Source organism: Gallinula chloropus (genome assembly GCF_964237585.1).
Source record: "Gallinula chloropus genome assembly, chromosome: 2".
Taxonomy (NCBI): Eukaryota; Metazoa; Chordata; class Aves; order Gruiformes; family Rallidae; genus Gallinula; species Gallinula chloropus.
In genome coordinates, this window is record NC_140086.1 from 98,617,465 (window position 1) to 98,689,553 (window position 72,089).

General features: G+C 39.8%; 1 protein-coding gene across 1 annotated transcript; it reads right to left on the reverse strand.

The window, feature by feature from the left end:
* Nucleotides 1-12,792: 12,792 nt before the first annotated feature.
* On the reverse strand, nt 12,793-18,622 carry PRL (prolactin; the record flags this gene model as incomplete). Its single annotated transcript, XM_084280015.1, has 5 exons — nt 12,793-12,984; nt 14,827-15,006; nt 16,384-16,491; nt 16,884-17,065; nt 18,595-18,622. 5 exons carry the CDS (start codon nt 18,620-18,622, stop codon nt 12,793-12,795), a joined length of 690 nt encoding a protein of 229 aa, XP_084136141.1.
* Between the last annotated feature and the right edge of the window lie 53,467 nt (nt 18,623-72,089).

Below are 72,089 nucleotides of genomic sequence, written 5' to 3' on the forward strand. Positions count from 1 at the left end.
GAGCAACTGACAGAATGAATATTGAATACCTCTTCTAAGGACACAAAACTACAGAACTGGCTAAAGTCACTAAAAAAAGACCAGAGAGCAAAGAATTTCTATCCCCCGCTCCCCCAACAATATTTTGCTAGATTCTGAGTATCTTATTCTGGGCTCCATCTTGCTTAAATTAAATGTAATGATAGGAAAGCTTGAATCTCTCCTTCCCTCTTTTCTCCTCTTTTTCCTTCCCCTTCCCCTCCCCTCCTCTCCCCTCCCCTCTGGAATTACTGGGGAAATTGTAAGTAGCTAGAGTTTAGATTCTGAAGTATTTAACTACTCAATTTCCATCTGAATTAACGTATCATACCATCTTTAATTCTGTATTTATCACAGGAAATTTTTTGCTTGAAAGATATACTTCTGGGAATATGTTAATTGTCCTGTGCCATAATATCACTTCTGAAAGGACTAAGTAAGTCTTTAAATATTCGAGTTCAGTAGGACTGTTCTTAATCTTTGCTATAAAAATAACTACTGAATGTCAGACCTTTTCAAAGATCCAAATTGGAAATGTCTGCTATCTCACTAGCTGAGTGGAAGCTCCACACATGTACATATGAAAGTAGGAAACTGATACCCCCAAATGTATCTTGCAATGATAATTGGAAAGGATTAAATTACTTCTTGTGGCTTTGAGGAAGATGAATAATCTACTGTGTTCCTAGGAAATAGAGAGTTCAGAATTCTCTACTTTTGCTGGTGCGCTCAAGTAGTTTTAGGTGTGCCTGTACTCGAAGAAGTAATCAAAAACAAACCCTCAGGTTTTTACTGTCTAAAGCTTATTCATATTGCCACAGCCTTTTTACATTACCTTTTGAGCACTGGAAATATTTTGTCCCTTTTTAATATTCATGCAATAGAATTTCTTTTAAGTGCCAAAGTAAAATGTTATCCTTGTGTATATATGTATAGTGGATTAAGTTGTACATGTGTATATTTATACACACATATATATATACACACACTGAGATTTAGAAGACTTGTGTCAATAGAATTCGCCCATGTTAAGGTTGGTTTAGACATGTGCTAGCAGGTACAGTTTGAGGCAGAGAGGCTCAGACTGAGAGGCTTTTTTAGTCTGGTGGGAAGTTGGTTAATCAAGCTCTTGTACTACTCATCTGACTCTATAGTTTTACCTGAGTTGCATTTTCCTTGCTTAGCTACCCATTTCTCATGCAAAGTCTCTGGCTCAGCAGTCTACTTTTGACCTATCTGACCTTGCCTATTTCCTGCCCGCTGCATGACAGTTCAATAAAGGTACTGTGCAAGCAGTGCCCTCTCTAGCATATTGCCAGCTGGACAGAAGCTGACATGAACCTTCTAGTAAAGCTGAGATGTAGTGTAATATCCAAATTCACCTGCAGTAAGCAATTTTAAAGTGTTATCTCTGAAGAGCAGAGGGGATTGAGAGGATATGCCATGAAAGAATTAATGAAATATCCACGTTAATTCTCTCTTAAAAACGAAGGCATGTTCTGCAGAAATCCAGTCTAGCATGTGCGCTAACACAGCAGCATTTGTGTCAGGTGGATCTCCCATAAGGTGAGACACTGCAGAGTCTCTGTGCTCTGCTGTAGGTATTTCTGGTCAACAAAATCTCCAGGACCAGTATTTAGACATACAGCTTCAGGTGACAAGGAGTCCCAGAATTCCATTAGGAGACTGTTCAGCTCCAGGATTGCAGGAGTATCCAGTGGTGTGGGAACATCTACTGTACTGGTTTGTACTAAGGTACTAGCATTCAACTTTTAGTGATATAGATAAGAAGTCTGCGTTTCTCCCCTCATCGTGACCACATGGGAATCTGCTTTAATGTAGAGAGTAACCTACTTATCAGCTGGTATGGTAAGACATAAAGTCAAGATATACTCAAGGTGCAGACTCAAGTAACCATGATATGGATGAGTTTCAGAAGGCATAGAATTTTGTGAGGCAGCATAAAAAAAAACAGTGACAGCTACCCAAGAGTGGCTGTAGGACTGTATAACAGTCTTTCCACCTATGAAACACCTATAAAACATTAGTTGGTGATTTATAATGTTTTTCACTGGGAAAAGATGGTTGTGATTGGACCTATGATACTTAATGCCATCATCTAAAAGATATTTACTGGTTTAGATGTGCAGATGTCTTCTTAGTCAATGGATTACATATATCGCAGAGCCCTGTCTTGAGCTGAAAGCTCAAGAATTGAAAAAGTAATTATATTTTAACTCACTTGAACACATAAGGTTGTTACTGAATTTTAAGGAAATACAGGTAACATTGTACAGAAAACCTCAGGTGATGCAAAGCCTACACTTGTTCAAAAAAATGATTTCAGAGGAAGAGGAATGCCAAAGATTCTCAGAAATCAAAATATCCAAGCACTAGTCAGATGCCAGACCCATGTTTTACTGTGCCATCACCAATAAGACTATTTATTCTGTGGAAAACTGGCCGCTGCTTCTTGTTCAAAGCAGGGGCTACACCCATCTCTTTGCTCCTGTGTCTGCTCCTGGTCTTCTCCAAGTGCCACTTTCGGCGTCTGGACCTCCTACATTTCCATGTTTGTCAGCAAACACGCATGACTGAGATGGTATTTTCATATTTCAGTGCAGCCAAGGCCCCTTAAAGCAGAGGGCTGCAAGTGTGAGAGAGAGAGATATGTTGCTCCCTAATGGCTTATTACCATCCCATTTGCAATTCAGATCAGTTCTAAATTGACTGAAATTTTTAAACACATAGCAGGCAGTTTAAACTAATGATTGTCTGGAGGTTCACATATGACATGAACTAAGCTTCTGTTCAAAACAAATTGCAAATAATTCCTCCCTTAGAGTCAAAATGTCACTTTTTACACTGTGCATTGTTGCCAGATTTTGTCAGATACATTTAAAAAAAACCCAAAAAAACCCCAAACCAAAACCCCCAAAACCAAACCACCACACCAAACCTCTCAAAAAGCCTGCTTCCCGCCGAATGTTCTGTATTAGAAAGCATAGTGACACTGCAGTTGATTCCACCCCCCACCCCCGCCATTTACAATCATGTATATGCGCGTCTGGCTCTCTGTAGCCTGATGAAAGACCCTTTACCCCGGCCCAGCTCCCGCAAAACCCTTTAGCCAGCGCTGAAAGGCCCCGGGGGCAGCGGTAGGCCCAAGTTGCCTAGCAACCCCCAGCAGGCAAGGAGGGCCTGCCTCGGCCTGCCTCTGCCGCCAGCCTCTCCCCGTTGCTGCCGGGGTTAATCGCTAACCCTGCTTCAGACACGGCCCCTTCCTCTCGGCACCCCTCCCTGCCGCTGTCTTGCCCAGGCCTTGCACAATCGTGGCCCTGAAAGTAAGGGTGGCAAGCATGGCTGTGGCGCCCTTGGAAGGAGGACGAGCAGCTTAGGCACCATGTACCCTGATGGACAGCGCTGAGCAATGTGGCTTTTTGGTGAACAGTGGCTGGTGCTGGCACAGAGCTTCTGAGCTGCCTTTTCTTCTGGCCATGGAGGTGTAGTAAAACAGGCTTAATCCTGCATTGGTTCTATTTTTTTTCAGTGCCCTACCTCATAATGTCTGCTTAAGGAATTAGTCTACAGTTCTAGTTCAATTCCATCAGGATATTAAAGTCCAAAAGTTTGATAGTAACAAAAAGGGAAGCGCTTTAAAAATGTCCGGTGTGGTGGAAAGGATATGCTTAATAAGTGATTCAAACTGGGTTTCACTTGAAAGAAACAACCCATCTAAGGAGAATGGCTGGATAAATCTTGGTAGCTTACAACTGCTGGTAACTGTGAACAGGGAAGTATTTGCTAATTTCTAAAGGGAGTGAGTTTATGTAGAGAGAAAAATAGAAGTCCAGTTTCCTTTGATGTTATCCTTGTTACTTCTGCTTTACAGGTACTGGCCATGGGGCTAAGGTTTGGGATTCTCTCCTTTTTTTACACATAGTGTTAACTGGATCAGGTGTCTTTATTAGATGTTACTTGAAAGTCTATGTTACGTAACTGAGTTGTGGCTATATCTGGTCCCCACATAAAAGGTAATTTAAAAAAAAATATCACAAAGAACCCTCTTAGGTTCATCAAGCTATTTGTGTTTTCACCTTGAAATGTCTATTGATATACTTCATACAACATTGCTTTTGAGAAGAAGCGCTTGCATAGAGCATTGTCATGCATACTGTTTTATTTGGTCCTTTTTCTCTATCAAGAAATATTTCTTGAACTGTTGTTAAAGTGGTGGGTTGATGGAGATCCCTGTTCAAGGAGTATTTTCTCATGAGGGAGAGTATGGTGGAATGACATGCTTCTTATCTCCTAAAACGTCAATTTCACTGAAAACTTTCATTTTCTTTCTGAAAATTCTGAATCTAGAATTGGTTTCAGTCAATATGTGGGAAGAAACGTTGAGTGTCACTTTGATTTAAAGTGTCACTTTGGTTTGATTGAAAATGTCTTAGACTTTTCTTTGCTAAGTGTCCAGATTCCTAATAAATGTTCATTGCATGTAAAAAATTACATTGTGTGTTTTTTGGTTGTTTTTTTTTTAACTGAAAGGAGATAGGAAATGTGAAAAAGCATTTCTTAATTTCTAATTATCTTTTTGGGAATATCTACCTGCTTCTAACAAGCTCAAGGAAAGATGTGTGTATCTATTCCATTTTTCTTTATGCTTTCAGCATAATAATTAAAATTCTGGTATGCCTTGTACTTTACGAACGACAACAAAAAAATCTCATCTTATTGATTATGGGTATAGATTAATATAAAATAAGCTTCTGCTTTCAGAACAGCCTTTGGAGTGCCTTATCTTCACACTCTATGAATCTGTTATTTTCAAGTTTAAATACAGTTTGCCCCGGCTACAATTAAGCAACAATAAAAGAGGTCTTGCTGATTGGTTTTAAGGTTAGACCTCAATCAAAGCCATCTTTCATCTGTCAAACATGAATTTTTTTTTTCATCTTTGATTTGCTAGAGGGAAAGATGCCATCCAGAGGGACCTTGACAGGCTTGAGGAGTGGGCTCATGCAAACCTCATGAAGTTTGATAGGGCCAAGTGCAAGGTCCTCCACATGGGTCAGGGAAATTTCCTGCATCAATCCAGACTGGGGGGTGAACGGATTGAGGACAGCCCTGTGGAGAAGGACTTGGGGGTACTGGTGTTTGAAATACTGGACATGAGCCAGCAATGTACACTTGTAGTCCAGAAAACCAATCACACTCTGTGCATATTCCATGAGTATCCTGGTCTGCACAGAAAGAAACATAGTGAACAGGTTGAGGGAGGTTATTTTCCCCCTCTACTCTGCTCTTGTGAGATGCTACCAGGAGTACTGTGTCCGCTTCTGGAGCATCCAGTTCTGTGGTACCCATAAGAGACAGACATGGGTCTGTTAGAGCAAGTCCAGAGGAGTGCCACAAAGATGATCAGAGAGCTGAATCACCTCTCCTAAGCTCCTCTCATATGAAGACAGGCTGAAAGAGTTGGGTTTGTTCATCTCAGAGAAGAGAAGGCTCCAGGGAGGCCTTATAATGGCCTTTCAGTACATAAAGGGGGAGTCGTGTCCTGTAGTGATAAGGGTCAACAGTTTTAAACTGAAAGAGGGTAGATTTGGACTGCATAAAAGAAAGACATTTTTTATGATGAGGATGGTGAGATACTGGAACGGGTTGCCTAGAGAAATTGTGGATGCCTCCTCATCACAAGCATTCAAGGTCAGGTTGGATGGGTCTTTGAGCAACCTAATCTAGTAATTGATGTCCCAGCCTATTGCCGGGGGTTGGACTGATGTTCTTTAAAGGTCTTTTCCAAGGACCTTTAAAGGTCTCAATGATTCAGTGCATGCTTTAAGGGAGAGCAAGTAGTGTTTCTTGACCATCTCTCTAAGATGTATTATGCGTGTTAAAAACTCTGGAACTATCATTCGCAGTGTTGTTTTGTCCCCAGACAGATTTATGCCATGACAATAGATATATAATACTGCCATTAATTTAGGCCAAGAGAGAATTCATGAGTCCTTCGATAGAAAGGCTATACCAGGTGTGTCATGCTTGGATACTGATCTGATGTGCACGATATAAATAACTACACAGGTACCTTTCCCTCCTGGAGCAGTTGTGAACTTTTGTGTGTGTGTGTGAATTATGACATGCACAAGTAGAGTTGTGTAGGACACAGAAAACATCTTTTTCAGAAAAATGGCACTATCTACCACTGTATTAAAAGCTTCGAGTTTTGTTTTCGTATGAGTCTCTTTATGTCTTTTGTTCACCTACAGCTTACTTTCACTTAGATGGAATCTCAAATGAAAATAAAAATAAATGGGTATCCTAAACTTCTTGTAAACCATTTCTGATGCTTTTGCTTTACCTTTTTTTCATGGTGCCATCCATCAAAAGCTAATCTCTCAATAAACTCAGGCTGTGCAGTGCACTTTCTTCCTTCCCGTGGCCCTTGAGAAAGCATGAGAGAATTTTCTAATATGATGAAGTATTTTCAAGTATAAGATGATAAAGAACAGAATCTTTTTTTTATTTTCTCACTTTGATGCAACAGTGAGAACAGATTCCTTGCAAATAACACAAAAGACCATTTAAAGAATTGCAGAACTGCTTATTGCATTAGCTTTGACATGAGGACCCACGGTCTATATTGCATGGGTCTCATGAAGATACCATGCAAATCAAATTAATTCAAGTAACTTTTGTCATATTAAGTTATAGTCCTTGTGCTGTAGGTCCAGGACATTGGAACATCCAAAAGGTTTTGAGGTTTTAGTTAGGCTTGGATAATCATCAAAAGGCTTGGAAACTTTTTTGAGCTATATGGACTATTTTTGTCCGTGAAATCAGGCTGGAAATCTCCCAAGAATGGCTCCTGGGGCAGATTATTGTTATTTCAATCATCCAGCTAAAGAAAGGGCCTATTGTCGTGTAAGATATTGCCCTAATCCTGAAAACCATGCACAGGGCCTGCGAATGTGAAGTCAGTAAAGGTAAGCACAATCATATCTATATATACATTGGGAGTTATTTCTACTTTAGCAATAGAGTGAAAAGGACAATGGAGACACAACCTATGTTATATACCACACTACGCATACTTATTTGAATTATAAGTAAACAGATCAGGACCTTGCCGAGAAGGGACCTTTTTTTTGCTTTGTGTTAGTGACATAGTTGATGAGTGTGGGTCTAGTAATTCTGATTATATTGTAGAAACTATAACAGTCTTTATGAGAGTCTGTTTTATTTGGCATTGAAAGCTGGAGGGAGGTAGTCAGCTTGGTAGTGAAAAAAGCTCCATTGGTAAATGGAAATATTTTTCAAGTTAGTCATTTATTGCACAAACTAATTCTTATTCATTGACTGCACATGCATGTTGTGTATTTCATATTCTGCAAACTCATTTGCAACATGTGGTATATGGTGCAAATGATACGAGTTTTATATCTTCTTTGATATGCAAGAGTGAGTGCTCTTAGCATTTTTGATGACTCACACTGTCATTCATGTGAATTAATAAGTGATCTGAACTCTTCATTGTAATAAAGCCTATCATTATTAAAAAGGGAAAAGTGTTCCCATAATTAGTGTGGTGATGTTTGACAAGAAAAGTGAGTTTTTGAGGGACTACCACTATTAAGTATTGTGGGTAAATGCTATTCATTTTTATGCCTGTTAAAGCACTTTCTGGTAGCCGACTGGATAAAATGTAAAGGCATACGTGTTGTAAAAGTGTTATGTAACAAATTTCGACTAGTCTCTATGCCATAATTTTTCAAATGTGAAATATAAGAATTCCCAGTAAATGGCTCTGTCCAAGACATGTCCTTGGGACTTCTAGTGCAGCTCAGTGTCAGTAGCAAACACAAAATGAATATCCAGCTGTCTATACACTGGTACTTCTTGAGCCAGAGACCAAGTGTTTCTGTGACCCCGAAAGTCCTTTCACTTAGTTTATCACTTGCACTGTGTACCCAGGAAGAAAAATAAGATGCTGTGAATTGGCCGATACTGATATAAAATATAACCACTCAATGAAAGAAGTTCAGAGCTACTTCATGATGAAAGAAACAAGAAGTGATATGAAGACAGATTGAGAGAGTTGGGCTCTTTCAGCCTGGAGAAGAGAAGGCACTGGGGAGACCTTTAGAGCAACCTTCCAGTACCTACCACAAATAGTTGAAAAAACGTGGTGGACATTCCTACAGTTCTCCAAGACTGATGCTTATTTGAATTCAACTTAAATCCTAAAGATGGATACTAGCATAAGGATCACGAAAAAGGTATCATTATTTTTTAAAACTATTTTTAAACCTTTTTTTAACACTTATATAAACCTATGGGTAGTGAGTCTGAAATTTCAATTGAATTGAATATTGATGCTCAACTTCAGTCTTGAAGATTTATTGAAGTAATTTGCAGGCATAAATTGTTAAGAGCTTGAGATAGAAATAGTTGTATATGTAAATAGCTTTACAGATCAGTAAACCCAGTAATTTCTGTGGGAATGTACATGCCTGTGATGTTAATCCCATGCATGATTGTGGTATTTGATTTCTGTATTGTATGGATATATACATAAGTATGATTACTGAATTTACAACTCTGACATAATTTGTTGTTTGTATACATTTCATTTATTATAATAAGCAGACTCAGTTTAAAATGTAGCCCTTGGAGAATTTATGTTGTGCAGAAATTGAAGTTAGAAGATACGTGTGGTTTCTACACTCTTGTTATTACCCTTGTTATTAGACTTGTGGATTGCCTTTGAAATAATTTTGTGAAGGTAAACTGTATTATACAGATGATTTACCAAGTGATAGTCTTTTTTTTTTCCCTCCCCTGCTAGAAGATAAACCATTGGAAGCTATTTGTTGGATCTCAAAGGTAAAAAGAAAAGAAAAGAATGATGGTAGAGGGATTACCACATTACTTGTTAAGTGGCTGATTCCAAATGTCATATACTGTCAGTAAAACCTTCCCTTATTGGCTTTATAATCATCCTCAAAATTATCTCTGCTCCAGTGGTTGGATATAGTCCGAGAGTGTAGACATAGGTCATGAATAGCACATTTATTTTGCACATCCCTATTCTGTTTAGTGGTAAATGCTCTCAATGATGAACTGGTTTTGCACTTCATGCCACTTAGATTTGGTGTCACGAGGTCTTATCTTAAAATTAGTGCTCTATATGGATTCTTGAATGTAATTTTCAAAGGGAACAGAAATGAGTCTACGTTCAGCCAGGTAGACTTCTCCTTTCCATTCCTAAAACTAAGAAATCTTAAATGAACAGAAGTAAATAAACCAGAAAATATTTAAATATGGCAGAATTAGGTATTGAATAAATACTTGGAAAATTAGCCCTAGCCTTTTTTGAATGCTGGAAACCTGAAGTAGCCAGAAGTTAATGCACCTGGAAAAAACCCCTTTTATTGGTATCAGTTTCTTTCATTTAGAAAGAAATTTAAATTCAGTTTTGTATAAAATAAGAAATTGGCTGTGTAACTGTTTTTATTGGACAAAAGACAATAGTTGCTCAGGTCTTATGAACATGCTGTTAACAAACTGTTAGTGAGATAAGAATGTATTGTTCCTGTTAGCAGCTGAGAAAAAAACAGAATTGCAAGTTGGACTGTATTGTGGCTTGAACTTTCAGAGTCTGAAGGCATTGTGGGTACCAGGGCACTTGGCAATGAAGGTGTAGCTTTGAGTGTACCCACCCAGTTTGAAGTCTCTATCTCTGTGACAGCTGTGATGACTCAGACTATATTAACCAGATCACTTTTAAATACCCCTTCAGCTAAACAGCTGCAAAACAGATAGCTTTTCTGTTGTTTAAAATTTTTTGTCATTCTCTTCTGTCTTTCTTTATGAAATTAAAAACTCATAATTGTACTAAAACAGGCTATAATAAAGCCAGTACATGCAAGTTTTAAACAATTGTTTTAGCACTCTAATTTTTAAGCAGTTAATGAAAGTCATTGTTTTAGATCTAGTCATGTAAGTGTAAAATTATGAATGTCTGCCCTATTAATCAAGTTGCTTTTGAATTCTAAAGAGATTCTGAGGTAGGAGTTTACTCAGCGAGACAATCTTTTTTTCAGCTCAATACAGAGTAGTCCCATTATTCATGTTTTCTTTTGAATAAGAACTCACACTGTAATTCTAAGCACTTGTGATAATTACAAAGCCTTTTTTTTCCTTTTTCCCTTTAAAAGCCTTTTTTTTCCCCATTGGCATTATAACAAAAAATAGAATATTATAATCAGATTAAATTCTAGTCTGGGCACTTGCATTTGCCTGGCAAATTTTACCCATTTTCTTTTTTGACTGTGGTGGTGTACAGCTGTGTGCTGTTAAACCACTATTGCCTATGTCCCAGGTTTTGTGCATATCAGAGTTTATGAAAGATGTTGGTTGTGACTGTCCAACAAGTGATTTTATATACATTAAAAATTGTCCTTAATATATACTTATCTAGATAAAACCCGGGGCAATCAATATTTGAAAACATGAAGAGCCCTTTAGGCTTTTCATAATTAGAAATGCAAGTATCGCTATATCCTTATGGAGATGGGTGACATGAAACCTTTCTAGCAATTGACATTATCTAATGTCTTATGCAAATACCTACTATGGCTGTGCTTATTTTGTTATGGTGATGAGAGGCTTAAGCCCTCAAACCCGTCTTCTCTGGTGTTTCACTCTTTGTCCAGGCTGGCTCAACTCCGGAGCAATGCAGCAGGCTTGTTTAGTGGGAAACCAAACCCACGAGGAGCTGATTTGAATTTAAGCTCCTCTCTGCTGAAGTTGTGTGATGAAGCCAAGGCCAAGATTTTGTATGGCTTAGAAAGACAGCGTGTAAATATATGGTCAATGGCTCCAGCTGCTATTTAGCTTCTTACTTGTGGTGTAACTGTAAGCCAGATATTTTCAAAAGTAGTCAGTTGTTTTGGTCTCTGTGATTTTTCCAGGGTTAACCATAGGATTTTGAAACGAGTGCCCTAAACACTTTGAGTGTTACTAAACTCAAAGTGAATGGAGACACTATGGGTTTGGGACAGCATACACCTTATTTCAGCTAGTGCCTTTTTGTAGCTTGATAGTTTCTTGATCAACTGCAAAACCAACACACCACCACATCACTTGTGAGGAATTTGAGGGGTAGGTGAGCATGATAAGGTGTTGTACTTGGGCCGGAAGAATTCCAGACACAGATACAGACTGGGAGAAGAGCTCCTTGAGAGTAGCCCTGCTGAGAAGGACCTAGGTATCGTGGATGAGAAACTTAACATGAGCCAGCAGTGTGCTCTTGCAGCTCAGAAGGCCAATGGTATCCTGGGCTCCATCAGAAGAGGCATGACCAGCAGGGACAGGGCGGTGATTGTCCTTCTCTACTCTGTCCTCGTAAGGGCCCTTCTGGAGCACTGTGTCCAGATCTGGGGCCCACAACACAAGAAAGATGTAGAACTGCTGGAGAGGGTTCAGAGGAGGGCCACAAGGATGATTAGGGGGCTGGAGCACCTCCCCTACGAAGAGAGGCTGGGGGAACTGGGCTTGTTCAGCCTGGAGAAGAGAAGGCTGTGAGGGGACCTCACTGCAGCCTTCCAGTACCTGAAGGCAGCTTATAAACAGGAGGGGAATCAACTTTTTCAAAGGGTAGATAATGGCAGGACAAGAGGGAATGGACTAAAGCTAAAGGAGGGAAGGTTTAGATTAGATATCAGGGGGAAGTTTGTTACAGAGAGAGTGCTGAGGTGCTGGAACAGGCTGCCCAGAGAGGTGGTGGATGCCCCATCCCTGGAGGTGTTCGAGGCCAGGTTGGATGGGGCCCTGGGCAACCTTGTGTAGATCCCGGCCTGGAGGTTGGTGGCCCTACCTGTGGCAGGGGGGTTGGAGCTCTATGATCCTTGGAGTCCCTTCCAACCCAGACCATTCTATGATTCTATGATATGGATGCCCAGTATTTCCTGCTGGGACCTACTGAAACCTATTGGTTCCTTTGCCCTCAGGTAGTAACCTCAAATGTAATGAACCTTCCTTTCAAAATGCCTCTTCTCCACATAGTCATAGAGATGTAGATTTCTGTCCTTAAAATTCCATATGTGTCTTCTCTTTCCATGAACTGAATGGAGAATCAGTGACTGTGTTAGCCAGGACAGAATTTCTGGCCCATCTCTCCCCTACTCAGACAGTTTTTGTACAGAGTAAAAGCATCAATCCAAGTGCATTTGATTTCACACCATGCTTTTAGTTTAGGGAAGTTATGTCTAATGGGTGATTAATCTGCTTTTCGATGTGCCTGTTTTTTTCTTTTTTTCCCTCTCTTTTTTGAGGGGTTAATAAAGAGCAATGGAAGTAAAATACACTGTGATCAGTAACGGGAGACAGACAGAAAAGGAACAGCTACTGCTAGAGGTGTAACTATACCAGCTATTTTTCATTCATTGATACCACTCAGTGTTATGCTCTTGTGGATTTAATGACATTTTTATTTGTATCTGCACGATCTTGTTATCACTGACATGCTGATAGGTGAGGAGATTAGACAGAAAAGTGTATTCTTGTCATGCAATTAATTTATCACATTTTAAACCACCAAGATAAATGGTGCTAATAGTTGCAGCCAGAATTGACACAAAAATTCCTGAAAGTTACTGGTGATCATGGTACTGTACAGGGTGGCTTTTCATATAGTTTGCAGTGAAAAAGTGGCAAAGCAACAGGGACACTGTGATTTCACTAAGTGATGAGGCCCATGAGTACTTAACAATTGCTGTCGTGGATAAGGCGGCACTTCAGAAGCTTGAGATAGTTGTCGATTTTGTGGGAATCTCGGCGGAGGCAATGCAGCAGGTTGTAAAAGGCAAAGAGTCTGGAGTCTTCGTCGGCAAGTTGCAGGGATGGAAGGCCTTCCCACTGAGAGAAAACCTCATTTCCGATCTCCCCAGAATGAACCTGAAGACACAAAATGATACTGTAGTAAACGGCGGTGAATCTGACTGCACGTAGAATAAATGGAGCAGTTAAAACACTGGTCTTGAGGAAAGCTAGTTGCTAGTGTATGGCTTGTAAAGCGTTTCCTGTTACGGTTCTCGCTATTCTGCATAATGATATATATCTCCATGCAGATTTTGAATTAATTTCTCACCTTTTTCAGTTTCTTTCCCTAAAATATGTAAAAAAAAGATTAACTGCATCAGTAGTGTTTTAAGAGAACTAGTGTGTTAACCAAAGTCCAGTGGAATCTGACTGTGCAAAGAAAGCCCTTCATGCATGGACTGATTTTGGTTCCCTCCACCTCTAAATCTTTGTTAGCACTTGTTCCTAGAACTTCTTTGTGTGCATCTCCAGCTTTGTCTCAGCCCATCTCTTAAGTATTCTGTCTGATACAGTCAGCTTCAAGAACACCTTACCAGGTAAATCTCTCAACAGCATCAGATTCTATTAAGAAAAAAGAGCTGAGCAAAGCAGTGATACTCTGATGTCAAAAAGCATGTAGTAAGTTAGCATCTGACGTGAAGAATGGTTTAGGTCTCCAAGTTTGAGAGAGACAATAATTAATTTTCTCCTATCACAGAAATCTGCCTTTTGTAGCAGGAAGGAAGTCTATGTCTACTGGTGCTTATGCATCTGCCTTATTTCCCACCAGCTTTACTTTGTAAAAGCACGTAGGAGAGTATCTGTGGAGCCTCTGTCACTTAGTTTAAGCAAAAGGCAATAAAATGATAGACCCACTATCACTCAGAAACATGGTTTGACACTAATGAATTTACCAGTCTTGTCTTCAACCTCCTGTAAATAATGTGAATGAGAAGGTGGTGACAGGGTAGCTCTAGGAGCACCTGACTTCTCCTCTTATCTGGGATCCTAGCCTGCACGCTTTTTATACAGGGATATGGGCTAGAGATGTATTTGATTACACTGATAAATACGTTTGTGGCCTGGATGAGATAAGGTTTCTGAGTAAAAAAACACCTAACTGAAAGAGAGACACCATGAGTGATCCTGTGGAAAGTGGTGGTTACAGTTACTCTTACTACTGCGCAGAGCCTACGCAAAACCCAGTGAAGTCAGACCTCTTAACATCTAGCTCTCTGACAGAATGATATATTCAGGGACTAGCAGAGACCCCCTTTAAAAATAAACAAGCTAGAGCTGATTTTATTCAGGAAAGCTTTCAATCAGTTACTGATAACAAGGAGTATTTGAGTATGGGTTTTGTCAGCCTTGTTGTCTAACCCTACGAGTGTAGGGGGAACCACGTCAGGGTTCAGAGAAACCATTATGGTGTGAAAAGAGACATGAAAGACACCACAGTTACTTTGCTGTATGCCACATCTTTGCAATAGCCCAGACTTCCAGGGCAGTTTTAAACACAGTATCTGTTTCTGAAAACTATCCACAGTACCTATATGTATAAGGATGTGTCTAAATATGCTAGGCCATATATATAAATACGTGAGTATGAAAAAACACAGATGCATCCTTAAAAGATCAGGGTTAACAAATTCAAAAGACTCAAAGGTAGAATGACGATTACCAGTCCTGATGATTACACGTTCCCATAAAGCAGGACTTGGAGTATGCTGGGTTGTGCTGTGCCAGTAACATCCCATTGTCTCTTTAGAAATTGCAAGGTAGAAGAAGAAAATAAAGCTGAAAGTTCACAGAATCAGCTCTCGTGGCTCCCTTTTTTCCTTCACATCTACTGTTTCCTTTCCTATTCCAGGTAGGGAGGGATGATCACTGTGTGTGTCTTCCTTATAGCAACAGACTGGAAGGATGCTAAGGACTTACCCGCCCAATTATTTTCTCGATTCCTTCTAGAAGCCTTTTATTTTGTTCCTCAATCTCCACAGCCTTCCAGAGGATGGTGTCTGGAGCTTCTTTGATTCTTTGTACTTCAGAGGCCAGATGGATCAGGGGATCATTCCAGGAGCGCAGCACTCCCAGTACTAAATTCAGTAGGTCTTCATGCTGCTCACCCGCATTAAAGAAAGGGAGTTAAAGGAGACTCAATGCTGGCAGTAATCGGAGGCACTTAGAGCAATGTCCTCAGACATAGTGATTTGGGAACTTATTCTAGGACCTACCTCTCAATGTGCCCTAAAGTCCTGTCTTGTCATCATGTTTTGCAACATTAGTACAAGCAGTTACAGTATTGTAATGGAAAATATCATCAAATCCTCTCTGCATGAAAAGCTAGGAAGCACAACTCTGTTTCATCTCTATGAACATACAAACTCCTTATCTGATTTTTGTTGAATATTTTAAAATCCAATGATTTTTTTTTTTAAAGTTTAGTACTGAATGGTAAGTGTATATTATGGTAAACCACTAAAGAGCTTTTATTGCCTCTACAAAACTCATTTGTCTTCCTCTTTCTACAATGGTACTTCTAGCAATAGCTCTGATTTTAAATGTTGCCCTTTCCTGTGGACAATGCAAATTCATACAGCTTATGGTTATGGCAGCATTCAACAATTTATTCTTTGCTATATGCACTGGATCCAAACACAGCCACACTTCTTATGTACCCAGGGCCATGAATTCTATTGCTTCAAAAAAGATTTCAGAATGTCATACTGAGAATTTGGCAATACTGGATTTGCAAGGGTACCACTGCCATGGCACTGGTAAATATTTATCTCTGGCACAGCCCCATTCATACACCTGTGCTCATTTTCTTCTCCAAAATATTTTCAGATTGTATCTATGAACATACGCTGAACAAGACTATCTTTCCTTAAGTTTATAATTATTAAATTGATGTATGTAGCATGTTTCTCTTTACAAATATTTTGCCGTATTTCACATTAGAGTATTTGGATGATGATGTGACTGCTTTTGCCTCCTGGTAACAGCAAGAATATCTATTTAGCATTCGGTTAGTAATGTCAGTGTTTTCAGTTACTGGAAACCTACCTCTGCCTACATGCTATATTGACTGTATAGCCAATGTATTTTTAGTTTGTTAATGTAATAATTGTCTATAAGGTGATCTAAGACAGTGTTCAAAGGCTGTAGTGTTCTCAGTACTGTACGAGCAGGGTACCTGGCGTTGCTCCATGAGGTTCTATTGTAATTGAAAATAAGCTGCAGTGACTGAATGCAACGCACAGGAAGAGGAACGGAAGATGAAAGTTACCAGTACTCATATAGTCTGTGTAGTTTATAACTTAGTATCATCAAATGTTAAATAAACTTTTCTTGGCTTTTTGGTGCTTTCCTCTTCCTGGCTTACTTATTCCAGTTGAGCTGATTTTCTGTCTGTCTGCTGCTACTGTATTCCTTAACCTTCCCGCCCTCCACCCGTGCGCTCTCACGATGAAAGACATTGGAAATAGGACTTACATGAATCTGCTGGGCTTGCTCCTTATCTTCAGGAGTAGTTAAGGAGGAAGTGTGGCAGCCATTAACAGCTTTGGCAATAAAGCCCCTGCCCTGAGCATAGCGTTCATCCTGCAGATCAGCAAGGACGGGCGTTATTAAAGCAAGTAAGAGCTTCCCTTCAAACACTGTATTAGCTAATTGTAGTTCCATTGCTTTTATCACTACTTTTGTGCTGTAAAGTCCAAAAGTTGCTGGTGAGCCTTTAGAGTGAAACTGGCATGCAGAAAATACAAACTTATCCCGCAGAGAAATGGTATCTTTTAATGGAATCATTGGGGATCTTAGCAATGGTCAGCACTATGCACAGATTTGGCCACCGTTGGGACTATCACTGTCCGTGCAGAGGTCATATTTGTTTACTTGTTGAGGGATTTAATATATTAACATATGTTTGTGCTTAAAAAGTATTAAATTGCTTTTTAAAATATTTTCTTGCTCTCAGGAAAAGGCAGAGTACTTACAAATTCGTTGAATATTTCTGAAGAGAGGAAGTGAATGTAGTGTGAAAGTTTAACTGCTCGTTCAAAAAGTTCCCCGAGGGAAACTTGGCAGTTGACAGATCCATTGGGGCAGATTGGCAAGGAGGTCACTCCTTCCTTTGTCAGGAGAATGTTGGACACCAGAAGGACCACCAGCAACAAACCTGTTCAGGTTTAAAACAAGCCAAAATGGAATCACATGGACTTGTGTGTGCATTCAGAAGTAGCTAGCAGAGCCAGATGCTCAGAGATTTTGGCTGTGCTGTTACATGGCTCAGAGTACCCTCTGTACTGGCTGCTGACAATCAGTGGAGGAGGGAAGTGCTGTAATTCTGTTATCCTTTCTCCTCTCCATCATCCTGACTTTATAGCAGAGCCTCTACCATAGAGTTTGAGGAGACAAGGTAACCTGTATTGTAGTGTACACTGTATTTTTAAGTCTATGACTGTTGTGCCTTACTTTATTATATAGTCATAAATGAAGAAAAATATCAAGCTTCTTTACAGTGTAAATATAGATACATAATTGTATTTGCACAGATATGTAAGTTTGGAAAATAGATTGGTCTTTTTTTTTTTCCCCCTCCTCCTCCTCCCACAGGTCCTTTATTTCTTTGCAAACATTTGGAGTTTAAATTAATTTTGTGGGAGGTAGGTTAGGTCACTCTCTTAAGGTTTTGATTGTCTTGGGAGTTCCTTCAGAAGATTTCCAGCAGCTGTGCTGCTTTGCTGTTTAGAGTTTAACCCTCAATTCCCTACTGCCAAGAAATCAGTGAGAACTTTTGTCTTTTCTCCTGAGCTTCTGGAAGTGGTATACAGTACTTCTCATTATCTAAACCACAAAACGTCATCTGCTTAAAACTTTTAATATTAACTTAACAGAGTGTTCTGTTCAGTGAAATAAAATATGCACAGAAAAACAATGGAAAAAATTAAAAGCAAATATTTGGTAAATGACTGTACTTATTCAAAGAACACTGTTCAGTGCTGTGAGAGTTTTAGTTATGGAAACTGGCCTGCTACCTGTGCTGCTTCACTAGACTTATTTTAAATGCTAAATTAAAGTGTACTACTTTAATCAGCAGAGCTGTCCCCAATGTTATGATGTGATAAGTTTCTTTCTGGCTCTAAATTAAAGTGCATTTGCACAATATTGAAGTAAGCTTTCCTCCTCCCCCATGAACAAGGTACATGCCACATGCTGCACTTAGGAAAGTACTCTAGGGAGTAATTCTATGAGTAAGAAAACTTGAGACTTATTGGCTTAAGAAGTTGAAGCTGGTTATGAAAACATTAATTTAAAAATTACTGTGTAACTTCTAGACTTGTGAATAATGACTTTTGTAACTTCTGGACTTGTGAATAATGACTTTTAGTCCTTGCCTTATGAGTGGTGTAGCAAAGCAGTCTGGATCCAGTCTTTCATGTGTAGGTGTCATATCCCTCATGCCAATTTTCTGTAACATGGCTCAATGCAAAGGTAGTCTTAGGAGTCCAAAGACTGAAGAAAAAGAGGTTCAAGCTGCCTTCTAATTCTAAGCTTTTGAGGTGGAGGCAGGTTTCACCATTACTGCAAGGCTAGGTGGCTGGAAGACCTCAGTTTCTAGAGCTGTTACATTTCAGGTACTTTCTACTTCAATCTAAATTTAAAGAATTATAGAAATTACCAGCAAATGAATGGCAAAAGTGTTACCTTTCAACGAAGTCCCCTTGTTGCTCATGGTAGGAATCCTCTAGGATGACTTGCTCTACCAGAAAGAAGTCTCAATACTTGCTCTTATTCTCTGCACATGCCACTTTTATACACACCATCCAGGGTCCATTTTGCATACATTCAGCAGGTCATGGAGTTTACCTCGATAATTACAAACATCAAATTGCCTTTCTTACACATTCATATTCAGTATTTTTTGGTATTTTATTTTTAACTGTGAGAGGGAATTTCATGAACAAGTTCAGCTGTGGGATCCTAAGTATGACTGGATTAAGAGAGTGCCAAAATTTTGCCCTGAATGAGGTGCAAATGCCATCGATCCCAGAAATTGCCAGTTGTCAGTTCTATGACTTTTACTGTCAACATTTCTAGCCTGCTGTTTCCCTCCCCACAACTGTCTTCTTGTCATTCCTTGTTTCTTCAGACATCCAAGCTTGCTTATGTTAAAATTCTGCCTATTTGTGGGAGGCAAACGATGTTTTATAGTGTCCACAGTGAGAGAAACGACATAAGTTGTGCTGGGAATTGTCCAGAGAAAGGGCATGGAGGCTCCTGGAAAGGCAGATCACTATCTGTAAAATTGTAGATCTGACATTCAGGGTATAAAGCTCTGTAGAGTTAAAAAAGGTATTACACACCACAAGTCATGATACAACTGGTCCTCGCTCTGAGAGATGTTAAAGAAATGGGGACAGTGCTTATATTTAAAAAGTAATACAATCAAAGCAGAAGTTGTATGTTTACTGTTTAATCACAAATATTTCATGAACATGTCAGCATTATTTAAAAAAAAACCCAAACAAAACCTCTACAAAAACATGAGATTGTTTTCTGTGCTCGAAAACTCTGCGTAAGAGATGCACGTTTCCACCCTGCGCAGAACACAGGCTGACGTCATCAGTGGGATTTGTCTCCAGATCTGTGGTGTCTGTTGTAATCCACAAACCAGCCTCAGCAGGTTCACCCTGTTTTCGTGTTGTGTGAGGCTCATCTGTATGAATACGTTAGCAAATGTGTAATCTCTCACCTGTTTCTCAGGTCCGTTTACCCGTGGAAAGACTTTCCAAATTAGTTGATTATCATGAATAAGGGATACAGCGTTAATGAATTTTCTTTCCCTTAGACAACTTGTTCTGTACTTGTCAAACAGGTACGTATGTAACCCCAAAGCCCTTATCATTTCATAACTGTGGACATGAGTCTTGAAGCAACATTAAACAAGGGAGAAGAAGGGTAGAGTGTTTAGGGAAGGCATCCATTAGGAAGCAATGAAAGGAGATGCTTCTGCAGCAAACCAGGACCGGTAGCAAGTGGTCTACATCTACTGAGTTCTAGCAGGATTGCTAGAACAAATTGTTCTGCTAAGAGGCTGGATTGCCTTTGGAAATTGAGGCCCTGCTGAGTAAATGAAGCAGTTGTTGCCGGCTGCAGGGAAAAGTGGCAATCTGATAGAGGCAGTAAAATTAGAAGAGAGCCACAGCCCAAGCTCTAGAATAGATGGTAGAAAAACAGCTGTCTTCTAAACCACAGGTACGTGGCTTATCATCTTGATTTTATTCAGCTTCATTTGACAGTCTTCCTCAATAAGATTACAGATGATCTTGAAAAATGCTAGTATCTTGTAAAATTAGAAGAGCCCCGTGAATAAACGGAACAAAGACTTCTTGATCCACCATTTATTCTTGCATTTATTAGCCTGCTTTTCTTCTCACTTTGAGGGATTAGTAGAGATAGGGCGCACAATTAATATTAGGGACTAGACAACAAAGGCAGCAGGTAACCTCCCTTTACCATTATTAGAGAGGGAAGCTCCTCTCAGGCCTGACTGCATCAGCTGAAGTCAGGATCCTCATATGATTTACCTTCAAGAAGAGCCTGTCTCTTGCTGCATAAGGGTAGAAAGCCACCTTCAAATTGGATCATAAGAAAGAGTGGCTTGTATGAAACCATTGCATGATGTTTTAATAAAGCATTCAACGACAGAATACTAAACTTTGCTTTTCCTTGCAGCTTTTATCCTGAAATCTCCAAATATTTGACAAACACTAATGGATTAAAATCATCAGCAATTAAGAATCATATGTAGAAGGAGAGAAAAAAACCTCCATAAAGTAGATAAAGTTCTTTTTTCAGGTGTAAGAACTAGTGTAGGCGGCAAGATGTTTATTTGTGGCTGCACAAATGCTGTGGTCTTTGGGGAAAATAAACCCCAAATTTCCTGATTCCCAGACCTGCACTTTAGTGAAGACATGATTTCTTACTGGTACCAAAAAGAAAACAAGAGTGAGAAAATGGAGAGGGAAAAGGACAGTAGCCAGAAGTACATAGGTCCAAATACTACTTTGCTTTTATAAAGTAGGCATTAAGTTCTGTTTAAATGTTGAAAAAAATGCTTGAAAGTAGCTGAAAATGTTCCCCTCTGGATTTTGAAAGTGGCTTGGTTTTATATTCTTCGAAGAAGCAGTATGGATTCTGGCATCGCATCTCCTCTGACTGTTCCCTAAACCTTGGTAAAGGAAGCTGGTCCCAGCCCCTGGTAGCCTCCTAATTCTGACTAGCTTCGGAGAGCACTGTCAGTAACCGGACAGTCACTAGTACCCAGGGGAAAGCTCCTGGAGCAAGGCGAAGAACTACAAAGCACAGCCGTGGTTAGCAGCATGTTTCCATCTCCCTTTCATTCACTTTTGCCGTAGGAATTTAATTGAATTACATTATTTAAAAAAGATAAATATCACATTCCTTTTATCATCAAGAGCTTTTCTGGATGCAAAATTACTAGATTTTTTAAACCCCAGTGTAAACAATACACCAAAAGAAGGGCTTACTATGTGTTGACTTTCTTATATAGCTTTTAACTAATTACTCATGCTTCACAAGCATTGCATGTGACATATAAATATTACAGATAACTGTTTAGTGCTCATTTCTCAATAATCTTTTTATCTCATATCAGGTTACACACTGTGAGTTGGACTGTCACATTTTGACTAAGAACTATTGGTCAGTACTCTTAGATCAACTATTCCTATTCTATTTTATTTTATTTTGACTGTTTTGTGTCTGGCTGATAGCTACCACAGAGGAATGAAAAATATTTTCTAATGGAAGAATAGTTTTTTGTGGAAGACTTATTTTAAGTAGGTTAATCGAAGGTTGGATAGTATAACTTGATTTTGTCTTTTACTACATGGAAGTATGTGTATTTAATAACAGAATTCTAGTTAATGCAGAAGTGTGACATGCCAGATTTTTCATTGTATTTTTGAAAGTTGATACCCAAGGGATGTATGCAGATGATTGAGTGTGCAAAACTGAATGTGCAGAAAAATATACCGATAGGCGATCAGATTGTCTGGGTTTTCTGATACGCAACGAAACAAAAGGGTTTATGTGATACTCTTTTGCACATTTGAGTTGGAGGTACAATACTGAAAATATAGTTGTTCTTTTCTTCCTTTTATATAATAGTTACAAGGTAATCCAGTCAACTTTGTTTAATGGTTGGATTTGGAAAGATACAAAACTATGTAATCTAGATCAAAAATCCAATACTCAGGGCACTTTAACTTTTCAAACATGTGGAAAATAGATTTTGAGGAGGAACATAAACAGGCTATCTTTTAAATCTAGATAGTTTCCAATGACAAATATTTTATCTTTTCTGATTGCTCCCTATAATATCCATCAAACTTTGGTGCAAAATTCAAGTTATTTTCTAGGATTCTGTAAAATCAGGGCTCTTCCTCTCAATCATATTAACATAGGGAACTGAAGAATTTAAAAACCATTCTCTCCAAATGTTTGTCTCAGCAAAAACAGCAAAATGAGGATTGAATGCTTCCATAGTGTGATCTCTGCAGGAAGGCTGGTAAAAAATAGATAAGAACATAAGGAAAAATGATTCCATATGGAGAAAAAAAAAAGGGTGGAAATCTTTGGGAGATTTTCAGTTTACTTTTAATTTAAGTACCAGTGTGGTTTCATAAAATTTCACAGGTAGACATAAAAATAAAATGACAGAACATGTTTCAAAAATTATTTTTTAACATTGCTACTATGATGACATATGCCCAGTTGCACCATGAAACATTAAAGGTGAATCCCAAGTAGAATTCTAATGAAAAAAAAAAAAAAACACAAGGGAATTTGCAAAGAATGGAGTAAAAGCTAGCTAGTGTATCTTGATGCTGATACTTGAAGTTGTTTGAAGCCTATGTATTTAGTGTGTTCACTAAAGCTGTATCTGAATTATCAAACAACCTAGCAGTATAAATTTGATCTGGGTCACACATAAGTGTATTATGGCACTTCAGCTGAATTATCAAGAGCATGTTATGGTACTTACTCTGGGTTGATACTTAATGCCAGATATATCTGACTGGTGGAGGTCGGATGCTAATGATCTGACATCTGGTAGGACAAAGATATCCTATACAACTTTTAGTACAAACGTGAAGTGGCCTGTTCTGGTTCAGCATTTTGTGTCACGCAGCTGCAATATTATTTATGCTGTACGATACCTTACACCCCCATTTTCTTTTTACAGAGCTTGAAAACTAGTGATTCTAAAAGTAAAGACAAATAAGGGGAAACTCTATTCTCCAAAAGGAATAGATTCCTGGGAGCATTGCTGTACTGTAGAGGATCTGAACAGTTGTGACAGCTTCCTCTGCCTGTGCAGTTTGAGTCGTTCTACTTCTCGGACAGTGGAATGAGATACTGGGCTGCAGTTGGTCTGATTTCTGAAGCTGTAAGTTACAGTCCAGTCCAGATGAAGAATTATTATGAGCATGTAAGTACTTGCACACTTTTGCCTATAAGGTGTAGTTACTGCTATAAAAACATCACTGTAATGCTCTATTCTTAGCTACAGGAAAAAATATGCATGATGCTGAGGGATATTGAACATCATTAACTCCAAAAGCTGAAGACCTAGTGATTTAAACAGCTTGTATGGTTTTTGTTTATTTTCCCATGCATTTGCTTTTATCTCTGATTTATTTTCCTTGACCATGTTCTGCTACAATCATTAAGTTATTCTCCATAAAATCCTGATTTCAGCTGATCATTCTTCAGGATAAAGTAGAATGGGTTCCACGAATTTACTTAGGGTAGGCATGCCACAGTCGAACTTATTAGTGGACTGCGTAATCATTGGTATTGTTTTAAGCATTATCTTTGTGTAACACCCCTTTAATAAAAGGTAATAAGCGGTAAAATTGCCATCAGAAGGCTGCAATTTTCCTGCTAACAAGTGGGGAATAAGAGAAAGAAACCTGGTTTAAATATTTGCGTATTTTTAATTCTATGGATAAATGTGTTACTGGAAAAACATTTCCTCAAATGCTTTCTGGAACTAGAGTCTGTAAAAGTATGAGGATTTTTTTCTAAATTACAAATAGACTGGAAAGAGCGCTGAAGTATCCACAGACATTCTGAACACATTTAAATAACTAGGTATTTCCAAGTGCCGTGGTAGGTACGCTTCTGTTTTAGTGTGTAGTATTCAATTTTACTAATGGGTAGTATTCCAAAATGGCAAATGGAGATTTTGTCCTTTACTTTTGAATAAAGTGCATCTTTCTGAAGATGCATTTTTCCTCCTTATGTGAAATACTTTTTGGTCAGGTAATTTCTGTAATATATCTAAGAATCAAATGGAGACAAAAAGGTGAATAGAAGATTTTTTTGGGGGGTGTGGTATTAGCCAAAAACCAAACAGCAAGCAGAGATCAATGCTGACATTCTTGCTTCTTTGGGAGGATCTCACTTCTAGTTGCACACTTATCAAAGGGATAAATGTGTATTGCATATTGCTGCTCAAAATTCTCCATAACAGGATGAAGCAGTACTGAAAAAAATGTGACCTTTTCTTAATTGCCTTTAAGGAAACATTCAATGCAAGAGGTTTCTCTTATCAATTCCAAAACCTAACACATTTCCTTCTCTTCATTTATTTGTTATCATCTCTAAAATTAGAGACAAATAAAAATACTGAAGTGGTGAGGTGCATGTATATTGGGCATCTCCTGAGCCATAGGAAATTTGGAACCTCAGACCTTCTTTGGTATCTCTTAGAACTTTTTTTCCAATCTACCATATTTTCTAGATATTTTAATTATGATTTTCGTATATATTGGACCCAGAAGAGAAATTAGAATTGATGTAGTTTTTTTGAAGAAACCTGAAATTACCTTAGTAAAATGCATCCACCTCCTTCCTAAAGTTCTTTGTGGGAAAAATGTGAAAGGAGTTACTCTATAACTATATGATCTGTGCTATTAAAAAAAAAAAGTGTTACAAGGTGAAAAATGTGTGGAAATGTGTATGGATATATACAGTGGGCATGTCCTATGGTATACTCTGTGCAGAGGTTGTCAGCTATCCCAGGGCATCTTGTAGGATTCTCTTATACCTTAAACACTTATAAATGACAGCTATATTGGACATGTAGTAACACAAGTGAAGAAGAAATAAATGATTGTTAATAAAAATTAAATTGCTGAAAAGTTTGGAATAAACATTGTAAAAAGAAACAAAAGAAACTATAGTCAAGAAAAGTTTTTGGTAGCAAACATTGCCAACCACTCCATAAAAGGTCAAATACATTAAATTGCACACCTGCAGCACATGCGTATGTTTAAAAATTCATTAAAAAACATGTCCAGTCTCTTCTCTAATGAATATGTTTGCATGTAATCACAGCTTTTTCTCCTTTAGAGCTTTCTTGCTCATTTCCTAAGCCCTCAATCTGTAACCTGATCTTGTGGGTTTTACAAAGCTGAGGCCAGAGTCCTCATGGAAATATCATGACGTTGCCATTATTGGAAGTGCCTAGTCATTGTAAACGGCTGACAGGGGATAGCTTTGTGACTGAGCAAGAGCAGTAACCTCAGATATAGTCTGCCTCTTGTTACATTAGCCCTAGAGTTTGCGTAGACAGGAAGAGGCAAAGGAGCAGTTGCCTGTTTTTCTCCAGACCCTTCATTAGTGCCATCCAGTGCGGTGTGCTCATTAAACTTGAAGACATGGGGGACACTGCACTGCTTGGCAGCATAGACACAACCATCCCTGGTGCCTTTATAGTTTTTCATTGTTAATTTTTTAGTTTATTGAAGTCTGATTATAAAATTATTATTTGAGCTAATTCAAACATAGCTCTTCCCAAGGGATGAAGGTGTTGATACTCTTGCAGTGGTTCTTGGGGGGGGGGGGAATGAAAAAAACCACTCAAAACCACAACTAATAAACCAATAGGAGGGAGTGGATGTCTGCACAATCTTTGCATCATTTTCTCCTTACAGGTTTTTGGTTTGGGCTCCTGTTTTAAAGCTTGAGGCTAATATTTCCTGTGGAGCATATTTCAAGAGTGTTTGGCTTTATACCTGTATCAATACCATCCTACACCAAAAATGATTATATATCCTTCATAAAATTAATATACTAAATAGAAGTAGTCAAGGGTCTTTTTATGCATTATAGACTAAACAAAATTCTTATTAAGGGACTGAAGTTTTACTCAGATTATGACATTCTTTCCTTTAAAACCCCCCCAACAACCTGTGACAAATTTTCCACCAAAATTCTGCTTTTCTGAGCATGTATCCTGTCAACCTTCTTAACCTTATGAGTCTTATAGTCAGCCTTTAAAAAGGAGGAGACATCTATATCAAAATCAACATAATTTAGATTATCCCACACATTTGTTGTGAGGGATGCAATCATAATGTTAAAGATTTCTAATCTGTAATATTTCTGTATATCTTATAATAAAAATATTTCAAATGTATGTTATTGACAGAATAAAATTAAAGATGACTGTAGAATGGAAGCTCTCATTTTTTTAATGTTTCTTTCTTGTCTTTAAAACAGTGAGGCAAAATTTTGCATGTTGGCTTGCAAATTTTTGTGAGAGAAACAGTGTGGTATCAGACTGCAGCACATTATGCCATTATGGCTCTTGAGTGAAGACAGATCCTGTAGCTGGATCCACTACTTGCAGGTGATCATGAAACGGGGGTTCCAAATGATTGAAATAGGATGACCGGGTAGCAGAAGTTTCTTTCAGATTACACCAGATTTGTTCTGGAGTTAAGTCATCTTTAGGTAATCTCCAAAATTCTTCCTGTGGTTTATCTTCCACAAAACCTTCTTTTCTACATGGTTGGATACATGACAGAAATCTATGGCTGTTAAAACAAAAAAAGAAAGGAAAAAAACAGCTTTAATTTTAAACAGTGTCAGTAGAAATAAATCCATTTCCTTATTAGAAATAATGAAGATCACAAGAACAGAAAGGCAAAGTGGCCAGTAGTTTTTGCTGTGCTCCAGTTTTGCTCTCTGCCATGTATGGACAAGTGTAGAGGTTTTGTAGCTACATTGGCAATAAAGGAAACTGCAGGTATTGGGTTTAATAAAGACTTCGTTAATCCCATAAAACCTTAGTGTGAGGCAGAGCTGCTGCTGTTAACGGTTCTCACTGAGCTAGATGTAGAGAACTTTCAAAGCCTGTAAACATGCCAGCAGTAACTGGCTATTTTTGCGCATTCCCTCCAGCCACCTTTCACTTCACAAAGGTTTATAATTTGGATTCCTCTGTATCTTTTAAAGTGTGTTTTGGTTTGGTTTTTTTTTTTAACTTTAAAACCCCCCACAAACCTCTTATTTTTGTCTTTGTTGTTTTCTATCCAGAACATCAGTCTGTGAGTGGAAAAAAGACAACAAAAATTCTTGGCATCTGTAGAGAATTTAAAATTGCCTTTTGCCTTTTGAAATGAAATCTGCAGGTTTTTTAAAAAAGAAGAGTATAAGGATCAGTCATCAAGAGACACAGCTAACTTATCTGACAGGCCCGTGAGAGTTTTCAGTGCTCTCCACTGAGGATTTTGTGGAGGCATATGATTAGTTGGAAGGCTTTTTCCTAAGCACGTCAGGTCAGGAAGGCCTGCTAGCCTCTGAATAAAAGCAGACACAATTGCTCTCACATTGTCCAGGACTATATTATACATATATGCTTTAACACGACAGAGGAAGAAAAAGAAGTCTGTAGTTAGTGTAAATCTCTTCAGGAAAATATGCTGTTAGTGTTTCTATTCCTTGTGTTTTCTGTAGGAAGATGGCCCTAACATTTCTGATTTGTGCTAAATCTAAGGGGTTGTGAAACTAGTTCTAGAGGTTTGGGATAAAATATGTCACTATTTCTGTAAGACGAGTTTTAACACCGTATCTTGTAATACCTTTGGAAATGGGACCATTTCTGTAATCTTAATGGAGCATGACCTTCCTATATCAAAAGGCAGGGGTTATGTACATAAACTCTGCACATAAAACGTGTGTTCCATAATACATCTCTATTTTAAATCCTGCAGAATCACCCACAGATCATACAACTCTGTTTCATTTGTACTGGCTTTGGTTTTCTTTTCTCAGCTCTATATATCTTCTGTTCGTCCCCTACTGTGACACCACATGAGAATCATACTACTCTCTGCTACAGGACAGAGATGGTTTACCCTCTCAAAGCCCATTAGCCTGCCACCCGTGTTCCCGTGTCTAGATGTAATAATGCATACACTTGCATGCAAGTCACACCCATACCCTGTTTGCTTCTGGACATGTGGTCAAGATCAGCCCATAAGGTTGTTGCATAGACACATCTAGCCATATGCATACCTAGAAGCATCCTGTAGAAGCATGTGTGCATGCAAACCCAATACAGAGGCTTATTCCACATAACGAATGTCAGGCTCAGGTAAAGGTACAAAAAAAATCAGTTGGCCATTCCATGTTAATTTGCAATGCTTTTGACAGAGTGAGGTTCTGTGCAAACAATGAAATGAGTCGTCTAGCTGATTGTATGCCCATCACTTGGAATCTTGTTGGATACATACTCTGTTTTGTGTTAATGGAAGATGAGCTAATCTTAGCATGTTGTCAAGTGAACTCACACCAGGTTTTTCATGATGCACTTAGGTCATGATACACTTAGGATACATGTTCCTATGTCCAGTCTTAGAAAAATGCTATGAGAATCTCGATATGTTACTGAATTAGTGTAGTCTGTGGGTTGCAGCTTGGTGCAGCTCCTGTTCTAAAGCAAACTCCTGTAGATTTAGGAAATAAGCAACTTTCAGATTCTTACTTTGAAATAGTAGTGACACCTACTGCTTTGAACAGCACTGGTAGAGTTTGGCAAAGAAATGATAGAGACAATAATAAGCAGATAACTGTATTTTGCCACATTTATAATCTTGGTGCTAATGAATGTTGCCTGCATGACCTCAGCAGGTAATAAGGTCATCATTATCTGCCACTTTGATCCACTATTTGAGAACCTGACATATACGTATTTCTCTGGCAAAGCCTTCTTAACTCATTTGTGACTTCAGTTCAAAATTCTAGTTATTCTAAGTATTGTGTGTTGTTTTAATCTTGGCAAAATCAACATAGGGATCTAGCAAAACTGATAAGAACACTGAAAAATACCATCAGTCAAACAAATCTTTATTATTAATGATGCATATATTTTCTTTGCAGGATAGGAATTACATGTCAAATTCCCTTGAAGCTGTTTGCTGTGAGCTACTCTGATATTTTTTGGAACAGGCTTCGCAAAAAAGAAATTGCATGCATCATTCCCTCAGGTCTCTAGGTTGTTGGATGACTCTGGAAACAATGGGTCCCATATCCAAGCCTAGTCCTATGAAGATCCAGTCTGCATTCTGTCAGGTCTGAGATTCGTGGATGTTTTATCACAGGTGTAATGAGAAGGGACTAGATGAGTCTATTTAAGACTGAAAAGATAACGACTAGGTATTTTCATATACTTAAAAGAAATTGTTGATACAAAATTTTGGTGTGTGTTCTGCCCAGAGGACTCTATAGGTTGGGAACTACCTTGCTGTGGTTGGAACCCTATTTTTCAGATAGTCTTAAGGACAATCTGGGCTAGAAGTATTTAAGATACTAGCACAGCCATGGATCCCCATGGCCAAATCCAGATCTGGCAGTCACTTTGGAATTTGGCCAGTCAAAGAAAAGTAAAGAAAAACATTGTATCTGACAGTTGCTTTTAACTGTGTGTGAGTAATAATGAAACTAGAGAAACCTGATGGTCAGGTACCACTATGAAAGCTGGAGTGTGAATTCTGTTACTGTGGACTCTACAGTTTCAACCTATTCATTATAGTGTTGCCTTCTGCTTTTGAGCCCCAGATCACCTCTTTTGTTTAGTCTGAGAGCATTTTCTCAACAAGGTCCATAATACTCAGAGAGACAGGATCAAACAAGCAATATTCTAACACTGCTGACTTAAGGGAGGACTGGATATAGGTTTTGTAGGAGCTGTGGCAGAAAAGAGTAGCTTATTTGTCATGATGATTACTATGCTGGAAGATTTTTAGATGCCATGTGTTCTGTGGGTAACGAGCTAGCTTTAGGCCTGTTGCTTACCAATTCTCTCCTCTCCTGTTTCTTTTCCTGAAGTTCAACACAGAACCAGAGCTAGCTCTAGAAAGTGAATGAGGAGAGATGGGTTCTCTTTATTACTTTGATGGCTGTAGACAGCAAATAGTTGTAGTGTTTCAATTTTATACCCATCAAATGTCACCTGATTTAGTGGATATTCATTGATCTCCAGCAGAGAATCTTGAAATTATAATCAATATGATGATGCCACAGAGGAATAATAATAAACCTCTTAGGACCTGGAAATACGTTTAATGGATCATGAGGTTTAGTAAATAATACCACACGTATGTGATGGGAGCTGTCTGGATAACTGTGGTTACAGCTCCAAATAGCTCCTAAATAGCCTACAAAATAAAAGAAAAGGAGATTTAGTCATTATTATTGGAGGGTCTGCAACAGCATAAAACATGAGAAACATGAAAGTTGTTCTAGTTTCCCTTTAAAAGACAAAGCAATCGTTTCATTTGATTTTTCTGTGAAAGTGTGTATACATTTATATATGTGAAGTGGATAAAGGCATAGGATGAAAAGTGGGCATAGAAAAGAGTATTGCCCAGTTACAGGATTGGCAATTAATGCTCAGGTGACTCTTGCTGGTATCTAAACCGCTGCTTCATCCAGCTTTGTGTACCTGGGCCAGTGCCATACCTCATCAGCTAGCATGGCTTAGGCCACAGAGGTGGCCAGTTGAATAATCTGAACCACAGAAGTTGTTTAGGCCAAGCCTGTGCTGTGTAATCCCAGCTCTGATACCGATCTAGGCTTCCTGTGTGGCCTTGGTCACATTCCATGTTTTTATGTCATGAGCTTCATCAGTAAAAGTGGGAGATATTTATCTGAGGGATTCACAGGAAAGTTATTATTAGCTAGATCATGTTCAAGGAGATGTAGCACAGTTCCAGTACTGAATCTGACTGAAAAACACCCTCATCCATCAAGTGGCTGGGGATTTAATAACCTACTCTTACCCAGGCCTATGACAGAGTGGAGCAGTTGTGTATGCGTGATCGGTGTCTACCGATCCACATGTGGGTCTCTGGGTTGGGTGCTGTTTCTGAAGAAGAGAGTTGGTAATGGGCTGAAAATTCCCATCTGTCTGGTTTAGGTAAAGCAAGTGCATTAGTAGTTTCACAGCTGTTATGGCAACCCTCTCTCTTTCCTGCCTTTCTGTGGGAGGGCATGTGGAGCAGAAGGAGCAGACTGATGTCAGGAGTTTGACTAGGTCACCTCTGAGGCCCTTCCAACCTGAATGACTGTGTGATTGTATGATCTGATGCCTGTGTGAAAGTGAGCTGTCTTAGAGGCGCGGTTAGGAAACAAAGATAGCAGCCAAAAGTCTACGACCCTTTCTTCCCTCCTTGCTGCTGTATTTTCTGGCAGTTTCAGAATATTAAAGAACCACATGTGTGCATGTCTCTTGATTACAGACTGGCACCTAAATGTAGAGTATCCAGACTTTTCAGCTGACTTCTTTTAATGTTAGAGGAGGATTCCGTATGGTAGTGCTGCTTGTCTTACGTCACAGAAGTTACAGAAAGTTTGATGCTTCCTGGAAGTGTCCTGCTCACATGCCTCACTGTATGCAGGGTGGGTGATGTGCTCTGGTTATAGCGGAAGTTTGTTCCTGGCTACCACCTTTCCTGAAGACTCCTTGCCCCACATCAAACAAATGTCACCAGTGATTCACCTGACCCAGATCCCCCTGCCTCCACCTAGGTTGTGCCTAAGGACAGATGAATCGCCCCAGTGGACGCTATGAGGCCCGTGGGCTGTAGATTGAGGAGACGGGTGGCTGTTCTGCCTTGATTATTATTACTATTTTAAAGGCCCAAACACTGGAGAGAACGGATTCACTGAACGCTTGAACTCTTCGTACTCTTTTGAGCTATGCGACAGGCAGTGTTTAAAAATAGAAACCCCAGCTCCCCCGTGCAGCCCCTTTCCCAGCGATTCCTCCCAGAGGATAAAGTCATGCCCACAGCCTGCTGCCCTACAAGCGGGCAGCCTGTCTCCGGCGGTGTCAGCAGGAGCCAGCACGGCGAGCTTAAAAGCCTGTCAGGGTTTGGTGGGTCATCCGCCCAAAGGCAGTAAAAGAAAGGTGGGGGGGCAGGGAGAGGGAGAAAAATTGAAAAATAACCACAAGGAAAACAAGCTCTTTTTTGAAATTGGAAACTTTAAAGAAAAGATTTACGAACCTTGGGGCTTATGAAACCACCTGGTGCTTTGGAGTTCGCTGCTGGTTAAATTTGGCCGTTCAAAGTTTGGTGGTTGTTTCCCTCCGTGAAAAGAAAAAAAAAAATGTTTAGAATAGCCTAATTTCACATGTGCATTGATCTTTTAAAACCCATGCCCCCTTAACTTCGAGCTCAACTTGTAAAAATCAGAAAGATTTAGGGGAAAAAGCCTGTCACTTTTTAAGGGCGGCTTTACCATTTGCAGCAGGCATTAAGAAGTGCACCCCCGAAACTCCACCTTTGCCGTCTGCTTAGTTTCCTCCCTGGCTCACAGTATGACTTGTGCTGTGTTTTGACAGTTGGTGACCTCTGAACCCGCTGCTCCATAAAATGTTTAGGCTGAAGATGCCCGAGAGGAGCTCTCAGACGTGATGGTTGGGGGCTCTTTTGAGACAGGCCCATCATCTTTTCCCCCAGCCCATATATAGCAGCTGTGCTTAGCCTGTAGGTTTTGCTTGCGCAGCCAATTCGGGTCAGAGGCATCCCACTCACGCCTCTGGTTCTGGATTTCCACAAAGAAGGGGGAGATGAATGAGAGGGGTGGGGGGTGGGGAGAATAAGCAGCTCATGCTGCCTTTAGGGTCGAAAGATAACCTATCTGCATGAGTCTCAGCCCTGATGTGTGGCAGCAAAACGCAGTTTAAACTCTGCTCTTGCAGGGGCATCTGCACCCAGGCAGGGTTTCCCAAGAGTTATGAAGTCTGGCCTTCAGTACCAAAGCTGCAGTAATAGTACCTTGTTTTTCTGTGGCTCGTTTCTTTCTGGTGTTTTATACCAGCTGATTACGCCTTATGACAATATTTGTAGAGACAGATAGTTATTAGATCTGGATGACTCATTCAGAATGAACAATTTAATCAGCGCATTGCTTATTTTTCCCTTCATAAATTTGCAATTAAAACCTGTGTTACTCTTAAATGCATTCATTATTTCAAAATTAGTTCTCGGTTACATTCATGAATATTCTTGTTCTGAGTTAAATTGCAGTCATTTCCATGAAAAATATTTGTAATCTACTGGTCTGGCCAGCTTCAGGAGTCAGGTGAGGCCATCTCTGTTCCCTTGCTGGTGATACAAAGTGTTTAACCAGCAACAGTGCTATTCTGGAACCATGTGTTTAACTCACAAAATCAAACTTAAATTCAGGTCATTAAGGCTTAACTGTATAGATGAAAGCATGCAATAGAAGTATTTGCACATAAGTAGGATTTGAGCTTAAAATTACTCTTTTCCCAAGCTTTCCCTAAAGCATTTTTAGAAAATGAAGGATGCTGGCCTGTAAGGATGGCTGACTAATTTAAGAACATGTACTGAAATTTAAGAGTGAAAGCCTCAGTTGTATAACTGGGAAAACACAGTATCTATTTCTTCTTTCTTCCATTAACATATCCAACATGGTGGCATAAATGAGAGTTTTCTTATCACAGCCTAATGTCTGTCAGTGGCAGGAGCTGAAGCAGTCATTGTGGCTTAGGTGAAACGGAAGACTTCTTTTTATTTTTCAGACAGAAACAAATAGAGCAGGTAGAGCTCACTCTTACAGCGCAGTGAGAAGGATTGTAGAGCCAGTCTGTTTCTAGATTTTTCCTGTGACTTCTGACCCTCCTGTCAAAGGTCATGCTTGGCAGTGTTAGCTTGTCCTTTGGCTTATTAACTCCTACCGTCACCTCATATACCTTGCTCTGCACAGTTTGAATTTCACTGGTTTGGAACTTACTGACTCAGTCCCTAATTGCCAAGGTCCATATGTAAGAAACAAAAATGTGCCTGTGGAAAGGAAAAAAAAAGCTTTAAATGGCATGGGATTCATGTGGATTTTTTAGCATAGTGATGGTATTAATTCACATGCTAATTCTGATTTTTACTCTCCACTTGGCAGTTTACAGCTCCTGAAAGAGACAACACTTTTCTGTCCTTCTTTTTCAGAGCAAATCAGAGTTTTGCAGCTTGTTCAGTCTTACACCAAAAGTCTGCAATGGAGATAAAAGTTGTTTCTCCATAGTAACATACTCCTTGGTAAAAGAACTGATTTTCTGGAGCTCTAGGTTAAACTCCTGTCTCTTCCACAAACTCCTTTATGTTCCAATGCAGGTTACTTAAGTTTCTGCTACAATTCTCTATTACATGCGGATAAATTGAACTTACTGCTCTTCCCTGTGATCCTTTGTATCTCTCTTTTTAAACCTGCAAAATATTTATTCTGAGGATCACACCCACTGTATGCTGGTGTAGGGATCACACTCCTCATATTCCTGGGAAGTGGACTGAATTATTCTCATTTTTCTGATGATGAAGTTGGGGAAAAGGAAAGGTAAGAGATCATTAGGAGTAAAAAGATAGAAAAATGGAAAGAGATTGGGGTATATCCTCTTCCAGTTCTTTGCTTTACTTGCATCTCAGGTCATCTTTAAACACAGGCAAAATGTGGCCACTCATCTTAGAGTTCCAACTACGGGGCAATTGCCCTATGACCCTTTATTCCTCTGTCAAGAATGGCTGGTTCCTTATTGTGGGGACAGCAGAAGATAATTTTACCTATGCTGCTAACCCCTTGATCCAGTTCTGCTCACCCTGTTTGCTTAAGAGCAAGGTTACCTTTCACAGAGAAGTACATATTCCCCGTGGGCGCATATTTCCTGCAAGACAAAAGTTAGGTGGTTATGCCTTTCACATTCACTTCCAGGACAGAACTGCACATGCTGGTGCTTGGAAATATTGGAAATATTTTGTGGATCCTTTTGGTGTAACATTTTCATATATAAATTCTAGTGCCACAGAAGGAAATACTTCTGCCTGACTCAATTCTCAGCAATTTAGTGGAAGAAAATGTCAAAAAGTGAAAGGGGAAAAACTGATTGGTGTTGGAGGAACTGCTCACACTTTCTGTGCTGTCCTGGAAGCCAAAACTGAAATTTCTGGCCATTTGGAGTCAATGAGAGGTTTGTCATTCAGTTCTGTAGGCCCAAGTTATCGTCCCTCTGTTTACTAAGTTTCAGTCCTCTTGTGTAAGTCTATCAGGAGCCAACTGTGGAAACAAACCTCTGAGATGCTGAAGCTATCAAGTAATCAAGATGCTACTCAAGAGACGAAAGCTCTTTTGTCTTCCAACCTGGTCTCTGGGAGGCTGGTGTGAAAGGATTCTTGCCCTACTTGTGGCTAATTAACAAATCCAAAGTGAAACAGAACCGCAGACTTATAATAATATATTTCCATTCCGAAAGGATGCTTCCTCTCCCACCCTCCAGCTCCCCCCAACACCCCCCCCCCAAAAAAAAAAAAAAAAAAAAAGGGAAAAAAGAAAAGTAAAAAGAAATGCACCAGAAGGTAGCTTTGTTGGGGAACACAGACACACTGCGACATACTGTATGAATTCCCCACACGCTGCCAGAGGCTCAGGTCAGAAGTGCAAGCATATGGGAAGAGAGCTGGGAGGAGAAGCCTGGAATGAGAAAACGTGTGTGTCCTGCCTCAGTGTTAAGATCTGTGTGTTCCTGTTACTCTCTCAAAGGCTACTCCTGGGTGGTTCCTGGGACAGCCATATGCCCCAGGCCCCTGACGGGGTTCTGTGTGAGATCTTGAAGTAGTTTAGATATACCCTACAGGCAGAAAAACGTGCACCACTTTGGTATGACTTAGGAGTAATGCAGCCTGGATATAAAAGAAAATATTTTTATATTTCTGTTTAATTACCTCTACAGTTTCTGTCACTTGCTTTATAGAGGCAAGAACTCCTTCAGTGTTTGCAAACTGAAATTAGGAAATCGCCAAGCATTTGACAGTACAATTCAAGTTTAATAAGATATGTACATACACAATAGATACAATAGTATGGAATATGAAACTGTGTATGGCTTTACTTTGTGCGCACATGTATACCTACAGATATATGTGAAAACAAGTCAAAGAAGCGTTGCTCAGTGTATTTCTGGCATATGGACCTGGTATGCTCTTACAAAGTTGTAAATGATAAGTTAGAAGAGACAGATTTCACTGTATCTTGGTATAATAGAGAATGATGTGAAACTATACCAAGAACATCAAACTGTGGACTAAACAAATTATGATGGGTGTCTAGGACAACGTCCCATATGGATTTTATCTCTTTCTCACAGCTATGAGGATTACCATCAGTTTGTCTGAATTGTTTGCCTTTTGAAATTATTTTCATTGAGGACCAGCTATTCCTTTTGCCTTCTTGGCCCTTTACCTAATGTTTACATGGCCCAGCAGGGACTTTTTCTTGGAATCTTTGACCTTGAGAAATGTGACTTCTTTATTATTTCCAGTACTGATATCTCCTCGAAATCTGCTCTTCCTGTTTTTTACAGGTGCATGGTGTCTGGGTTTTGCTTTTGTTGCTCTTTGTGCGTCATGGTATCTATGGGCACCTATGGTTGATGCAAATTACATATGTGTTTACATGCAAAAAGTGAAGCTTGGCTTTCACTGTGCACTGATTAATACAAAGGAATGTTTATGAACTTGTGCTGTAGTGGGACAACTAGACACAAACCATCACTTTTTCGTTTTTTCTTTCCCCTTTTGAGAATAACTTCTGTTAAATAGAGAGAATACTTTTTCTCTGACTTCATAGTCTCCACACCACCTAGCTTGGCCATGATAACAATGCAGTAAACTCTTGGCCAAACCAGTTTCTAGGATGAGTAAGCACAACTCATATACAAGACAGCTGAGCTTTGTGCAGTATGTAGTAGGAAGACAACACTTTCATTTGGGTCTTTTCTTAGAGCAGGTACATTTGGAATGTCTTTGCAAAACTATGTGGGTAAAAACAGTATCTCTGTATAGGTGCTACGTTGGGGATCATGAAGATTTATGCCTGACTCAACAAGGAACTGATCGTATATGCCGTTATGTTTTTGAATAAATGGCAGAGGGTCCATGTAACAAATGGGAACTAGTCTTTCAGTTAAAAACATCCTCTTGCATGATAATTGGTTTGTTTTGATCAGTTCAGAAGTCTCTTTACCCTACAGATACATACTAATAAAAAGAGCCAGTAAAATGTAACAGTGACTGGTATGAGCAAACAGTTACATCATATAAATCCTAATGCAGTCACGGGAAATATATGGTTTGCCACCTGCTTTTATTTATATCAGGTAAGCAAAGCTGAAATTTTCAAACTGTGATTTGTGGGCAAAGGAGAAATATTTAGTCACCTCATGCTGGTTCTTCTTCTGTTTCTCACTGAGACAACTTGTGTGGAAGGGGTAGGTGAAGTGTAGAGTAAAATTAGGCTAACTTAATGCTTTGAAAAAAAGACAAAATATTTAACTCTAAATTGAAAAAAAATCTTCATTGAAAGCTTTCTAATCAACAGTTTATTTGAAAACAGTTGCTGTACAATGCAAGTGTATTGCAGTTTTTGTGTGTTGCTATAGAAGAGAGGAGAAATGTGTTTGCAGCAAGAGTTACTTACAGTGATAGTGAACGGCATTTGAAAACCATTTTTCCAGAAGAATCACTTCCACTAGAAGGTTTGAAAGGTCCTCAGCTGATATATTTGAGCAACACGAAGTCTCTGTTAGGGTGTTTTTTCTTCTAAAGCTTTGGGTACTGGTGGAGCATCCCTGCTATCAACCAAGGCTTAGCCAGTTGCCATCAGAGCTGCCAAGAGTGTACCACTGCCTGCTGAATTGCCCGTGGATGGACTGAACAGGGACCGGGTGTTTCCTACAAGCCACGGCACAACAACAGAACATAAGCTTTCATTGCTTTCAAAGCAGCAGCGGTGAAATTTGTGGGGTAGACACTATGGGCTTCTTAGGGAAATTGTGACTACTTCCCATTCTACTCAGTCGAAGATGCCAGGATCGGAAATTGCCTTTGCACAGACAAACAAGGAGTATTTCCTCTTGGAGGTGATGTGATCTAAGACACAAAGTGTCAAGTCGCTGTCTCTGTTTTTGTGTAGCAACCAAATATTCTTATTTCATCATAGTGTGCCTTAGAATGATACGATTCAATTTCCTAGTTCCCACTGAAAGGGGACAGTTTTGTTTTCTTTCACAGACTGACCTGTTACTTTCCCTGTTATCTTCATCTGTCTAAACTCAGCAATGTAGTCTGCAAATTGATTATGTTTCCTTATGATTTCTTGGAGAGTAAGTACTACGAAGTCTGTGTGACAGGGCTCAGAAAAACTTCATCTGATTTCAGGAGAGTTGTCCTTGATTTGTGTCATTTCAATTGAGAATACAATGAAAATGTCTGAGTAATGTTGCAATTTAAATATTTCTCAAATTGATTACTAGTATTTGAAAAGTGTGAATAGCTGGATTTGATGGAAGAGCTTCTAATCTGTTGTCTATAGAGAAAGATAACTGGTCACATGCTGGATGTGGTCTTTCCTCTTCCCTCTGCTTTTTTTTTCTCCCATGTCCTCTGGAGAAGCACACTAAGGAGTCATTGTAGCTGATGGTATTGTTTCAACAGGTTTGTAGAGAGGTGATAATGAACTTTGGTCATTCACTTATCTCTGAAGTGCTCACGCAAGCCTGTTCTTAGAGAACTTATGACGTTATGATGCTACTTGCACTTCTTTCTGAACATGAATTGTGGACCCACAACTGCTTAAAAGAAACAAAATCCTTCTAATCACTTACAAAAATACAGAAGTCTGCTCCTAAATGAGAGGATTAAGTGGCTAGGATTGACTTTGCATATGGAATGGCAGGAGGAAAAGGGCAGCTTGAGTCATGTAACTGGCCTTGTTTATCTCAGTGAGAGAGGGAGGAAAATTTAATTTAGTGCATGCAATTTAACATGCAAAAGGTCAAACTGGTGCATGCCTGCAGGTAGTTAATCAGAAAACTCCTATAATTCCCAAACCAAATAATGTTAAGCAATAGAAATGCAAATATTGACCCTTGATTTTACCTGATATTCATAAACCCCTCTTGGTTCTGTCCTGAGTATTTTAATTTAAAAAAGAAGGTGTTTTTCCACCCTCAGTTGTTTTATTGTCTCCAGCAGGGTTGGAACAGAGTGTACATCACAGCCGAAGTGCAGCTGGGGCAGGATGCCTCTTGGGGGGACTCAAGTTTGTTTTAATTGAGTTTTTTTAAAAAAAGTATTGTCTGACACACGGCATGTGCCATCTGACCGTGGACAAAAAGGCTCAGATTGGTGAGAACTGAGATGTAAGAAAGACTGTGGCTGGATCAGCTGAAAGCAGACCTTAGTCTAGGTGAGGGAAATATGTGTGTGCAGGAGTTACTGGGAAGTCTTTTGTAACTGGACACTTCCCTCCTCTCTCCTCTTTCCCTCTGTATTTTATTCTCTATGACTTTAAAGTTCCACTCACCACTTTCAACCCAGTGCAGATCATCGTGGAGCAGTGTTGTGTCTGAGTTCATTTTTCTGCCTGCTTTTTGTTTTATAGGCTAGTAACCTGGGAAACTTATGGCTTTGTTATTTTTAAACACTGAACATCTTTCAGTTCTTTTCAGTTTCCCAGATGTACGCTGCAATTAGCCAAAAGATACCATTCTTCTGTCCCATTTTTCCTTTTGTAAATATACAAGTAGCCTTCCCCCCTCCCCTCGGGCTCATAGGAAAACCACTTTCCTTCCAACCCTAATCTCCATATGCATTTCTGTTGTACTGCTGCCCTCTGATACTCAGTTATATCCTGTTAAAAATAATAAACTTCATTCCCCAAATTAACTGGACTCAGATCAAGTATTGTTGTTAGATCTTAGATCTGATTGGGACCTTACATGCAGCAACCTTGGAATTCATATTTCCCTCCCAGGTGTTAGAAAATGGTGACTGTCCACAAAACCTGAGAGTCCTGGAGCCTGTTGTACAACTGCAGCTACTTTATTATTTAGTGCCACAGGTCACAGGCAGCATATTATTCTCATTTTCTAATGGGTCTGCCTTGGCTTACAGAGTTGCTTCAGGGTATGAAGCATCGGTTTTGATCTGTAAACTCACGTGTGGTTTTAGTTGCTGACTGTCTATGGGTATCATCATTTCACATCTTGAGTTCCTTGTGGGAGGTGCAGCGTTCCTTCAGCTGGCGTTGTGTTTAAGGTAAGTGCGAGGTAAATGGAGAGAGGCAGTAGAGACCTAGAGGAAGCCTCCATTCTCTATGCAGTATCATAACACTGGGGCTTTTGCTGGGCCCTCGCAGTCTCTAAACATTTGGCACCTAAACTTGTCAGACACAATCTAATGTAAACCTCATTTATTTCTGTTCCCAGCAGGGACCAGATGAGGAGGTCGGAGTAGTTGTAATGATCTCGAACTGCGTATGGATGTCGAGGAGACAGCACCGTTGTTGGCTGTGGCACGCGTTTTCATTTTTAAATGATGAAGATGTACCCAGACAGGGCACGTTCAGGTCTGCCTCACAACGTGATGGTTGGTGAAGGGCCAGCATAGGGGCTGTTCCTCTGCTCCTTTCTCCCTGCCCCCCCTGTACTCCTCCATGCCAGTGGCAGGGCTGAGCAGCTGAAGTCTGATGTGGCGGCTGAGCTGTGGGGCAGGAGTGCACCTTGCAAGGGTTCTCTGCAGTGACTCAGGCTGATGAGTGGGAGCCCTAGCTGTGAAATGCAGCAGGCTGTTTCCTGCCTCACTGCTTGATTTTGCTTGCTGGTGTATGAGGCAGAGTGCTGACCTCCCACCTCTTCCTCTGCCTTTCCTGTATTTTTCTACTAGTGAAGTACCCAGGAGGAAAAAAAAAAAACAAACCCCAAAAAACCTAAAATAAGGAGGAAAACAAAATATTGTGAGGGAAGGGGATGGGCCAACACAATTTTCCATTTCCTTTTCATAAATATAGAGGGAATCCATAGGATTTGAACAAAAAAGGTCCAGCAGGTATTGAATCTTATTTTCTGCACCCTGCTTAGTAAAAAACAATAATTTAATTGAAAATACAGGTTCAGTTACTTAATGGCATTTCTACTATTGTTGTCTAGGTATCTAATATCCCACAAACAAATAGAGGCTCTGGTCCAGCTTCAGGCATGGTCTGTTCCAGATTCCACAGAGGATGACAACAGAACCCTGGACTGAGGAAGTGAGAAGCTAGAAAGGTAAAGTGGCAGTAGTAGACACATATTTGGTCCTGTTAATAGTCAAGTGCTTAAACTTAGGACTGCAGATAGCTGCTTTGATTAAATTTAGGTGCAGAAACTTCAGTGAGAAAGTTGGTATATGTGAAATTAACCACATGCATAAGTCTGCAGAACTAGGGCTTAAGGCATGCTCTGTAGTCTGTTGTGATTTTTTAGTTGCATTTTTGCGCCACTTTCTGTAGGCTTAAATGCAGGCTATGAGCCCTGAATAATAAAAAATAAAGGTAACTTTGTCAATGTACTTTTTAAGTTATGCAGGTTTCATAAACATGAGAGACTTTTGAAGGTTCTAACAAGTTACATGGGTAAAAGCAGATTTCAGTCCACACAGCCAAATTTCCTCATGAAGGTGCTCATTATGTCGCTAAATCTAGTTAGAGTCACTCTGCCCAAGAAAGAAAAGGAGAATTGTGAGTCACTTGCAAAGAGGTTATGAAGTCTTAATCTGTGAAGCACAGAACTGCTAGTTCAAAGTGTCACCTTCCCCTTAAGAGTCAGAGCTGAGGGAGCTCCTAAGGTTGTAGACAATCAAGCAAAGCTGTGACTGTTGAAGGACATTGTAACTGGAATGTATGAATAGTTCACACAGGTTAATATATTTAGGAAGCTTTTTTTTTTTTTTAACCAGCATCCTTTTCCTAGTATTTCTCATCTTTCCCAAGAATGATCAGTTCCATAGGAAGCAGCATTAAGGTAGAGCATAATGCATGTTTTTGGTTGTGTTTATGGAAAATTGTAAAAGAAGGCAGTAGTGCCTTCGTTCACAAAACCTTTCTATTTCTCAGAATAGTAAGAAGCAAAACCAAAATTACAAAAAGACCCCCACCCCCTTTAAACAAAAGCCACGGTTGTGGCTTTCTTGGCAGTAGGTTGTCACTAAGGCCTGACAAAATTCACACACACATGCACAAACACACACACAAAACCTGCATGTGGACTGTTTAAATTTGACTCCAACTGTGATTTTGATGACTGAATTGCAGGGTTAAACATTTTGGCAGTGAAGACTGGAAAACTGGACTGAGTACTGAGAGGCTGCATGGTGGGGAATAAGGAAGACACTCTCCCTTGCAGGCCCAGGGAATGGTTCCAGGTGCCTGGTGAGACTTCGGACTCTTACCTCAGGTAGCGATGCACGTATCAAATTCAGCCTTCTCATGGATGTTTGAGTGGGTGCTGTGATGGGTAGACCCAGCCAGCTGTGGATCCCTAGCTTTGTATTTCTCAAATGAATCACGACTATGTCTGTCTCTGATATAGTCCAGTGCCAAAAGTAATCCCAAAGAGACCTCTAAAGACTCAGGAAGTGTGGGAGATTCATGTGGACTTGTTCTTCATGGCAAATTCTCCTTTGAAATGCATGCTAAAAGACTCCTAAAGAGCTGATCTTCTAGTATGTGTTTGCCTCATTACGTGGCTGTGATAGAGTGGACTTGCCTAACGTGCTTTTGCCAAATTTACAGTACCAAACTTCCCAGGTTTAAGCTCTCGCTAGTTATAACAAGTAGATTGGTAGTCTTTAACCAAGCTCAAGGAAGATGGTTCTCTAACTAGTACTCAGACCTGTGTTGTGGCTAATGGGCATGTAAATGCCACAAGCATTTAATCTTTTTTTTTTTTTTTTTTTTGAAACAGAATGCATTACTCTGTAGTTTAACTGATCGCCCAAACAGATGTTTATAAAATAGGTGGTCTGCTTACCATCATTCTGATTACATTGTCAGTCCTTTGACCAAATGCCTGGATGGCTTAGTGACTTGGAGAAATGTTAAGCAAAATGGTCATTTGATCAAATTATTAGGACATTTTACTTTCTTATTGGTTTAGTTTTTATTAGTGTTGTATATGCAGTTAGTGCTTTGGTCTGTCTGTCTCTACTGTTGGAAGATAAGAATTTTAGTTCATCTGACATTATGACTCATTTATCTGTGCCACGTATACTAAGATTAAAAATTGTTGAGCAGAAGGGCAGAGAATTTGTGTCCTTTTACTGTCCTTTGGTGTAGTTTCTTTAGAAAATACTCCAGCAATCACACAAAACTGTAGTAAAATTGATGTTGAAAGTAGATAAATAAATTAGGATGCCTGACACACAAAATGGTTCACCAAAGGAGCTTCAGGAAAGGAAACAAAACAATGCGTTGTGGAACAAACAGGATGCTATCAAAACTATGCAACATGCACTGGACAAACTGCCCACAGAAAGCAGCTAGGCCCAGGTGCTGTTTTAGTGGTGCATCCTGCTTCTTTTGAAGCTTTTTTGTTTTTCCTGATTATATGGGAAAGGAACTGTGAGCCCTGTGTATTGCATGTCTAAAGCCAGGATTTCAGGAGGTGCTCGTAGGAGTTACTGCTCCCACAGAAGTACTGAGAGTAGTCTTTGCTGTGTGTTTATTATGTGCTGGATCTGAATGGACTATGCACATGTCAACTTACTAAGGAACACCTGACAAGACTTTATTGCATATTAAGGGACCTCAGACTGAGTTTTGTAGATGGAACTGCTTAAAGGCATAGTATATGTACGTAGTAGGGCATATTTTGCAAGTTTTTGAAGATGGTGGAAATTGATCTGTTAATCATAGCAAGTTTTTAGTGATTTTAAGCTATTGTAGAAATGCTGGTAAAATAGGAGGGCTTTGAGGTTTAAACTCTAACTTCATCTTGGTGAGCCTGGAAGCAAAAATCCAAATTCTGTCCTCAAGCCTAATCTAGAAGTAGATCTTGATGTAAAATGAGTTTACATAGCTGAGTTAAGGTCAGTCAAAACCAGAGAAGAAAACACAAACATAAGCTCTCCCTGGAAGGCAGAGGGAATGCAGTGGGTGTGCTAATGAAGCCATTCTGATATGAAAATAATGGAAATTGGTGAAGGATTAAGTCCACGATGTTCTCAGTTTTTGTTGTTTGACTCATTGCTAATGCCAGCAGGAGGTTTTTCTTTTTTAATTCTGGAAGAACTTGAAAGATTTGGTCTATAAAGAAGGAGAAGGGATTAGAAATAGGGTACAGCCTGAATTTAGGAGATGATAGCACATTTCTCAAAAATTGGAGGCTGCAGTATGATCCTGAGAAATGAAGAAGGGATTTTATTAATTTAAGCTAGAAGTAAGTTACACCTAACTAAAAATTAATGTTAATAATTCCACAGAAGAATAAACATTTGAATTAGAATCTGGACTCTTATCCAGTATTAAGTGGAAACACATGCTTTATACTAGGAGCTAGATCAGGGTGGGACGAGGAGGAGGTGGCAAGAAGCCCCAGGCTCCTTTTCATTTCAGGGTCATACTCAATCACGGCCACTGCCAAAATAGCCCACAAAGTTGAGCCAATTCAAAACCATTCAGTTCAAGGCTGAAACATCTCTCTCTCTTTCCCTCCCTAACTTTGTTCATAAATATGCTTCAGTCAGGTGTTAATTACAATCCCCAGTAAAGCCTGAGAGCTGCGGAGATTCTCCCGGGGAAAATGGCTGGAATCAGCACTTTGCAGATCTGTTTATTTTACTTTACTGCACTTTAGTTATCCCAGCTGGCTTGCTATGTACAGAGCAGAGAAGAGAAAGCTCAGCATACAGAAGAGTCCAAGGAAAGGAAAGAGTATCACTCTTCCAAACTGAGCAGCTTACGTGAGAACTGCTTGCCTGTAGTGTGTTGATTGGGTGTTGAAGTGTCCTTTCTCTGGGGACTTGACCTTTCAGTACCCTGAAAAGTCTGCTTCTCGCCAGGTCATTGCATTCTATTGTGCCATGCTTCGAAGGCAAAACTCAAGTGTGAGACTATCTTGCCACATATTTTTTATTATTGTTAATAGTAAGAATTATTTGCTAAGCTCTGATGACGTGATCAGCGCTGAGCAAGACACGGATGAGCACAGAGCATACCCTGAGGAGTTCATAATTTCGAAGACAAACATGGATGAGACAACATGCACTTGGAAGACCCTGGAGTGGATGTTGACCTACTAAGAATTTAGAATGAATTAACTGGGAGTGGGAGATGGTTTCTTTCTGTTGCAGTCTGTTTTAAAGAACAGACCTTTTGACTTGAGCTCTAGCAAGAAAACCTTGTCATGAAATACATACATGTCTTACCTTAGTATGCCCTCTGGGAAATAAATGAGGCCTTACTCACCTAAATTGGCAGATTGTTGCTGAAGCAATTGCAACTCTGTTAAGTTACATCAGATGGGCATCTGACTACAGAGGTACACAGGTGGCTGCACATTTTAAGATACGCCAACAAGCTCATTGTTCTGTGCTCACAGAGGACTGAATTTGAGATCTTGTGTATCAGCCTGCTTGCTAATGCTTGGAATGTGTGCTTCCTTATGTAGAAAAATACTGCTGTATGAGTGAGGAGAAATTCCAGATCTTTTTATACTCCCTAACGTATGCAAACCATAAAAATTGATTCTTAAATAAAACTTGGTTAAATGGCAAATTAACTTAGCTTCTAACAGTGGCTACCTAGGTACACACAGAATAACAAAAATAGAATTTTTAATTAAGGGAAGGGATACTTTTTTTTGAGTAGCCTTTATTCCTGTTTAGGCTTTACGGAAACTTGACTGTTTTAACTGTTGGCCACTGCTTTCAGGAAATCAGGGAAATTCACAATGCAAAGGGTTGTCTATACAGGTAAATTACCAGCAGTAAATGAAGCTATGGAATGATGTTGCCTTAGCTGCTCTGAACTAAACCCCACTATGGACACTGGGAGCACACACTGAGAGTTCCTTTGTATGGAGCAACTTCCTCAACTGCGTGTAAAAGTACACATGCAGGGAAGAAGCCAGCATGGGGTAAATTCACACCGTAGCTTGTAAATTCACACCCTACTTTCCTTGTATAAGCAAACCCATAGTCAAGGGCTTGCATTCATTCCACTGGCATAAACCTGAATGAATAGATGAACCTTACACCTTGCCCTGAAGGTAAACACGTTTGGGCTAATGTGATGCTTAGGGGAGGGAATGCTGTCAGGAGCCAAGGCACAGCCGTAGGTAATCTTGGGAGAGTTAGTAAAAGCACTTCAGAAATTCTCAATGGCCACAATGGAGAGAGGACATTCCTAGCATTAGAGAGAGAAGATCACCCAGCAATCTTGAAGAATATTAACATGACTTGAAACAGAACCACAAAATTTTTGGCCCATGTGTTGTTCCTTAGTTTTTGAAGGGAATCTCATTGTTGAATACTAGGTTTTCTCTACCGTTCTAGGCAGGAGGAATATTATTTATTTATTATCTTTGGCAGTGAAAGTTATAGGAGTGCAGCTGAGCTCAGACCTGCCAAGTCTCATATAGCTGAAAAGGATACTTTCTCACAGCAATCTCTGGGCCTTTCCTAAGAGTCTCCCTCTCTAATGAGTTATTCCTCAAGGTGTTTCAATGAGACATTTAAAATCGTTTTCAAGTGCTTTTAACTATCCTTCCAAACTGCCACTGCTTGACAGCCTTGTAAGGCGCAGTGATCCAGGGCTGAGCTGATTCCCATCTGCAGTAGAGTAGCAATCACGATCTCTTCTGCTCAGGTTTCACTGAAGGTCAAAAGGTGTCTAAAGATCGGGGGGCCCTCCCTGAGAGGAACGAGCATCTCCCTTTCCTCCTGCCACTGTTACTTTTGCAGGAATATACACAGAGCTGCCTTTCACGTTTTATTAGATTCTTATGTAAAAAGAGTATCTTTGTCCAAACATACATGCGCCATCAGGCAGTTTTTCCAGCCTCTGTTATTTGATGGCCTCAGGAACCCATTTGCAGAATGTGATTTTACCTAAACATGCATATTTCACTGCGAAGTATTTATCTTTGATTAACAGCCTAAGAAATTGCATGTACTCAAAAAATCCAGTCACCTGTAAACAGCTGAGGCTGCAGCAGTTTTGTTAAAAATACTTGCCTGTGTTTTGACCGTAAGGTTTAAGCAAGTTGTGAAAAAAGCATAGTGACTCAAATCTTTTCCCTGCATCCCTGCACATACGCCTACAGAGCGAAGTGGTGTTGATTGCAGACTGAAGAGGTGACAAACATGAACCAGCTACTACGGTAGAGGAGTCAGACCGATACTGCAGGCTTCAAAATGGGCAAAGCTCATGAAACCTGTATATGTGGTTACTACTAGCTCGTGCTAAAGGCCAAGTGAGCCAGGGTAACCCTTGCACAAATTTAGGCTTTTTTATTTTGCAACCATAGCTTCATTTTGCTGTCTACACATTAGTTGTTTCAACTTTGGAATTGGGTATCTCATCTGAGAAAGTTTTAGTTATCTTCTGTAATGCTCATGAGGCACACCAATGGGACGGCATTCGACTCATCTCAGATATCTCTCATGATTAGTAGAGTTCTGCGGAGATTTCTCTTGTTCCTTCTCTCCCTCTGACAAAGATGGATCTTAGATAGCTAGCTTGAACTGGATGGCTAGCTCTTAGCCACTCAATTTTAGAAGAGAACAAACCAGGCCCGGAGAGTGAGCAGAGACTGTAAGATCACACACCTGAGAAATTTGCCATGCAAGAAATAACCATGGACTGCCTTACTTACTCATTATTGGGTAGAGAGAAGCCACAACATTTCAATCTAGGAGTTCATATTCCTGGTTAATCTTAGGTGGTTCCTACTACCTGTCATAGACTTCCTAAGTTCTATTAAATATTTCTGTTTCATTGCTTGATATGCGAATAAGTCAATAAAATAATTTACTACATCGGGTCACAATGGCCAGAGGCCAGAGGCCAAGGCTTTCACATGGCCTGGCCACTGAGACATGTTGTACTGAGAAAGGAAGCATTTGGCTGAAACGTCAGCATTATTCCTCACTCTTCCTGTAAATACCATAGGATCTGTATCTGGTAGCTGGCTGGCAATGGGGTACCTGAGCAACGAGGTCAGTTTTAGCATGTCAGGTGTTCATGCTTCCCAAAAATTGTATTGTTAAATTCCTTGGTTATAGCGGCAAACTACAGGCACATTGAACTCATTAGTTGCATGCAAATGATTTGAACAGAAAAGAACCCACATTAGTATCATTTTTAAGGAAAGATGAAGTAATGTAATGCAATTATAAGAGCCTGAAGTATGGCTGATTTATTGAGAGACACCATATTTGGCTTCAGTGACACAGCCTTGGAAGTAAGAAACACAACAGGGACACTTGGTTTTTAAAAAATCCTTGATGTGAAATGCAGGTTTTGGAAATACTGATACAAGTTCTATTTTCATTCAAGCATATGTGAGTTAGTTAATTATCTATGGGCACAATTTGACCCTCTTATTTGTTTCTCTTATTTTTTTCATCGCGGGGCACAGTTCTCAATTGCACTCCTGGAAGTTTGGATAAAGTGAGATTACCAATATTTATCTAAAGCTTAAATTGACCCTGGTAGAAATAATTGGGAAGCACTGGTTTGTTCTTCTTATTTTGTTCTCTTGAGCACTCTGGATTCTAACTGGAAAAGAAATGGAAAAGGTGTAATGTGACCTGAAGGAAAAGCTGCTCCTGTGGCACCTCCAGACCACAAACGCTTAGACCACATTTTTGGAGCACTTAATGCAAACTCAAACTGTGTTGTGTGCCGTTTGCTGTTCCACATATTTTTTAAGTCACTGAGAAATCACTACAATGAACTAGGTGTTCCTTGGGCGTATCGGCATCCTTCTGTTCTATCTAATTCTTCATGTGTTAAGCCTCTACATGTCAACCAAACTTTTGTATATATTTAAAAACTACTACTAAAAGCCCAGGTTTTCATTTTGCTTCTGAGCATTTTTAATAACTGTAAGAGGCTTCATAACCAAAGAAGAGATGGCATTTTCATTTCTTCTCCTCTGAAGTCTGGTGGTTAAGAAAGCAAGTTGCATTGTGGAAGTGTGGGTTCAGGTTCTTTCTGGCACTGGTTAAGAATGCGAGTTTAAAGGATGGTCAGGCCGAAAGATATGACTGTATTTCCGCATTACAAGTAATTTAGATGATAACGTAATGCAGGTGCTCAGATGGAAGCTGTGATACTCTTGCTGGTTAGTATTTTAATGGCTATTTTAAAAAGCCCTCTCAGAATGCCCCATGAGATCGTATTTATGGTCGTCTGCAGGGTATTGTGGATTCAGGAGCGAGGAACTGAATTTAGATCTTTCGTTTCTTTAGAGAGTATTTTAACATTTAGGAAAAATAGGTACATGTCATCTCACCATCTGTTCACTAAATTCTTGGGGTTTTTTCATCATCTAAAACCATCTAGACACTCCAATCTCATTGTTGTGGGTTTTTTTGTCCCATTTGCTTAGAACACTGAAAATACAGTAGGGATGTTTTAGATTTATCTTTTGATCTTAATTTACATTCCTACACTGGGAAAACGCATTTCTAAGTAGAATAAAGAAGGAGTTTTGCAGGTTATCTTGTATAAATCCAGTGAGTTCCCTATGCAGTCTGAGGGCAGATGAATACTCAAGACTATTATGAAGTTTTATGATACATCTGCAGTGCAATCAGAGAGAAGAGCAGGTATTCTCTGTGCCTTCTGAAATGGCTTCTGTGAACTGAGGTCTCTGCCACCACTAGTTTACCCTACCTGTGATAACTGCTACAACAGGGTCATACCTTCCTAGGCTGAAAAGCATCAGGTTAATTGTAAGATTTGCTGAGATTTTAATTAATAACTTTCAAACCTCTTCCTTCTTAAGGAGTCTCGTGTTTTCTAAACACATTTATTAAGTTCTCTTGCTGGATCAATCTTATTTTGTTTTCTCCCTTAAGTTCAGCCAAGACACTGAGCTAAAAACTGAGGTGCTCTGGGCTCTTTTCTATGTTCAGCAGAGATTAGTACCTCACGAACCCATGTATGGATGTCTCCTAGCTTAGGTGCCCGATCATTCATTGCCTAAAACTAAGGTCACTCCTAGGCTCCTTGTGTTGCTGTAAGTAACACAGTCTGTCAGTAAAGTCTATTTAGATGCTTCTTGTACAAAAAAGTGCAGTCCAAACACCAACAACTACAACCTGTTCTTCTGTCGAAGGTTGCAAGTGGGGTGGAAGGGAGGATGCAGAGACAGCTGGTTTTATAACATCGTTAGACCTCTTGCTGCAAAAGTCTGCATCAGCCTGTTGAACCTGCAGTACACTTTTGTTCTGCTCACTAAAAACATTTCTTCTCTCTACCCATCTATTTCCTTTTATGCCACTTCTTTAAAAAAAAAATAAATGTCTAAGCAATGCCAATTTCTGAAGGACAAAAATCTGTAAGCAGAATGGCTCTGCTGCATCATCCCCTTAGTAATGGCTGGTTTTCCACAATACCGTAGATAATACTTGGGTAGGGTAGAAGAAAAGAGAAAAAGAAAGCATGTGTGTGGAGGATATACCCAGAAATCAGAACCATGCCATGTAAAATTGTTACAGCTGTTTCTGTTTTTATTGACTGTTTCTTTTGGATTCATTTCTCTGACAACTGCTGCTCATGTGAGCAGGAAGGCATGCAGCATGACATTGCTCTGGGCCGCAGGGTCCTAGATCCAGGAGTAGGTGGAGAGTAGAGGGAAAGGAAGAGGGTGTGGTGGTGAGGACATTTATGCGGGACACATCAAAGCACATCCTTGTAATATGTTACAGTAACCCAGGAAATTCAGTGCAGATGCACAGAATAACCTCGTGGCGATCCAGGGTTTGCAACGCTGGTACAGCAGCAGCTGTCACAGTGCTTGGGTTTTTGGGATTTCCATGAGCTGCTTCTTCCCCTGCTCTCTCATACAGATCCATTCTTTTCAGTTTTCCCTTCAGAGGAATGTTGCCACACAGTATGACATGCAAATGAAAAGTAAGTGTGCTACAAATGAATTAAGCTGTGCCTTTTACAAGCTGGGAAAGAGTGAAAAGTTTTCATTATAGCTGCCTTTCATTTGCTTGGATAGGACATTAAAGAGACTATTCAAACATGGAAATAGTGAATTAGGTAATTCTGTACAGGGAGGGCAATAGCAAGAGGGATTTTTTTTTCCATGTTGGTATATAGTAATTTACTGTTTTTTACAATATAAAGTATCTGCCTCTTTTGAAAGAATCACTAGATGGATGCTAAAAAATAGAAAAATATGATTTCAAATGCTCAGCTCAGTTCACTGACCAAAGAGTGAAAAATGCAGAAAAAAGTCTGAAAAGCACAGCTATTTGGGCTTTTTCTTTTTTTTTTTTGTTTGTCTGTTTTGTTTTGTTTTCTTTGTTTGTTTTCTTCTGCTCTCTATTACTTGGAGTTGCTCCATTATAATCAGGCTCCTTAAGTAACTGGCCAGTCTGAAAGGGGCACATCTTGATACTTTTTTTGTTCCATACGTAAAATGCACATACGCCCATCTGTTCTTATAAATGGTTTGGAATATGCTCACTCCCTCATATATCTTACTCAGCTACTATGATGTTATATCCCATGGATCCATCAGTGACTTAGGTCAACAAAAGGGCTATCTTTAAAAAAAAAATTAACCCTGTCAACCCACAATGTTAAGTTTTTATTTTGCTAAGCAATGCAAAGAAACAAAGCTATATATTAAGGGAAAATACATCTTGTGATGTATATTAATTTGAGATGAAACTAAAACAGGTATAATATATTATAGATAAATGCATTCTATGTTATTGGACATTACTTCTTGCTCAAAAATTTGTTCTGTAACTCCTTCTCCCATCTGTCCCTGGTTTTCATCCATATGTGGAGCCTCAGTGTGTCCCTGATATTTGTCAATGTGTCAAAACTTTGGCACAAGGAGGAGGAAAATAGACCAAAAACTAGGATCTTCAGTCAGAACACACTGAAATCATGTGGATTGGATTCAAATCCCAGAGCCAGTTATACCTCTTCAGCTTTTGATTAGAAGTTAAACTCAAAGCTGAAGGGCACATAGCTCCAAGGTTCATTGCAGCTTTAGCTAAAATGAAGACCATAACCAGAAACCTGCTTTGAAAGAAGCCGTACTTGACCCGAATGTGAAGAACTGATACAAGTCACCATACACAAAAGTAGCAACTAAATACAAGGGCATGTAATTTCATTCCCACTGTGAGGACACCAGTTCAGAGTGGTACAAAAACACACGTTTTTCTTGTGCAGGTCATGCCAATTTTGCTTTAATTAAGTGCTGACTTTTTGAACTGAAGTCTATGCATATAATGATAATTTTTTCCTGAAATTCATCTGTTTGCATTTACAAATTATGTTTTTGGCTAGCAAAATGGCCCATACCATGGACCCATACTATGCAGTTATCTGCTTTTACCCATGCCTGTTTACCTATGAGGAGGTTTTCTAACTGCTGAGTCCCTATGAAAGACTGGTTGTCGATGAACGATAGAGATGCTGGGCCAGATGCTTGTGAGTCCCTCTCTCTATGTTAATGCCCAGAAAGAACCATTAACAAAACATAGGCATTCTTTTAAAAACTGTGAGCAGAACTAAGCTGTAAAAACAACTAGTGAGATATCTTTGGTGACTATGCATTTCCAGGTCATTGCCTTCTCTGTTGGATATTCATCCATAAAATTGATTAAAAAAAGTAGATGGGGTAGTAATGGGAGCAAAATACTTTTAAGAAAATGAGATTTCTAATAATTCTTCACTATGGATGAATCAGAAGTTCTAGAATAATAGGGATTTTTTTCAGAATTTTGGGATGTTAGTTTTAGGTCGCAGAAAAATGTTTGCATAAACAAGTGAAAAATTTAATAAACAAATCAAATCCCCACCAGACATGAATTAACTGCATCTTCTGAAGTTCAGAACAGGTTGACAGTCACTGAGGTAAATTTCAGGTTACCTTTATATAAACTGAATTTGATTGTTCATTCCTAGCAATAAATGCTTTCAGCTCCAGAGATCCTCACAATGACAAGATAAAGACATTAGAACTGGGAGGGTAAAATACAAATTAGTATATCTGAGAATCCTCTTCCTTTCCTTTATTCTTTCATGGACTTATTGAGACAGAATGCTTTCCCATACACCCTGCAAATCCAAAGCCCAAGCTGCTACAAGCATACTGATATTGACATACAACCACTCACATCATCTTCTGTTGGTCAGCAAAAACCTTTCTCTGGGTTCTTTTCTTTTCTGGGTTTTTTTTTTGTTTTTGTTTTTGTTTTTGTTTTTTTTTTAAATGAACCACATGTCCAAAAGTGATAAAGAACTTAAAAGATGTTGTTTTGGTTTTTGCTTGAAAAAAATTTCAAAGAAGAAAAGCTTTTGATCACTCAGGGATGCTGGGGCTCCTTTTGTTCCTATCCGGGTTATGTCATACTGTCCACTTGCTCTTTTTTTCGCTCTCTGACTTTCCATTTCTCCCTGCTCAGCATATAGCAGGAAAACAATTTCTGCTGTGTTTACAAATTCTGGAATGTTAATAATTCAGCCAAAGTATGAGTGTTTTTTGTTTTGTTTTGTTTTGTTTTTTCTTTTCTGACTGATTTTTCAGTATTTCCTCTCAGCTTGTTATGACTTAGCTTTTGGTCTTCAGAATATTGCCTTGCCTGCTATTTTTTTTTTCTTAAGTTTCCTATGTTTCTAATTTGCAGTGAGCTAAGTACAGTCTCTGCCTAGCCTCCTCTGAGTCACTTGAGATGTTACTGTTGGGGTCTTGGCAGATCATTAATATGTGCCAATTTTATTCCATTGGTGTGACTTACAAAATTAACCAAACCAGCTTTGTGTTTTATAAACTGGGAATGAGGCTATTACAAAGTGCCTCTGAGAGTTTCATTTTAATAGAAGCAAAAGTCACGTGCCCAAATACCTTTGAAAATCAGAGGTAAGAGCCTCAGCTTCCACCTTCTGGTTGTTCTCTTCTCAAATCATGTATTGCACATGGAAAAAAGGCTTGCTGAGAAAGATAACAATCTTATCTTTGCTCCTTTCTGGGCCAGATAGAGTTTTAAGGGAAACAAGATAGCTTAATGGGGACATAATAGCAGTCATTTGTGGGTAGGGAACAATGGCAGGAGCCTGGTAGGATCATATTAAAGATTGTTGGAAGAGCCAAGAGGAAGATGTCAAATAGGCAGGTTGTGTTGGAAAACACCAAAGCAGGATTTTTGGGGAACTAAAGTCAGGCACTATACCGACTTTCATTCAAATGATGTGGATGCCTGTTAGCGAAGGAAGCTGGTGATTCCTGTTGCATAGGGGGAAAATGAAGGGCTGATGAGGGCAGGGACTGACTCTGCACATGGTAGCCTGGTTTCTTTGATCACCTAAACTCCTGTCTCTGGTGTGAAAGCTTCTAAATCGTATCCATTTGATGATTTCTTTATGAAGAGAAAGTACTGAATTATGGGGCAAAATATTTCTCAGTGCCTAGTATTCAAATGTTTCTGATTTGCTCTGGCACATGGATTACCTATGCAGAAATGCTGCTCTTTGTCCAAAGTCCATTTCTAACTTTACATTCTTTTCCTCAGGAAAAGGGGAAAACTGGAGACCAACCCACAAATTGTCATACATTTTCACAAACTCCGGAAGCTGTCATTTTCTTGCTGCCTACTCTTTTGAAGAGTCTTGCCCACAGGAATCTGCTATCTCTGATATAAAGACAGACTGTCTGTATCTTGAGATTGCCTCAACAGTAACTCTAGCTACCTCCTGCTTCACCAGCCCTGTGAAGTCGCTGCAACTGTGACTAGACTGGACAAGGTTAACTATAAACCTGACCTGGAGCAGATTTGTGCTTTACTTTCTTAAAACTTCCTTGCCAGGAAAATTGCCTAGCAACTATTGGAAGAAAATTGCAAACAGGGAGTATGTTAGATCTGGTTTCTCCTCTGTGTCTGAAAAGAAAAAAAAAATAAGCCAACCCAACAGAAAAACCTGTTGGGTTTTTTTTTACAGTTCAAACAATATAAATAATATTATGGCTGTGGATTATTTTTGTGGGCTAAACATTTAAAAGTTGGCTTCAGATTAGCTGAGGGATAAATGTGATTGTTTTGATGGAAAAAACCACATTGACCAAGCTGGAGGATCAGTGTGCAGAAAGTATGAGTTGCAAAGAGAAGCAAGGAAAGTTGTAACTGATGCTAACCAATCAATAAAGCATATGTTTGGGATGAAATAAACTAAGCAGGGTTACAAATAACAGTAAAGGTGTAATTTAATTGGAATAGCATACTGATGTTTTGGAATGGATGGAAGACAGTTTTCTTTCAAGAACACAAGCTTGTGTTTCTAGTCTATAGTGGTTTATTTTTTTATTCCATTCTAAGTGTTAGCCTTTGAGCAGAGTTGCTGCCTTCTGTAGGGTGTTGCCCAAGTTAACCCTTTCAAAACACATCTTGTTTTCAGTCAACCTCACAGTACAATAAACCCTCAAAGTTATAGTGGAATTCTAACCAGAAAGGCTTAAAACCTTTCTAACAAATTAGGAACAAGAAGCCAGACATTTCACTTACTAAAGTAGGGTGTGGGTAAAGGGAATCATGATTTATGTTCCTCCTTTTTTTTTTTCCTCCCCCCGGTTTGTTAATATAATGCAAGTTCTAGAATTGAATTAATTTCTGGCACTCTCCACACTCATATATTCAACAATATCACAGCCAGACAATGATAGGAGGATAAAATAATCCAGATGTCTTTAGTTCATGCAGAAAAGAGTGAATGTTCTATTTCACATTTGTAACTAGCTGTATATAAATAAGATTAGTTTTCTCTAAAAATAGTATCTGCATGCTTTTTAGTTAAGGTTGTTTTTAAAATCTGAAGATGGAGATGAGCCTTACCAATACCTGTAACTGTGGCCAGAAGTGGCTAGTACAGAGATATATTTTTTCTATCTATGCATTTTTGTGTCATTTTCAGGTGCGAAAGATGTTAAAGACACACATACAGAAATGACAGAAAGATCAGCATTTTTCTTCCCTCCTAATCAATATCCATACATGTCTCCAGACCTCTTGCTGACAAAATGATTTCCCTGTCTTTATTGGCGCATCTATTGTAATCCATGTTTTGTGTGAAAGGTCCCATTTCTTTCTTCTGTCGTTCCTCATTAACATTAATATCCAAGAAGACAAAGCTGAGTGCAGAACTTAGCTGAAGCTTTATTTGTGCTTTTCATTTTTGAGATTTTTTTTCTCCCCTTGTTTGGAGGTCTCAAAGCCAGTGTTTGGTTTTATCTGGTTGCCCTCAGAGAGACAGAGGGTCAAGGCCCCTCTCTCAGCATGCTCCTGGCCTCCTTGGCAGGGCAATGATGTTGAATGCATTGCAGAGGTGCCCCGTTTGGCTGCATATAGAGAGCCCATTTCTTGAACATAGGCAGGAGCTGGGATGGGTATTGCTGGCATATTGCCCTGTGCTCTTCACAGAGTATTAGGAGTTCGGAGGGACCTCAAAAGATCGCCTAGTGCAACCCCTCTGCCAGAGCAGGATCACCTAGACTAAATCACACAGGAATGTGTCCAGAGGGGTTTTGAATGTCTCCAGAGAAGGAGACTCCACAACCTCTCTGGGCAGCCTGTGCCAGTGCTCCATCACCCTCACAATGAAAAAGCTTCTTCTTATATTCACACAGAGCTTCCTATGTTCTGGCTTGTGCTCATTGCCCCTTGTCCTATCCCTGGCCATCACTGAGAAGGGCCTGGCTCCATCTTCCATCTTCCATCAGGTCACCCCTCAGTCTCCTCTTCTCCAAGCTAAACAGGCCCAGGTCCCTCAGCCTTTCCTCATAAGGAAGGTGTTCCACTCCCTTAATCATCTTGGTGGCCCTGCGCTGGTCTCTTTCAAGGAGTTCTATGTCCTTGAACTGAAATGCCCAGAACTGGACACAATATTCCAGGTGCTGTCTCACCAGGGCAGAATAAAGAGGGAGAAGGACCTCTCTTGACCTATTCAGCAACAAGCGTTCTCTTAGAAGAATTCTCAGCCCAGATCTTCTACTGAAGTCTTCTCCATTGTGAGGCGATTGTGAACACTGCTCTGCTACAGACCAGGAGCCTACCTGTGAGTCTACCTGAGTTTTGCATGTGAGCAGCATGTGAATTTGGGTATTTTGACTTATTTAACGTACATGACACAGCATAACAACTAGCCAATATTGAAATGTGCTATGCACAGTGCTCCTGGTATACAGAACGCTGTCTGTGAGACTCCAGGGTCAGCAGTTGTTTATCAGCTTCCACGTTGCTGCTGGTGGGTTTTGCTGCTGTATTGTAGCAGCCTGACACAGCCATAAGCACTCTTTCTGTGCATTTGTGAGCATGTAAGAGACGCAGGCATAGGATGGAGAGGTGACTATGGTTGTCTTCTGCCCATTCGTGGAGGAATGGGATATTTCCTGAGAACTCCAGTTACCTCTGAATTGGGTTTATTCTTGCTGCCAGACTTGCGATATACTATTTTATGCAGAAAACATATTGCTCTGCATTTTTAAACCAGGTTGTGGGCATGATATAAGATTCTCCTGGGGGCATTTTAAGGTAATTTTGTTTCTTTTTGTTGCAAGATTCACAGTGAAAAAATGGGCAATCATACCACAGGAATAGCTGCATTACAGTATTCCTTCATGACATTAGACTCTACTGAACTCCAAGGCATAACTTATATCACACCTAAAGTCTTTAAGTATGGAGACAAATTGCTTCACAGAGGCAAATCTTTTGTTACTGGATTTTTTATCTTTTGTGTTAGTGTTCTCTTTGCCATATGTGGTCTGTGGAGTAATATTTAGGATTGCTATTTGAAAATGATTCACTTGGCTCGGTTTGAGAAACCTCCGCTCTCATCTGTTGTAACCAAATTTCTGAGGTAAATTATAGCCCTGTGGAGCTACAAGTGGAGAAAACAGCAGCCTTCAGATGACATTTTGATAGTTACAGGCTCTATTGTTGTAGTAATACTTGCATGGCTGATTATTTCTGTTTCTTTATTTACAACTATAAAATTGTTAGCTTTGCAAAGGAGAACCTGCCTCAGGTGAAAAATAATGGTTCTTAGTTAAGGCAGGACCCAGAGGGAGCGGGAATTTCTCAGAGGAAACGTAACCACATTTTGTGCTGTACTTTAGTGCCTCACAGATCCAATCTAGCATGCAGACAAATGGAGCTAAATACAGTGCTTAAGTGTGCATGTTAAACCCTTGCCAGAAGCTACAGTTATTAAATAATACCAGGATCTCCCCTAGTCTTCTACTAAAACAGTTGGAGCTGACTGCCAGGCTCATGTTTTCTGGGCAGATTATTTCAATCCTTTGGGAAAAAGGAGAGCCACCCTAAGAAGTTAATACCTCTGGGGCAGTATACTGGAAAGCTTCATTTGATCTTCTCTGACATATATGACAGTATCTCATCTTCAAGCCGAAAAGTCCCTCCATGGGTAATGCCACTACCAACATGTATAAATAAGGCTCCAAATAGAAAAGGGAGAGTGATAGGATATTGGAATGAGTGGCAAATGTTATCTGAAGCTCTCATTAGAGTCTCACTATTAAAAAACATGCTGGCAAAGCTGTCTGGGATATCTGCGGTACGTTGCGGGCTTATTTGCACTGTTTGGCTGAGCGGATGGTAATTGTCAGTGCAGGGATGGTGTCAGTAATCAGGGAGTACTAGTGTTTTAAGCCTCTCTGGCCAGATCTGTAAAAGGACAGCTCGCTGAGATCATAGTCCTCTCCATCGATTAACTACATCTCACAATTCATCAATGTGAATGGCACTAATTTTGTTGTGGTCTAATGTATGGAAAAGAAACTGTTTCCTCTAAGGACCTCTGAGGAAGTTGCTGTATAAGCCTAGTGATAGAGAAAAACAAAAAAAAAGGATGGAGATGTAGAAAGAAAGAAGCTCATTCCATGGTCCACATCAGGCATAAAGAGGCTTTATTAAAAATTGCTGCTGATCTCCTCTGGGTGCTAGAGGTATGCTGGAGAATGGCTGCTGCACAATAGGTTAGGCAAATTGAGATACAGAGGCAGATGGGGGCAATTTCTTGCAAATCCTTGACTGCCTTGGACATCTGGTCCTCCTGGAGAAGGATATTTCCACATATGTTTTTTATCAGTGAGACAGAATTGCTGGACTATGCTGTTGATTCCAATTACAGCACTGTGTTTGAAAAAGCCTTTAAAAGCAGCACCTATTTCTCCCTGTTTCTTCAACTCTCTAAATCTTACTGATACTGTTGGCTCTGGTTGAATGGTGCAATGGGAAATAGCGTTTCAAAATTCTTCCCTGTGCAGGGTTCTCTGGTTTTGGTAGGTTTTGTTTGTTTGTTTTATTTTGTTTGTGGTTTTTTTGGTGTGTGGGTTTTTTTGTGAGGGTTTTTTTTTCCTGCTGCAAGTAACTGCTATGTGATTCTGCCTTCTTGGCAGTGTAATAGCTGATTCAAACTCAAAAGAGAAAATTGGGAGCATTAGGGCAAAAGTCAACAAACATTTTCAATCCATGTTGCAAACTTCTTATCAGTAGTAGGGACAAGATATTCCTGGCCTATTCTTCACTGAAACAAATGCTGTTCCAAGATAGATATAGTTTCTAAGGGCTGATGTCCTTTCTTAATTCTTAATTCACAGGAAGGTCCCTGTTTCTAGGAAGGAAAGTCTTTTCAACATAATTTTCTTGCCTTTCATTTAGCAGTATTGGAAGATAGTTTCTGAGTTTAAAGACTGGAAACTTTTGTGGGGTGTTTTTTTGGCGGTTTTTTTTTTTTGTTGTTGGTTCTGTTATGGCCTCTCTGACTTTGGGAAAAGCATTTTTCCTCGGTTATGCTTTGGTGAAATAGAAGCAATAGTACATCTGCTTTCTGTGTCTCTTGGGAGAGTTGATTGATGACTATAATGGGCTTGTAGTTTCTCAACTAGAAGACAAGCAAGAACAGCAGTGTATTATAGTGGTACCCATTCAGGGGTCAGTGTGTAGCCTTCTCTTCTTTCAGAGTGAAGGACAATTCTACTGCTATAACTTAGACCTTAACTGAACAGTATGCTCACTGTATGTGGATTTAAACTGTGCAGGCCTGTCTTCATTAGAAAGGAGCAGAATTTACAATTACTCATGACAAAATTCTCTCTGTAAAATGGATTCATGGCTTTCAGTTCACTGGGAAGAGGAGGGCTGACAGAGCTCCTAATAGAAACTGGCAAAGCTCCACTACGGCCACTGGTGCAAGGGAAAATTTGGTGAAACTTGTAGGAAACCTTTAACATCAAAAGGAAGTCAGGAAAAGAGAATTAGAAAAACTTTAAAAAAAAACCCAAAAAGGACCACCAAATAACTATGTGTGTATATCAGATAATGTTATTACACAGTTACATTGCTGACATAATAACAAATCTATGAAAGGAACATTAAATATCTTTTTAAATGAATAATGTAATAACATAGCATGTAGCTTTAAAGTGTATTGACCTGGATATATCAGGCCTAAGCAATAATTTCTTGGCCCTTGTGAGATCATTGCTTGACTCTGAAATTAGAGTAATTCCATGAGTGTGTGGAAACAGGAATGAGGTCACCTCCATCTTAATTAGAAAAGGATAGATCAAATATCCAAGGCATACTTTCTTGTTTGCTGTTGACTGACTTAGATCGGTGTGATACAGTCCTGGGGCAGTATTTTATGATAGACTATTTTGCTGCCATATGTATTGTACTTTTTTTTTGGTCTTTCTTTCTGATAATATAGGGCTATTCATGCTGAAAAAACTGTTACATTCATTTTTTTCTGTCTGAAAAAAGGAATGAGGTGAGTGGAACATTCAGATGAATAACATTTAATGCAAGCTTTATATAAGCCAGAGGTCTCAATAAAATTTTAAATCCTTTTAGTCAGCTATTCTTCTAATTACTTTTTATTTCTCTTCTGCTGGAAGAGCTCTCAGGCTGTGTACAATGAACATGTGGGTCTTTATTTCACATTAATGTGTTCAATAAAATAGAATGATACAGTTGAGTAATATGGATCACAAACCAACTTATATAAACATTGATTGTTTCAGAACACTGGGGAACTCCTTTGTCTTGGTCTGTATGGCTGCATTTCAGTAAACCTGAAGTATACTCAGCCTTTGTGACCATTTGGGGTTTTTTTCATTTAAAAAAACTCTGATGTGGAAGGCATTGATTAACAATTGGGTCTGCCACGTTCCTTCTTCCTAGACTAATAAAATCGTAGCCTCGAACTGAGATACCTGACTGCTACCTTTCCTATTTTGTTCACTGAGTGTCTGAGTCAGTACTCTGAAATCCAGTGGTGATCTTTCACTGACAACAGTGCTGCATGACTAATTTTGGGGTTAAAAAACATACACAAATTCTTCTACATTCCCCAAAACCCAGAAGACTATTCTCTCTATTAAGCATGGGGCTGGCTATTTGCACTTTGATGACTTTATGAACCTGTAAAATGTACTCAACTGTGATGCCTCTATATCAGCCTAAAATATACCCATGTAAAACGAGGCCAAAAATCTGTGGTTTCAGTTTTGTTGTTGATGTCAGTGTGGCCAGGGTTTCTTGAAAATTACTGGTCAGTGAAATCTGAGTTGTACTTAGATTGGCACTTGGGTCATCCGTCTTCAAAAATATGCTCACATTTGTGATTTCAGCTTTATTTAGAGATGGCCATTGGAACCTTAATCCTAGGCTGCAAAACTTGGAACTCAATTAGAATATTTGGCCCCCAAATTTTGAAATATAGAGTATTAGTGTGGCAGTAAGTTAACATCGAAATTTAGTACTCTATGCAGAGCAGTGATGAGAGCACAACTATTTGGGTCCAGAATCATAGGCAGGCTCATGTCCCCAATAACAATAATTCCGTGTGGTCATTGTCTCTATTAAGCTAAAGCCCAGTTAAACATTCGGTTAAAAATATTTCCTGTTGCATGGAAAATATGATAGCCAAAACCCTTATCACCCACTAGCAGCAACTCTACCAGGTGAGGTACTGTAAGAGGAAATCTTGCAGGTGCTAGGGTAAGCTTTTCTTGGCTAGGAGCTGATCCAACCTTTTGTTGCCGATTGCTGTGTCAGCCACCACTCTTACAGTTATCCAAGTGCACGTGAAGTTGCTTGTGCACACAGCGTTCGACACTTCCAATATGCTTCCCAGTGTTTGTGGGCTTTAGTGCTCAAAGATACAAGATAAATAGAAGAAAAGGGTCATGTGGGAATCTTAGCTGCACTAACAGCAGTACAAACAGGGGTGCCCTGAAGAGGAAAACAAGCATATTTTGTGTGAGGCATTTACACCAATAGACAACTTGGTTTGAGGGAACGCCTCAGATCAGCACACCTCTGTGAAGCACGTTCTGAGGTCTCCTGAAGCTGGGTATCTGCCTCTTACAATTAGGACACAGAAAGGCAGCAGTAACTAAGTTCTGCAAATGGCCGTGGGGTGGATAGCAGTTGGTGAGGGGGCAAATAATCTGAACCCAGCCTTGGGAAGCGTGGGATCCTGGGGTGCATTAAAAGGAGAGTGGCCAGCAGGTCGAAGGAGGTGATCCTCCCCCTCTACTCTGCCATGGTCAGGCCCCACCTGGAGTATTGTGTCCGGTTCTGGACTCCCTGGTATAAAAAAGACAGGGATCTCCTGGAAAGAGTCCAGAGGAGGGCTACAAAAATGATTAAAGGCCTGGAGCATCTGCCCTATGAGGGCTGAGTGAACTGGGGCTGTTCAGCCTTGAAAAAAGAAGACTAAGAGGGGACCTTATTAATGTTTATAAATATCTCAAGTGTAGGACACAGGGGAAAATAGCCAGCCTCTTTTCAGTTGTCTGTGGATACAGGACAAGGGGCAATGTCTGTAAGTTGGAACATAGGAAGTTCTGCACCAACATGTGGAAGAACTCAGGTGAGGATGACAGAGCCCTGGCACAGTCTGCCCAGGGGGTGTGTGGAGTCTGCTCTGGAGATATTCAAGACCAGTCTGGACACCGATCTGTGTGATCTGTCCTAAGGAACCTGCTTTGGCAGGGGGGTTGGACCCCATGATCTTTTGAGGTCCCTTCCAACCCCTACGGTTCTGTGAATCTGTGATTTTGCTTTGGAATATACTATGTCAGGTCCATCACTAATTAGTTCCTGTGGAAACTGTAGAAGTTGACTGGGAGGAAGATACCTGTAACAAGAAGGTAGATGCTTTGGTGGGGGTATTTGAGTTTGTTTTTGTTTTGTTTGGGTGTTGGGTTTGGTTGTTTGTTTTTTTTTTTTTTTTTTTTTTTGCTGGGGGAAAAAGGGTGTGGCATTGAGACTGCACAGATCTTACATGATTTGTGAGAATAGATTCCATTTTGTTTTTCTCTCTTTAAAATGGCATCAAATGGCAAGACTCATTGGGCATCAGTATGAAGAGAAAATAAAAGCTGTTATATAGCTTTCTGGGAACATAAATTGCCCTAAAATGGAGTTTAATATTTGATTCAGACATGCAGTCACTTGGAATAGTAAGCTGGATTGCAGCAATGTACTTAACAATCTTACAGGCTTGAGGGATGTCTTAGGAAAGTGTTGAAACATAAATCAGGTAGAGAATGATTCTAGCAAAAGGAGATCTGGGCTGAGAAAATCTAAACTTGCACAAACCTGTCAAAAATGTGCTTTATTGTCCAATGTATTATCCTCCTATGATTAATATGAATTGGAACTATGCTGCAGTGCGCGATATGTATGCATGCTAAAAATCCATTAAGAACAAGCCTTATATGATTTATTTGTATTAATGTCATATGAAATGCTAAAAATAGAGTTGATGTTAAAGCACAGGTGCAATCCAATAAAAACAAGAACAATTTGAGTTAGGACATCAGTTCTACTCACTCCCAGCAGATCCATCATGTAGCACCTACCTATGAACAATTCTAGGTGTAGTAGATTTTTTCAAGTGTACACCTACTGGTATGAAATGTTTTCAGAGAATTTAGCTTTCCAAAAATACACATTCAGAAATCGAGTAACATTTTCCCCCTTCTTTGTTTTTTTTAATCCATGAATTTACACAGGCCACAGCACAGATTTGAAACACTGGCTTTTCAAAGCTGGCTCAAAACTCCTCCAAAATGTGTCTTAATAGTTGAGCACGTAAAATCACTTGTTTATGTCACATGTACTGCATTCCCATGGGATCAAGCCTATGCTTTCACACTGAGCCCTCTTTTCAGATAACCAGCAAAACAAGGCAAAAGAGAAAAAGGCTGTTCTGAAAGCATCCTTCAAAAACTAGTGAATTTGTTCTCACAAATCCCTTGAGAAGTATTACTGTCATTTTGGGCATTATATTAAATTTATATATGGACCACTCTGTATTTTTTAAAGCTCCTTTTGGGTGGGATCTGACAAAATCTGTGATGAAACTACTTTTTGTGTAATAATCCTTGTTCATTTTAATAGTCACTCTCTTCTTCCTGTGACAGAGGAAAATGACCTTTTTTTTCTGTGAATCCTGGAGTCTGAATCAAATCTGTTGAAGGGCTACATGAAAGCCTCAACTAAAAAGGAAGCTAGAAAAGGAGGCTGTTAAATTAGCTGATAGCTCCACAAGGAGTACAGGCTGTAGTACAACAAATTAAAAAGGTTTCTGCTTAAGCCAAAATGTAAATTCATTACTAAGCACTTTTGCTAAGCAGTTTAATTTATGAGGGAACATAACTTTGTAAAGCCAGTACTCTGTAAGACTCAAAATATGACAGCAGTTTTGGAATGAACAAAAGAGGTACTAAACCAGTAAATCCCCAGCCCAAAATATTCTGAATCCTGCAGCAACATGGCTTTAGTCTGGCATCTCTGTGACTTGTAGTGTATGATTATAATCCTTTGGAATAAATTGACACCAACTGCTGTAACATCTTAAAGCTATTCAGGCAGCACATACAAATTGAGAAACTAAATTACAGCCTGTGTCCAAGATTTCACCCAATATATTTTTTTTAAGTGAAGTATCTCCTTGGAGATGGTGAATTCAATTCTTTTAGGACAAGATTTAGGGGCACATTTAAAAGATTGAACCTTTTCTTTGAAGATAATTCAGTTATCTATAGATTCTATCTGTGGCAGCTCAGTCACTATAAACACCTTTAAATCAGACCTGGGTATCTTTTTAGCTCAAGTGGGTTAGAGACAGAAGTTGCTCACTGAAGTTTTAAGGGCAGAAGGTTGGCCTAAATGACAATAATAGCCCATGAGGTGTATTAGAGAGAGATGCAGGTTCCTGAAATAGGGCCTAATGTTGCTTTAGGTGCCCATAGTTGTCTTCTCCAGCTGCTGGCTGCTTGGTCATGATGGTAGAGACTCCAGTGCTTTATCTGACAGATCTGTGCAAGTGTCTTAGGTATCTAGTAACACACAAGTGGCATTAGAGGCCTGTGTTTCAGCTGCTGGATGAGCCTTAGATGAGCAGGTTTCTATAGGGCTTTTTATTAACAGGGTTGAGGCCAGTTGGCAAAAAGGCATTCAAGATATTAACTGTCAGCAAAACCATCAGTGGAGCCAGACCTTCAGGTACTACTTGGTGCCAGGCACCAAGTATGTTTGCTGTTGATGTCATTGGGTCGCTGTGATTTTACTATTCAGTATATGTCCTTGTATTCACTTACGTGTACTGAGCTCTTAATTATCAATAGTCACTTTATATGGACATTGCCCCATACATTGAGTACCCACTCAAATCTGACATAAGCAGCACTATTAAAATGAGAGTCTGCCAGGCTGCCTCAAGTCCAGGAGGAATTTAAGCTCTTTTGGTATGGTCTTAAATACAAAGTACTGTATTACACCAGATGAAAACAAGGCAGAGCTTGCATCACACTCCGTCAATGTAAGTGCCAGGCAGTGCAGCACAGGGGTATATACTTCAGTCTCTAGAATGAAGCATGGGACTCTGGGACATACTGGTTTATCCCTGGCTCTGTTACCTCTAGCCCCAAGCTGGCTTCATGTTAATAGCCATGGTAGCAGAAGCTGGGGAAGTAGAGAGTTGGCTGTGGTCCTCTTTCCTGACTGTGCAAGTGGCATTTCTGAATGCAGCCAGAATGTCCACCCAGCTATGAGACTTATTGTTTGTCATTGCTACAGAAAGGTGTTCATTTCGTAGTTCGTAATGCACTTAGGATAAAAGAAGTGTTGGTGCAGTGAATTCCTCATATACTGAAATCATGATCTTCCAATTACAGAAAAGCACTCAAGATTTGGAGCATTTCAAGGGAGAGGACTAAGAAATTATTGTAATTTACTGAAGGCAAAGAAAAATCAGAGAGTAGAAAAGATAACACACCAAACCACAATGATCTTGTATGGAAGGAGAAACAAACAGCTCAGGAACCAGTTTACATTGGTTTTATTCGTGCAGTAATCCTTTGTAATGTCCCGAGGCCGCTTGCATGTACCTTGCCCTAAAACTGATGACTAAGGCTTTCAGAATCTCTCAGGCAGCAATACATTTGTAACTTCATGTTGAAGGAAGAGTTTCTGCTGACCGCATTTGTAGAGAAGCAATTAGGTGTTTGCCACTTCTGAGGAGAAGGCCGTTCGCTTCCTGCCTCTCAGGAATAACCAAGGTCTGTGGCTGCCAAATGCCCTACGTGCCAGTTGTGTCAGAGGGTAAGGTGTGTGTTGCAGCTGGATCAGTGTGTCTTGTACATAGGATTGGAACTTCATGCTTCAAAGTGCTAGAAACCTTTGAGTAGCTTGTTTCTGCCCGGCAGCTCTGCCACCACTCTAGTGCAAAAAAGGCTTGTCCTGGATATGATTTACTGGCACATTGTGGCCACAGACAGAAGGGAACTCCTTCCCTGGTTATGAACACAGCAAAAACAAGTCCTTTGCAGCACAGAGAATGCAAAATAGAGTCATTCTCTGCCAAACCACCACTGCTGTAAAGTCCAGCTTGTTGCATAAATGGCAGTAAATCCTGGGCTGCCTCTACTGTGTTTGAGGCTATGCTAGTTCAGGATCTGGCTACAGACAATCACTCCATTTCCCACCCCTTTGGTCACTGAGCAGAGCCAGGCTGAGGATTGATCTCTCTTTTTTTGGGCACTTATGCAGTTGAAATTAATGTTTGCTTGGAAATAACAAGCAGTTTTTAACTTGAATATACTTCAGAAACACAGAAAACTTACTGTGTGCGAGAAAGCCATGGGAGAATGGGGTCTGGTTTTTAGTTTGGAAAGGAACAAGAAAGCTGCCCTGCTCTGATCACATCCTTTAACCAGAAAATGTGGGACTGTGCTCCTCTCCCTCTCCCTCTCCCTCTCCCTCTCCCTCTCCCTCTCCCTCTCCCTCTCCCTCTCCTTCTCCCTCTCCCTCTCCTTCTCCCTCTCCCTCTCCCTCTCCCTCTCCCTCTCCTCTCTGTCCCTCTCCTGTATTATATTTTTTAGGTTTTATTTCATTTTATTCCAAATCTGACAAGGTGTTAACTGATCTGATTCACCCACAGTGCTGTACGCTGCTTCAGGTCACAAGTGGGCCACGGGATTTTTGGGAGCACTTCTCATACAGTTGGGGGAGTTCCAAAATCATCCCGTGCCAAGTGGAAAATGAAGCTGTCATCAGTCCAGGGTCAGCTCAGCGTAAGGGCAGAGGAGCTCCTTCCTCTTGCTTTATTTCCTTTTAGTCTGTGGTCCATTTTTATTGCTGGAGAATATTTTCAAGGGGAGTGAAACCCTTATGCAGCACCTCTTGGCTTTGGATCTCAAATCTATAAAGGAAACTTCTTATATTTGTATGCTTGGCTTGAATTTATTTCTCCAAGGGAAAGACAGTTATTAACTTCTTGGTGGTGATTTCACCTACACAAATTCTCTTGTGTTCGCAGAGCTTTTATAGCAGTATTTTAGTGATATAAGCCTCCAGCTAATGTGGGGCTGGCTATGCTGGGAGATCCAGCCTTCAGCTAAAGAGCTGTTGTTCAAAGCTGCTTTAGTCTTTCTTGCTTTTATTTTATTCTAAGACCACATTGGAGGAGGATGTGGTAGTCACTAGTCAGACATCAATTGTATTGCCTTTATTTCCTAATTAGTAGTCCAGCTGTGCAAATAATTGACTTTTTTCTTCCCCCCGGTTTAATCAAGGGTGTGGGGGACTGTTCCAGGTTAAACATTTGGTTTCATTTTAATTTGTTGTTGAATAAAAAGTAAAATGTTTTTGAAACCTTTTGAGACTAGAATCTTAGTATTCTGTTTTGAAAATCTTGAAATGAAATGTTTTGGCTTATAGAGAATGTTTTTTGGCTGTGAGAATCTGATGAGCTTGATGTGTATTTGTGGTAAGTTTGGGTAATCCAAAATTTATATTTTGTTGGCAGACAACAGCCAGCTGAAATGCTTTCTTTAGCTCTAATTGCTATTTACATTGTACAATACATTAAAATAAATCCATTGCCCACTGTCTTCTCTAAGAAATTATATCAATTCTGTACCTGCAACAGAATGTTTGTTAAAACTTTCCTCACCTCACTCTGTATTTTTTTTTAACTATTTGAAAATACATCTGCTAATATTTTTCAGGTTGGTACTAAAGCTGAAACAGCTGGCTAGAAACACTCTGCTTGTTTTTGTGTTCGTCCCTGCACTCTTACACAAGGCAGTTTCAGCAGCAAGTAGCTGAAAATCCGACCACTTGCTGAGAGCCATCTTTCATTTATTTTATCTCCTTGCCCGTGCTTACGTCTGGTGATGTGGTAGGCTGAAGAAAGAAAGTTGAGAAGGTCAGTCTATTGTGTTTCCTCTGGAGCCTGTGTATTTGCCCTTCCTGAGTCTGTTTATTCTCTGAATCATTTGACATGCTGCACGTTCTGCTCTGACCTTCAGACTATTGCTAACTTCATTGCCTAGCCTAGAGGCCATGATTCTTCCACACAAGAAACAAGGTCTGGGGCATCTCTTCCCAGATTAAAATCCCCACCACTCAAGGCTTTGGTCCAGTTTAACCTCATGTTGCTGAAACAAAGGTGCTCAAAAAAATTTTCCATCTGAATTGCATTCAGGAAGAATTCATGGTTCTCTTGCCTTGTGCCCCTGTCAGCATCTGATTAAACCTCAGCCAGTCACTGGTTGTGGTTGGTCCACTCAGAGCTGGAGCTGGTCAAGGTGGGCACAATGCACTTCCTCTCCTGGATTGCACATCGAGCCCCAGGTGAACTGTTGCCTTCTTTCCTCTTTCAAATAGTGCCAAAAAGTGTAGGCTCCTTAGAAAAATTCCAATGAATGTACAATATGGCTGTGGAGGCTGAATACTTTTGGGGTCTCTTTCAGCTGTTTTATTCTATGTCAGAGATCTGTAATAGAGAAATGAATGTTGCTGGCAGGTAGGTAAAGCAAATCACATCCCTACTGTGTGTATCTTGACTAACTAATTCTTACAAATGAAATGACACTGCTTCACAATAACCTATTATAGAAAGTTGTTGTTTGGAGCTTTTATTGTAGAATGATTTTTTTTTTCTTTTTTAATGTTGAAGCTCTGTGAAGCAAGCATTTTTACACACCACCTGAGTGGGGGAAAGAAGAAGCCTCTCCGTTATTTGGCCCCATTTTCTCACAGGAAAAACCTTTACTGGAGTTACACACCTCAGTCTTTTATATTGTGTAGATTTTGTTCACTCCTATGTTTTCCATGCATAGTGAGATGTGCTTCGACATTATCTGCTCTCCAGTAATTATTGTGTGGGAGTTGGTTCTGCTAGAGATAATCCACAGAAAAACCAAAACATACTTTTCATTTCTCGTCTGAAAACTGGGAAGAGTGGCAAGGATTGATTGATAACCCCAGGCACCTGTTTTATATGATCAGTCTTATAGAAGACTGTGCTGAACTGTGCCTTGCTGTATTATGATAATGGAAGTGAAATAAACTTATCTGAAAGGGAAAATAAGTATGAAACCAAAAATATTTTTAAATGGACAAATGCCATTGCTCAGAAATCTTTCCCACCCTAGCATGGTAGGGCTATTTTTACATTCACCAAAGGGCATTTGTGAAAATGTAAGCTACTATTGAAAAGAAATACCTAGAAGACCATTAAAAAGGAGAAAAAATAAATCATGTTGCCTTTCAGTTCCAAACCAGGCTCTGATTTTGCACATGTATGTCATAATTTGCCATGTTTTCCTTTTATATTTCCAACTGGAAATGAATTGAAATGCCAGTAAGTATGTGGGATTTCGGGCTAGCTAGAACCTGGATGTTGATCAGCCTCTACCTCACAGGCTTGCTTGTCCCTGTGCCATGCTCCTGAGGTGCCTCTCCTATGATGCAGGGAGTGAGTGGTATGGGAATCTGCCTGAACTCATGCCATTTTTATTACAGGGCAGAGAGAGCTTCTTCCCAGGCAGCTGGCAGGAGGAGCACTGTGGCAGTGCCATCTGTTTCAGCACTTGATGTGCCGTCGCCGCCTAATCAAGAGATTGAAGTGGTTAATGTTAAAGGAGCTGTCATAAGAAACACTCTCTCCAGCCTGAAGAGCTGTCAGAAGCTGTAGCCGTGACTATTCTTCAGCTGCTGGTCCTCTTGGTATTTTTTTTCCACACCTCCTTTTTGAAAGACTTTGCTGTCTTGCTGATCTGTGAACCACTGTGTGTAACTACAGGTCCATATGCTCAGAGAAACTGCTGTGCGACACTTTAGAAGGACCCTGAAAGCATAAAATAATCTCCTCTTAATTTTTTTAAGCCTTGTAACAGCTTCCTGAGGTATACACAGGAACTGATTACCTCATGCAAGGCAAATGTGAACTCCCTCCCCCCATCTCCCATAAATAATCTTCCACGCAACTGTAGGCACTGACATATTTATCTACGGATCACAGAGGCTGAGGTCTTTGGCAGCAGCTGGGAGTGAAAAACTAGAGAGAGGGGAAAAAACCGAGACACCGAGTTCCCTTCTACCTCTCCCCCAGTTTTCAGGGACTCATCTGGCTGCAGGCGACTGGATGATGCTGAGCCCGGCCTCCAGGCAATTCTTTCTTTCATATAAGTGAACTACAAATAGTCACATTTGGGCACAGGATAAATTCATTCTCTTACCTTCTTCTCCAGGTTATAGGGGCCCCAGTCTGTGTATTTGACAGGTAGTTTAATCAAGAAACGTGCTACAGAAAGGTCAGCTTGTCGGGGAGAGAAGTGTGTAAGCCAGGAGATTCCCTTGGCCTTTGGGGCTGGAAACAGACTACATGGCAAAGTAGGGATGATTTTCTAGGCATTCTGATATAACCAATAACATGGACGTCAGGATGAACGTCAGCCTTTCCAACAGACCAGTCCTTTGGACTTCCTGCCAGGACATGAGGAGACAGTATCACGTGCAAAATCAACACCACAAATTAATGGGCTTTTTGCAGCCTCTCATCCTGAAGAAAATGGAATATATCCATTATTTAGAGTGCATTATCTGTGAATTATTATTATTATGTTAATGACTTAAAGAAAGTATGTCTCCACTGACCTTATTACCAAACAACTTTGGTGGGAGCTTCTGAGTGACAGCGAGGCATAACAATGGTAGAAGGTTGGCTACCATTGGCTAGTCACAGATTTATAATCACTAAAAAAAATAAAATTTTAAAAATGTAGCTTCTTTTCTAGGGATTAAAACAAAGAACTTGCCACTGATGTCACTTGCACTATTGTAGTTTTGAAGGTGGTAACTTTTTCTGTGTGACATTCTATTACTTGTCAGAACCTCATCACATCCTTC